We start from the raw sequence: 72,089 nt of genomic DNA, 5'->3' as shown, positions 1-72,089 counted from the left end.
TGACCTGCTGGCGATCACGCCGTATTACATCTCGGTGCTGATGTCCTTCTTCACCGGAGAGAACTCTCAGTTACAGCGGGCTGGGGTGACCCTCAGGGTCCTCAGGATGATGAGGATTTTCTGGGTGATCAAACTTGCTCGTCACTTCATTGGTCTGCAGACGCTGGGGTTGACTCTAAAACGCTGCTACCGGGAGATGGTCATGCTCCTGGTGTTTATCTGCGTCGCTATGGCGATATTTGGTGCCCTCGCCCAGTTGTTGGAAAGCGGACTCGACCTGGAAGATAAAAATGAAGCCTATGCCAGTATCCCGGCATCCTGCTGGTGGGTGATCATCTCCATGACGACTGTGGGATACGGGGACATGTATCCATTCACCGTCCCCGGCAGAATCCTAGGAGGGATGTGTGTGGTCAGCGGCATTGTCCTACTAGCACTGCCCATCACTTTCATCTACCACAGCTTCGTGCATTGTTACCATGAGCTTAAATTCAGGTCAGCTCGCTGTGGCAGGAGTTTATCCTTGGAATATCTGAACTGATGGAGTGAGGTGAAGTAAGTGGGAAGAGGCTCGTGTGGAGCAGAAAGGACGGCACAGACCAGTTGGGCCGAATGGCCTGTTTCTGGGCTGTAGACTCTATGTAACCCTACGTAACTGAGAATCCAGAGGCTGTGCAGTAAGAGACCATTCAGGTTGAGAACTTTATGACTGAAAGACCTCATTTGAAGATCTTCGCAGTGAATATACTGAATCACAGAATGCACTGGGATCAACATTCATGGTTGTACTGCAAAATAATGAACTGGCTTTAACTCCAGAAGAAAATGATAAAGTTGGCACGACCGAATGTCAACTCAGCAAAGATCTGAAGCGGTTCACATCTGTTGAACAGAACTATAAATATGCCTGAGGGATTGCTATACATTTTGATTATTTGCACAATAACCCAAAAGACAAAAAATTGCACAGTAACCCAAAATGGCTCAAAAGACATTTAATAACTTGTAAACACGCAACAGAACTTGCTGAGGGGAAAGAAAATACGAAAGAGATATGTCCCTAAGGAGCACTTTTTAAATTTGCTGAACACTATTTGGTGCAGAATACCGTTCGAGCAAGAGAGTAGGCTGATAAATGCGGCGATTTAACTTATAGCCAACCAATGGTGCAATGGAAAGATCACCATCTTATTTTGGAATTTGGCCTTTTCAACGGATATACTAAAACTGATTTTCAAGTAATGAGTTTTGTGAATTCAATCAACTTACGTAAGAAAGCGCATTCACGCCTCTGGTTAGGATGTAGAATGTACTTGGAGCAGTCAGTCTACAAATGTTAACGTGTCACTTAATGGAAATGGAGTGGATACTGGGACGGCCGCTGATTCAGTGTCATCTATACCATCAGAGTATAGCAGCTTTGCCGTTAAGGTTGGTGTCTGAGAAGGACAAACAGTAGATTAGTCTTAGGGTAAAGTTTAACAAAAACAACGCTTCTTTTAAGGTTAGTACTAGTAGAATTAGCTGCCTAGTTCAAAGGCTAAGGGGAAAGGAAATTGTTTTATTATTAAGCGGGAATAGTCTCTTCATTGTTTCTGTCAAGTATTTCTAACAAATGCCTCCATTATACTCCTAGTCAAACTCCGAGTCTTCTTTATAGAAGAAGCTTCTAGTCTTCAGCTGGACAAGAGTTAGATTCGCATGCAGCAGATACCTAGAGGTTTAAAACAAGTATCAAAATTACTTTTGGCACAAGTGTGTACTCAGTATGCGACGAGCAGGCTGGGAAGTGAAATATTTCTCGATGCTTCTAGTACTCATGAGTTAAGTGCAGCATAAGTTACATGACACGCAGAGCTCTCATACTGCTAGCATGTGCCTAAATACCAGCCACGCAAGAGCGTATTGCAGCTACTTCAACCTATTTTGTTTCCTGAAACTGACCATCAGTTGGGCCTCTCAAGATTTGCCCATTAGCACCAATTATGCTGAACTTTCAGGTTTGATTCATCCTTAGGATCATACATACACTGGGTGTGGAGACGGGAAGACAACCTAGAACCAACTTTTCCCCAATACCCTTGGTACCCGAGAAAATGCATTCGTTTTGTTCCTGAGGTCAGAGTCAAACCCAGAACTTGCCATTTCAAGAACAGCGGTATTGTCCCAGCATTCGGTTCGGATATATCTAAACTAACTTCAATCAACAGCAGGAGGCAATAGGACACATCGACAATGAAAGCGATGAAATAAATCTGGAATGAAATTAACTATAAAATCTCCAGTTTTATTTAAGATTGGGCGAGGCAGAAAAATGAGAACTGTTAATCTCTTGCCAGCATATCTTTGGGTAAGAGGTTTAACACAAAGTTTTAAATACACGAGACACGTCATAAAACCCAGTGAGGTATTAAAACAAAGCCTGCCTGGTGCTGTGGAAAAGTCGCAAACATCACACAAACCGGAGATAGTGAACAGGTTTTGTTACTCCGCCTGTTTGAGGGTTATCATCTTTTCATCGGGTTCTGACAAGACCCTGTCCAGATTCCTTGGTTTGAGACAGAGACTGGATATGAATTCTTCTGATAATCCAGCGTTAAAGGATCCTGCAGTTAGTAAGTAAAACTTTTGAGCACGGGCCTGCAACCAGCACTTCCACAAGTCCTGCAGAAAGGCTATTTTTGACGAATGCTTGAAGATCTAACATGGTTTTTGGCGGCTGTTTTAGGATGATTCCAGCAGTTGCAGAAAATAAAATACAAATCAAACAGTACCAACCCGAATTCCCCACCCCCCCCTCCCCCCCCGGACTTGACAGCGTCTTAGCAGTTAGTTGCTGCACAGTATTAAAACATGAGATTGCCCTCATTGGTATCGAACCGGTCGAATGTGGTGAAAGCTGTGAATATTTCAATGGGCCAGAGCCAGTCCTGTGCGAGTGGTTCCAGACTGGCCGCTGAAGCAGCGGATTCTCCTCGGATTGTTGGGGTCAGCTCAGCTCGGTTCCGGAGAAAGGGTTAACAATTCGACAAGTTACTGTCGCAAATTCAAGTCAGTTTCAGACTCTTGTGAAAGATATTTCCTTATTTTGTTCCTTGACATTCTGTTTTCCAATGTATACAGAAAATTTATTTTAAAATATTAAAATGATTCGGTATAACGTGCCTGCAGTTTTGACCGATTAGTTTGTAATTTTATAGTATATTTATTTTCTATATGATCTGAACACGCGCCGTTTTTCTTCGATTAAAAATCAAACATAATATCGACTAATTGTGGGCGATATAAACAACGGAAAAACGTTTCAAAGTTGGGCTGAAAACGCTGTAAATCTAACAGCTTTAGGAGTGATCAGTTCCTAAGCTTAAAGGAGGATTTGTGGAGATACCGGAATGGCTTTTGGGCTTGTCATCTGGTGTAACAATTAAACAAAGAGCCTTCTAGGAGTTTGGATATTATCTTCTAAATGCAGAATTTCAACTGTAATACCAAAATTGCAATGACCATCTACCACTTTCCATGGACAAGACGAGTCGATTTCCCGCGACGTTGCACACAGCAAATCAGGACCAAGTGTAATCTTCAGGTGAATCAGTGTTAGCGGGCTGAGGATAATCCGACGAGGGCCGGCAGACGGAATTCAGTCTATATTTAAAGTCAACCCTTCTACCCTTATTTTTACAATGCTATCATGAATGCCTATTTATATATTTATAATGGGAACTGCCTATGTAAACTTGTCAGGCTACCATTACACCTTCCTGTCAGTAGTGGCGCTGCAACACCCTTAATGGGGAGAAGGGTGTAATTACATCAGTTAAAGTTTACACACCAACTGAATTTTTTAATGGCGGCGGCGGGGCTCCTATCACCAGGCTGAAAAGGCAGTGGGAACCCTGCCTCAGCCACTTCTACTTAACGGTGCCTGGGCACTTAAAGCCCAGTGCGGGATCCCCTCCCCTTAAACATGGGGATCCCACCTCCAAAGAGCTGCTGGCCAATCAGAAGGTTGGCAGCTCAGTAGTATCAGCAGCTCCATCGGGAGCGGTGGCCACTGCCGGTGTGACAAAGCCTTGGAACCAGGCCCCAGCGATGGAGACCCAGACCCAAGGTAAGTGAGGCAGGATCGGCAGGGCCAGTCCAGCAGGCCCTGCAATGGGGAGAGGGAGGGTGGGTTGTTTTCTGCCGGGGGTCTTCCATGGGCCACAGATCATTTAACAGGGCAACCTCCCAGCATGGCGGAGGCCACTCCCACCGCTGGCTTAATGCCAGTGTCAGAGGGGAAGAGGCCCTTAAGTGATAATAGGCCTCTTAAGGGCCTCAACTGGCCTCTGGGCGGGAAGGCCATCTTCGGCCTATCCCACCCCTGTCTAAACTATGGTGTGACGGGAAGGTGATGAGTCCTCTTCCCCTTACCCCTGCTGCAACTCTATGGGATCCGAGCCCGTCTCCGGGGGGGGAGAGGCCACGGCACTGCTTTTTTTGCTATACATAATTGACTTGGATCTTGGAATACAGAATAAAATTTCAAAATTTGCTGATGATACCAAACTTGGAAGAGTGGCTAACAGTGCGGATGATGCCAACTGCCTGCAACAGGACAGAGATAGGCTAGCAGAATGGACAGACGAGTGGCAGATGGTGTTAAATACAGAGAAGTGTGAGGTGTTGCATTTTGGCAGAAGGGATGGGGGAGGCAATATAGTCTTAATAGCGCCATTCTAAGGAGTGTGCAGCGACAGAAGGTGGCAGCACATATTGAGAGAGTGGTTAGCAAAGCATATGGGATCTTGGGCTTCATAAATACAGGCAAAAACAGGGAAGTTATGCTGTACCTTTATAAAACTCTGGTTAGGCCCCAACTAGAGTATTGCATCCAGTTCTGGACACCGCACTTGAGGAAGGATGTGAGGGTTCTTGAGAGGGTGCAGAGGAGATTTACTAGAATGGTTCCGGGATGGGGGATTTTAGTTACAAGGTTAGGTTGGAAAAGCTGCGTTTGTTCTCCCTGGAGCAAAGGAGATTTAGGGGAGATTTGATAGAGGTGTCAATATCAGAACTGGCTTAGATAAGGGAGACAAGGAAATACTGTCCTCATTAACTGATGGTACATGGACCAGGGGACATAGATTGAAGATTTTGGGCAAGAGATGCAGGCAGAATATGAAGAAGAACTTTTGTTACACAGCGAGTTACACAGGAACTCGCTGCCCACAAGGGTGATAGAAGTGGAGACAATCAATGATTTCAAAAGGAAATTGGATGGGCACTTGAAGGAAATAAAATTGCACGGCTACAGGAATCGAGTGGGGGAGTGGGTCTGACTGGATTGCTCCGCAAATAGCTGGCAAGGACTCGATGGGCTGAATGGCCTCCTTCTTTGCCATAAATTACTCTATGACCATCATAACTTTGGGGGAAGATTGGGGGAAAAGCTGCAGTCATTTCTTCAGGGTTTCTGACAATATTCCACTGTAGTTCTGATGGGAATTCAGGAGTAGCCTTACATAGAAATTCCAAACAAAGATTTTTACTATATTATTGATTGATCTCCTGTGACATTGTGCACGATAAGTCAGAGAATTTGGTCTCTCTCATCTGTCTCTGATGTCTTTATGCTGCTGTTTTCTCTCTCGGTCTCTGCTCTGCTGCCTCTTTTTCTCCTGTTTCTCTCCCCTTAACATTTCCTTTTGCTTGACTCTGACTTCTGCCCCCCATCCTTTTTTATTTCTTCTTTCCTCTCAGACAGGAGACGTGCCAGAGAAAGAAGCCCCAATGGTTCAATCTGGGATGGAAATTTTGGGAATTATGTAACCCTCAGTGACTCCTTTCCCATTTCCATCTCTTCCAGTCACACAGCTTTCCTTCCATTTCCAGCTTCCACCACATCCCCTCATTTTCCTAATACTCTTTCACCTGTCTATCTTTTCCTCACTTCCATTATGACCCTATTCTTTCCCTTTGAACTACTCAGCCTGCCTCTGAATATGGCCACACAAAAATACACCCAATAATTGCATGCACCTCCTGTCCATCACACATTAGGCATCACGCTTCTGACATATTTCTTTGTTACACTACCTTATGAGCAAATGTAAGCAAAATCAGAAGCAAAGCTCTTCACATGTTGAGCTGGCTGGCTGAAATTATGTATTCATAAATTAGCAACAAATTGGCTATGTAAACATATTAATTGTACTTTGTTCATTTTTATGCTGCCCCGACAAACGGGATGGTGGTGGGGTGGGGGCGGGGAGGTGGCGTAAAATGGAGCGGGAGGCACCGGGATACCTTACCGACCCGCTCCTGCCGCCACTTTACACAGGGCAGCAGCAGCGAAAAACGGCACATCCATCCCAGGCCAATCAAGGCCCTTAAGTGGCCACTTAATGGCCACTTAAGGGCCTTTGCCCGCCTCCATGCGGATTTTCCCCTTTGCCCGATGGAGGGCCGCCCCCACTACTACAACTACTCCCAAAGACCCAACATGCCCCCACTTTCCCCCAATCGACCACACTTGCCTCACCGGGGCCCGAACAATTACCTCCGGCGAGGCAAGCAACACTTACCTTCCTGCCCAGCTCCCAGTCATCTTCTATTCATGCTGGGCTGCAGTCCCAGCAGTGGCCACCGCTTAAGGTGACGCTGCTGGGACTAAGAGCTGCCAGCCCACGGATTGGCCAGAAGTTCTGTTAGGCGGGACTTCCTACCTCAAGCAGGTGGAAGTCCCGCCTCACTCCAATTGAAGCCTGGGGACCAGCAAAATACGGGTCGGATCCCCAGGTGAGGCGGATGCGGGTTCGCCACTGACTTTTCAGTTGGTGGCCGGCTCCCATCCGCCTAGGGTAAAAGCTGGCCTATAATATATGCAAACTTCTTAAAAAGCAGACAGCAAACCAAAAGAACCAATCAAGTCACTCAATATATATCAAAGTTTTTGTCATGTGATTTTTTTCTCCTCATCTACCGAACATTTAGGTTTCTAATGCAGAAATCAAACAAAAAAAACCTATTTGACAATAAGATGATTAAACTTACTTATGAAGATGCACTGCAGCAACTTGCCAAGGCTTCTTTGACAGCACCTCCCAAACCCATAACCTCTATCAAAAGGGCAGCAGGCACATGGGAACACCACCACCTCAGGGTTCCCCTCCAAGCCTTTCCTTCATCACTCTTTGGTCAAAATCCTGGAATTCCCTCCTGAACAGCAATGTGGGAGCACCTTCACACATGGAGTGCAGTGGTTCAAGAATTAGGGATAGGCAATAAATGCTTGCCTTGCCAGCGATGCCCATAACCCATGAATAATTCTTTTTTAAATTGTACTGTTTTGGAATATTTTCATGAAGGTTTTCACTTAAAGGACTCTCTCAAAGACCTGGGTTTGCAGTTGATACTTTCTCACAACTATCACTGCACGCCTGGCTACAGCAATCTGAGCAATCACAGAGTATTGTATTTCCTAACATGAATCGGTATGAGTCTTGCATTATACAAGTTAAAAGCCCTCTTTTATGTTGGGACAGGATTTCTGAGTTCCTTTAATTTTTCCAAATTATTTAAAATTCCTTCTCCAGCTTTTTTTTAAAACATCTTTCTTTCTTTCCAGGTAAAGTTGCAAATTCAAAAAATTATCTAGTTCTAAATTCTTATTTTACAGGGAAAGTCTTCGTCTAAAGCTGCTGCTTGTCTGCCCCCCTTACGACACGAGGTAATTGATTATTTGTATAAAAAAATACATCAGACATTTAACTTTTCTTAGGTAAGTTCGGTAAAACACTTTAGAGGTTGGCCTGTTAGGACTGAGATGAGGAGAAATTTCTTCACTCAGATGGTTGTGAATCTTTAGAGTTCTCTACTTTAGAACGCTGTGGATGCTCAGTCAACGAATATGTTCAAGACTGAGCTTGTTAGGTTTTTGGGCACTAAGGGAATCATAGAATGGTTACAGCACAGAAGAAAGCCATTCGGCCCATCGTGTCCATGCTAGCTGTCTACAAGAGCAACTCAGCGAGTCTCTCTCCCCTGCCCTTTCTCCATAGCCCTGCAAACTTTTCCTCTTCATGTGCTTATCCAATTCTGTTTTGAAAGTCCTGATTGTATCTGCCTCCACCACACTCACTCGCTGCGTAAAAACGTTTTTCCTCATTTCACCATTGGTTCTTTTGCTAATCGCTTTAAATCGGTGTCCTCTGGTTCTTGACCTTTCCATCAGTGGGAACAGTTTTTGTCTATCTACTTTGTTTAGACCCCTCATGAATTTCAGTCAAATCTCCTCTCCACCATCTCTTTTCTACGGAGAACAACCCAAGCTACTCCAATCTAGCCACGTAATTGAAGTCCCTCATCCCTGGAATCATTCTTGTAAACCTTTTCTCCAACCTCTCTAAAGCCTTCACATCCTTCCTGAAGCACAGTGCCCAGAATTAGACACAATACTCCAGTTGAGGCCGAACCAGGGTTTTATAAAGGTTCACCATAACTTCAACGTTTCAGGTCTGTGACCTTTCATCACGTGTTCTGATGAAAGGCCACAGACTGGAAACATTAACCTGCTTCTCTCTCCACAGATGCTGCCATAATTGCTGAGTATTTCCGCACTTTCTGTTCTCATTTCAGAGTTCCAGCATCATCAGTATTTTGCTCTTATCTATCATAACTTCTTTGCTTTTGTACTCTATACCTCTATTTGTAAAGCCCAGAATTCCGAATGCCTTTTTAATCACTTTCTCAATGTGCCCTGCCACCATCAAGAATTTGTGCACATATACCCCCAGGTCTCCATGTTCCTGCACCGTCTTTAGAATTGTTCCCTTTATTTAATATTGTTTGTCCTCGTTCTGCCTACCAAAATGTACCAGTTCACACTTCTCTGCATTAAATTTCATCTGCCACATGTCCGCCCATTCCACTTTATGATCTCTTGAAGTCCATCACTATCCTCCTCACTGTTCCAAGTTTTGTGTCAGCTGCAAATTTTGAAATTGTGCCCTGTACACCCAAGTCTAGGTCATTAAAATATATCAAGAAAAGCAACGGTCCTCATATCGACCCCTGGGGAACCCCATTGTATACCTTCCTCCAGTTCAGAAACCACCAATTACCATGACTCTCTGTTTCCTGTCACTCAGCCAACTTTGTATCCATGCTGTTGTACTATACTGGTCAGTGTGCCGTTGATATTAAATGAGGGATGAAAGTAACAAGAGTTTATTTACAGGGGTCTTATCTCTAAGGTGTCTACATTAACAATGAGCAACACAAGATTCAGAATCATGACGTCACATCCTGTGATGATGCTATATACATAATCTACCCAGGAACAGGTTATGCACATCATGCTACATCTCCGCAACCCCACCACCCACCCCCCCCCCCCCCCCCCCCACTCCCCGCAAGTCTCTGACTTCATTTGTTAGGTCTGTAACACTGTGGGGTTCTCATGACTCTACCATAGCGTGTTCTTCTTTCACTTGTTTGGGATATTGGGTCTAAAGGCCTGCTATCCGACCCGAATCCAATGGGACCCGGCGACATGTGTCGGGTTCGGGTTGGGTCGGGATGCAGTTTCGGGTCTGGCATTCGGGCTCGTGTCAGGCCGGGTAGGACACCCTCTATCATACGTAAGTGGCTCCATTGTTAATTTAATTTTTGGACTAGAAAGGTGGTTTTGTTACAGTTTTTTTAAGCTTGTGCAGATCAGCAAGCAAGTGAAAAACGGAAGGCAAGTTAACTGATGGTCGGGTTGGGTCGGACGCGGGAAAAAATGGAAACTTGTGCCGGGTCAGGCTCGGGTCGGATGTGGTTTTGTCGGGCTCGGGTCAGGTTTTTTTTTGCAGACCCGAGCAGGCCTTTAATTGGGTCTTTTGGTTCTTCTTCCTCACTTTCCCGTGGGTGAGTGGAACTATTGGATGACCCAGGTTCTCTGCTTTCACTGCCGTCTGAGTGATCTGTTGTTGGTGGTATCGCTGGTTCATCAGCACTCTCTCTAGGCAGACTTTCTTGATTGTTTCCCATTTGTTTTTCCTGAGATGTCAGTACCAATGATCTTCTATTTCTCCTTATCCATCCCTGGTCTGTCTGGACTACATAGGATCAAAGATATGGAGATTTCTCCATCACTTCCCATATTGACCCTGATCTTTAATCCAAACCAAATCTCCAGGCTGTGGGTCTGTTTGATTTTTTTGCTCTGTAGCGTCTATCATAATTCTCTGTTTGGATCGACCTCACTTTCTGTTCTCTCACCTTTAGCCTTTCCTGGTCTTCTGCACTGATTTGTGACTGAAGGGTTCTTGGGAGTGTGGGTAGTTGTGTCCTCAACCTCCTATCCATTAGCAACTCACATGGGGCCAACCAATTCTGCAGTGGCGTTGATCAATAGTTTAATAGTGCCAGTTGAAAATCTTCATTCTTTTTCAGTAGCATTTTAATGGTTCGAATGCCTCTCTCCACTTCTCCATTGCCCTGGGGGTACCTCGGTGAACTTGCAACATGGGTAAACCCATACGTTTCTGCAAAATCTTTGAAGGCTTCATTCGTGAATTGTGGACCATTATCGGAGATCACTGGGAATGCCATATGTGGCGAAAATTTCTTTTAATTATTTGATTATGGCTTCAGAACTCTGGCCATGTATTGGTTTGACTTCAACCTATCTGGAGTAATGGTCAATGACAATAAGGAAAATCTTCCCTTCAAATAGGTCCATTCCAGACGCTCCCATGGCCTGGACGGAATCGAGGACGACATCAGTGGCTCTCTAGAGTGTTGTCTGGTAATAGAGCATGTGATACTCCTGGAAATCATGTCTTCGATCTCCTTGGAAACACCCGGCCATCACATCGAGTTTCTCGCTCTTGCTCTAGACTTGGTGATTCCTAAGTGCCCTTGGTGTAGTTTTTCTCGGAAGTCTAACCTTAAAGCCCTTGGAATAACTAGTCTTTCATTGTAGACTAGTAAATAGCCCACAATAATAAGATGGCTTCGTTGCTCATGATATTTTCTTAAAACCAGGTTATTGGGCATACATTCTGGCCAATCTCTTGGCAAAATTGTCTTACTTTTTTGCAGACTTCATCCTCTTTCTGTAGGTTTCTAATTTGGTGTAATCTTTGAGCAGTTTCTGGCAAATATTAATTTATAGCTAAAGCAAAGACTTCCACTGCCTCCAGGAATGAGAAATCTCCCATTTCAGGTATAGCAATTGATGGTCTTGATAACGAGTCAGCTGTCACCTCATGTTTCCCTAGGACATATTCAGTTGTTGTGTCATATCCCTTTAGACATAGTCCAAATTTCTGTACCCTTGGGGGTAATTTTGCTAACTCCTTTGAATTAAGCAATGTCATTAGTGGCTTGTGGTCAGTTTCAATCTTGACCTTGAAACCCAGTACGTAGTCCAAAAATTTTTCACGTGCCCATGTTGCTGCCAATGCTTCCTTTTCAATCACTGCGTACCTTAATTCAGTCTCTGACAACAAACGAGAGGCAAAGTACACAGGCCTGCATCGTCTATCTTTTTGAATCTGGAACAGGACTGCACCTAATCCTGTTGCTGATACATCTGCTGCAATAATGCTCACTAGCTCTGGGTCATAATGCACCAAAACCCTTGATAAAGTTAATATTTCTTTGATCTTCTCAAAAGAATTTTTCTGGCAGTCTCCCCAGCACCAGGCATTGCTGGTCTTTAGCAGTTGTCATAGAGGCTCATTAATAGTGGCTAGATTTGGTAGGAATTTCCCTACCTGGTTAACCATACCCATGAATTGCTGTAAATCTGTTATGTTCTTTGGCTCTGGGAAATCCTTTATTGCCTTCATCTTCTGTGGATCTATCTTGATGCCAGATCCATCAATGATACGGCCAAGGAACCTCACTGTCTACTGTGAGAATACATACTTCTCATTTAATGTGATCCAGCCTCTTGCAATCCGTGTAATACCACTCTTACCCTTGTGTCGTGTTCTTCTTGGTTTGTTCCATGAATCAGAACATCATTCATGTGGCAGATGATCCCTCGAAGTTTTCCAGAATTGTTGACATCATTCACTGGAATATCTCTGGTGCTGACACAATACCAAATGGCAAGCTGTTAAAACAGAATCTACTGAAGTGTGTAATGAAGGTCGTTAACAATTTAGTCACTTCGTCTAAAGGCAACTGCCAGAATCCACCATTCATGTTTAATTTAGTAAATATGGTGCTTTTTCCCAATTTGGTAAGGCTGTCATCGACTGATGCCATAGGATGACACTCTCTCTCTGCAGCATTATTGAGTTGGGTAAGGTCCACACAAATCCTAAAAGATCCTAAAAGGATTGCTGCAGTGTTCCAGTGAACATCAACGCAAGCTCGAGGAACAGCATCTCATCTACCGATTAGGCACACTACAGCCTGCCGGACTGAACATTGAGTTCAATAATTTCAGAGCATGACAGCCCCCCACTTTACTTTCATTTTTAGTCATTTTTAGTTATTTTTTCTTCCTTTTTTTTGCATTCCTTTTTACATTTTTTACAATCTTTTTTTGCATTTATTTCATTTCATCTTAGTTTGTTCAGTTTGCTTACCCACTGTTTTTTTCAGGTTGTTTTTCTTCAGGTTTGCACTTGCTGATGTTCAATATTCAGTATATTCACACCTAATCTGTACTAATGCTTTGTCTTTCAACACACCATTAACATATTGTTTGCCTTTTCTCCGTGACCTTTTGGTCAGCTATGTGGCCTGGTCCAATCTGCACCTTCTCCTTTGTTATCTCTTGCCCAACCCCCACCTCACTTGTTTATAATCTGTGACTTTTCTAATATTTGTCAGTTCCGAAGAAGGGTCACTGACCCGAAACGTTAACTCTGCTTCTCTTTCCACAGATGCTGCCAGACCTGCTGAGTGAATCCAGCATTTCTTGTTTTTGTTCCTAAAAGACCAGTTTGGTTTCTTTTCTGGAACCATCCCAGAGCTGCACCTACTGGGTTTACCTATAGCATGGCATCGATTTCTTTCTTTACCATTTCCAAGAGTGGGTGTGGGACCTTTCTTGGTGTGAACAAGCATACCAGTTCTGCCTCTTTGTTGAGAGTACCATGATACTCTGTTTTTAATTTCAAAGTGATTCATGACAACGCTTCGTCATCGCCGATGTCATCAGGATGCGCCGCGGTGTGCACATGCGCAGACGGTCTCCTGCCCTCTGCACATGCACTGCGGTCCGGCTTGCCAGGACCGTTTTGCGCATGCGCAGAGGACGCGATACGCACATGCGCACATGGTCTCCTGATCTCTGCGCATGCGCTGCGGTCCGGCTTGCCACGGACGCTTTGCGCATGCGCAGATGACGTCATCGCGTTACGTCATCTTCCTCGGGCAACGCGCCAGGTTGGCCTCTGCGCATGCGTCAATCTTCGGATATTCACGCATGCGTCAAAGCTTCGGCGCGACTTTTTGAAAGTGGAAGGAGGAGAGGTTTCGTCGGGCATTTTCTCACATTTTATCTGAATTATTTAGTCGTTTTGGAGACTTGCTTCATTTTTATTAGACACAGGAGATTGTTCCAAGGTAAGTTGCTCTGCCTTTGTAAGTTGCTTTGAAAACATTTCCATTGTCTGGGGCACCGCATGTTCCCCAGTCCCTGTTGTAAGCTGCTCTGAAAACATTTCCATTGTCTGGGGCACCGCATGTTCTCCAGTCCCTGTTGTGAGTTGCTGTGTGCAGGCAGTACATGTGCTGCAACCTACCATCTAAACGGTCACTTTCATTTCACTGCAGAACTTAAAAAGGTGTGCACAACAGTAATTTCAGTGGATGGACGGAGGAAAGCTCTGACTCTGATTTGCTTTATTTCTTTTCATGTAAAACATGCCGTCGAGAAAACAATCCTTGAGACTTAAGGTCAGCATTCAAGCAACGAAGGCAACTGGATCATGCTGCGGAGCTGGTCACGATGTGGAAAGGAACATTGCATTTATGGATGAAGTGGCAGCGCACATTGGGATGCATTTGGGGAACATTCACCAAGAATAGACTGAGCTCAGACTCTTGTGACTTTGCCTTCTTCACATGGACAATACAGTAGTGGAATAGAGAGCCAAGCGTTCATTCACCACAAGGCTCTCCAGGAACAATCTCTTTAGCTGTGCATAGCAGAGACTCGGCCTGTCTGTCTAACGGGAATGCTGGAAACACAACACTCATGTATCCATGCACAGCAGTGCCTCGGATGCTTAATGAACTGAATAAAACTTCTCAATAATTAACCCCAGAATTGTTGAGGCTTTGTTTTACATGCTATTTCCCCGACTGGAACTGCACCAGATATTCAACTGTGGTGGAGGGGTGGAGGTAGGGGGGTAGTGGGAGGGGTGGAGGTAGGGCGTAGAGGGTTGGGAGAAGAGGGGGAGGGAGGGGTGGGTGAAGAAGGGGAGGTGAAGATGGAGAGGGGGGAGGGGTGGGGAGAGGGAGCATGCAAAATGCAGGGACCAGACAGTTGCAATGCTTGAAGTACTGTGGAGAAGTAGGGGAGAAGCAACTGGATTGGGCATCCGCAGCTGGAGGGAATGGCTGAATGGAGAGGGCCGGATGCGAGAGGCCGTAGAGAGTTGCGGGGAGTGAGTGTGCGAAGACCTTGGTGTCGCCGGGTCCAGGGACTGGCCGGTAAGTCTTTTGCTGTTGTGTTTCTGGCGCATGCACAGAAAAAGGCACTCCTCTTCCGCTCCGCTGCTCCCCCCCCCCACTCTCCCCCACTCCCGCCCTTCACCCCTTCTCCCTCTCTTACCCCCCTCCCTCTCTTCCCCCCACTCTCCCTCTCTTCCCCCCACTCTCCCTCTCTTCCCCCTCCTCTCCCTCTCTTCCCCCTCCTCTCCCTCTCTTCCCCCTCCCTCTCTTTTCCCCCCTCCCTCTCTTTTCCCCCCTCCCTCTCTTTCCCCTCCCCCCCCCCCCGACACCCTCAACGCTGCTCTCCCCGGCCCCCGCGCTGCTCTCCCCGGCCCCCGCGCTGCTCTCTCACTCCGGCCATTGTATACTGCCACGTGTTCGTTAGGTTTCCTCTGTGTGATTCTTTGAGCAGCGCCATCTTTAGTCCTGGCAGCTGCTACAGTCGCAATCTGTGACGTTTTCGTGGCACATGCTGTATTTGCGCATGTGCCGAAACAGCGCCACCTACCGTTCGCGTTGTCAACAAATGCGGTCTTTTAATTTTCCTAAACCTTCAACTAATTTGGGGAGTTCAGTTCAGGGCTCTCTGAGCTGTTTTTCTTGTCCTTTGATCTCTTCCACCCTGCATAACAGCTGTAAGACTAAACAACCTTTTCTCTTGCACTTCCCCAAGGGAGTATTGATTGTCTGTTTCTCTTTAATTTCATCTATTGTCATGAACACATGCTATGCTGAATGATGATGTTTTTTAATCCATCTATTGGAAACCTAAATTAAACTTTAAAAAGAAAGCAGGAGACAAAGAACAGCTAAAATGGCCACCGTAATTTCCATCTAAATACCCTACATAGCAATGTATCAAGGTGGAGACGTACGTCTGGTAAATCTCCAACCAGAACAATAGCTTGAGAATTTTGAATGGGCTACCTGCTTTGTCTTCATTAACAAGACATTAAAGGCAATCTTGGAACATTAACACTGATGGAGGCAGATCACTCAAGGGTAAACATTGAAACAATGGGACCTGAGAGAGATTGGAATTCTTAGGCCTGATCTAATTAAGTTTCAAAAGAGAGAATACACTGGGCTATCATGTGACAGACTCTCCATCTGTGTGAACCTAGTTGTTCCTTCTCTCTACAGACAGACAAACACCCGAGGTTGACCAGTGAAAGACCCAAGTGGGGTCTCTCTCCCTCTCTCTCCAAGCAATCTTGCAAGTTCGAACCCTGCCTGCTGGCTGCAAACATCCAAATCTATCACTGCTGCAGACAGGGACCCTAGGAAGAAAACCACCTGCATCACTGTCTCCAAGAAAATCCTGAGCCACATCTACCAGCCAGAAACTTCAGATCACTGAGTTCAGCTGGAAGACAATTACCAGACTCCACAGACTATATATTTTTAATTGTTCTGGACTCTAATCCAATCAATCTATTCTTCTCCACTCTGTAACCTATTTGTGTGTGTGTGATTCTCCTGTATGTGTATGAAAGTTGGAGCATAGTTTATTATTTTACTTAGATTGGGTTTCGGTTTTAAGTACAATAAATGAACCTCTTTCTTGTTTAAACTTAAGAAAACCTGTCGGATTGGTTCTTTTATGATCATAGCACATGAAGGGTTAAACACTCACTGAATTGGTAAGCATATCCACTGTTTAAATGTAAGAAACGCTGTTGCAGTCAAACCAGGAGGGACAAGAGGGGAGCCTTTCAACCCCTCCTCACCTGATCGTAGCACTTTTTGTTTGCTAATCTGCAGTGTTTGTTTCCTGCTGCGATAGACCTGTTGAAAGTGCCCCCTTTTCTTGCACCAGAAATATTCAGCTTCTCCGGCTAGGGCAATTTTCCTGCCAGTGCCTCTCCCGGCGACATCTACTGCAATTCAGTGCTGTTGCTTGTAGGTGTCTTTCCCGCCTCTTGGGTTTTCTGGCACCATTATTCTCTGTCTTTTCCACAGACTCAACTGATTCTAGAATTTGAGGTTGGACTCCCCCGATCACCCCGAACTAGTAGTCAATTAAATTTTCGGATCTCTGCCTGTCTGCTGAACAGAATGGCCTTTTGCAAAGTCAAATCCTCTTTCAACTGGAGCTGGTCTGATAGCGCTTCGTCTATGACCCTGACTAATATTTTGTCCTGAATCAATTCTTCTCGTAAGCTCCCATAGTTGCAATCCTCTGCTATTTTATATAGATCATTAATTAATGAAGACACTTTAAGCATCTTTTTGGGTGCATTTGTTGAATTTTGCCCTTTCCACGATAACACTCTTTCTTATTTTAAAGTATCCCTCCAAGGCTTTTATTACTTCACTATAAGGACTTTCCTTTTCAGTGATCCCCAGGGTTGTTAAAATATCGTCCACACTGTCACCCATGGCGTAGAGTACTGACCTGTTGCCTATCTGGTGTTGCTGCTGGACCCAATGCAGAACGGTACCTGTCGAATCTTCGAATCCATCTCTGCCACGTCTTGGCCTGGTTGGGCCCCGCCGCTCGCTCGAAGCTCTCTGGTAAGGGTATCAACTTTTCCATGCTTCTCTCCAATGTTTTCATTATCTTCCACCTTTACCCACAAAAGTCATTTTTACCGCTGCCACCATGTACTGTACTGGTCAGTGTGCTGTTGATATTAAATGAGGACTGTAGACTTTGGTCAAAGTAACAGGAGTTTATTTACACGGGTCTTATCTCTAAGGCATCTACATTAACACTGAGCAACAGTAGGTTCAGAGTCGTGACATCACACCTTGTGATGATGCTTAAGGATTATATACATAATCTACCCAGCAACAGTTTATGTACATTAGACTACAACTGTCATTTTCCATTTTAGTCCCTATTATATGGCACTTTTTGGAAATTCATATGCACCCGAACAATCACATTATCTTCATCAATCATCTCTGCTACCTCATCAAAAAACTCAATCAAGTTAATTAAACATGATTTGCCTTTAACAAATCTGCACTGACTTTCTCTAACCAATCCACACTTGTCCACGTAACCGTTAATTTTGTTCAGGATTATAGTCTCTAAAAGCTTTCCCACCATCTAGGTTAGAAAGTTTATAGAAACAATAATCCAGGACAAAATTAACAGTCACTTGGACAAGTGCAGATTAATTCGGAAAAGCCAGCATGGAATCAAGGTACATGGAGATATGCAGGAGAGTGGAGTTGATGTAGAAGTTGAGCCATGATCTTATAGAATGGTGCAGCAGGCTCGAGGGCCAAATGGATTACACCTGCTCCTATTTGTTATGTTCTTATGTAAAGGGTGTTTCTGTGTAAGAGGGAAAGAAGTTTCATGTGTATCAGTGAGACAGTGTACAGAGAGTGAAGGCAGGTATGTATGTAGGAGGCGTGAGGTGAGTGCATGCATGAGAAAGTGAGCATGTGTGTGTGCACGCACAGCTGGGAAACAGGCTGTGCGTGAGAGAGTCAATGGGGCAGTTTGGGCCTACAACAGGATTTGTGGATCTGCCATTCAGAACAGAAACTGCCAATTTTCATTGCCAAATACTAGGCAAATTTCAACTCATATTCAGGTTATTTCTATATCGATTTTTTAAACAGAGAAGCTGTCAGTTTGTGTGTAACAGAGAAAAATAATAATGGAGACTTCAATTGCAACATACTGATGTCAACTTTTGCAGCTTTTGTTTATGTTTGAATTCCAGATATCCATTTATTTTTCTCAGCTGAAAAAGAGAACTTATGTCTTTGTGCATAACAGTAGTTCAATTTTAGCATTTTTCAAAATGCTTTAATATGCAGGAGAGAATGAATTTAAATGGACTTTCAACTAAGCTTTTAAGCAAACACGATTAACTTCATTTTTTTTTACTTCAGAAAGCATGTCAATCTGACATTGACAGAGCACAAGTGAGCAGGAGCAGGTGCAACAGGCATCCCAGGAAATGGCTCATCAGAGATTAAGCTCAGGTCCCAACTCTGTTGAAGATGACAGGAATGCAGATTGTAGGACTAAGCCTTTTAAAGAAAAATGCTTTCTGTGCAACAGAAATTGCTGAATGCATTGGACTGCCTGCCAGGGAGCTACCACAACATGTTGGAGACTGTGGAGAAGTCTACTACCAACATGTGCGTGGCTCTGGCAGATAGATTGACACTGTGCAGTCAACCATGTATGTGGTCAGCCCAAATGGCATTGCAGTTGGCTCTCCTTGCAGAAGTCAGTGGCACCAATAGTAGCATTTCTCATGGATGCTCATACTGACACCCTATGGGCTTTATGTCACACTTACAGTGTCCCACTTTGATTTTACATTTCAAATATATTTTGGCAGTATACCTTGGTATCACATTAAAATGTCAATTGATCAGAACTCTGTAACTATGAGTACTGTACTCAGAAAAATCTACCAATAAAATAAATTGTACCAATTCATTCAAACAGGTCAAAATTTTTTCAGAAGCAACATACCTGAAATTTGCAACTATCAGAAGTGATGAAACTTATCATACCAAAGGAAAAACTGAACGTGAAGCAATCAAATAGACCAAAATGTTTTTCATAAATCTTTCATCTATAATTTTTCTTCACACCAAACTCAAATATTCAGCGCTCAAAGTAAGACTTTTACTGTGATAAAAACAGCAAAAAAAAAAATTGCCCTTTTGTTCACTGTCAAACGTCCAAGTCTCTCAGTCCGACTGGAAGGGTGACATACCTCATGGCGTAATAGATTTTTTGAGCTTCTTTGTTTTACCGATGATTGAAAGTAAGCTGGATGATAATTTTGAAAGCTTTTTGGAGATAAGCTATTCTTGAGGACATACTTTTTACTTAAAGACGATGGGGGAATTTTATGCTCTCCCCGCAATGGGTTTGGAGGCCAAATTTTAGTCCCCAATTGAGGCCCTTAACTGGGCAATTAACCCCAATTAAGGGCCTCTTCCTGCCGCAGCCACAATTAGCTGTGTGGTGGGCAACCCCCCCTGTTGCTGCATGGGAAGCACAGGACGATAAACTGTGCAGGCTGCTTCCTGGCTCTGGGGTGGGAGAGGGCGGTCCCTTGTTAAAAGCTACTTAATGCTTGAACAAGGGACCTGGCATTGGGAAGGAGGGGGGGGGGGGGGGGGTCCCAGTGACAGCCACCCCCCTGTCCTTGCTAGTGACCCCTCTGCACCCACCCCTGCCGCGAGACCCCTCCTGCTCTGACCTAACTTTGGCCTGGGTCCAGTGACGAACCTTGACCTCCAGTAGGTGCTCCTCCAACAGCAGCCACCACCTCCACAGTGCCGCTGCAGCTGCAGGTGCAGGACTTACGGAGACGAGGTCCTTGATCCTGTGGAAGGCCTACTCCTGTTCACTTAAGTGCTTGATTGGCAATAGATTTGGCAGGCCTTCCAGGAAAGAGGCGACGCAGGGATCTCTGTGTCACTTTTTCCGGACATTGAGACACCCGCCACCAGAATAAAATCCCAGCCAATGTCTGAGAGACAGACACAGACAGTGAGAGTGTTAAGGGGGGGGGGGGGGGGGGGAACGGCGATGAGAGCACCAAGCCTTATTTCATTTATACTTTGAATTCAAAAACACTTAATTATTTAACTAAAGTTTAATTATGCAGCTGTGCTATTCAGCTGCAGTGGGAAAGGGAAACACGAATTATTTGTTTTCCCAGAACAAATCAAAGAAAATTTTCTCCACTGTCTGGGGCAGAATTCTTAGAATTTGGAAAGAAATATCTTTTCAGTGGAGATATGCACCCCTCTCCCAACTTCCACATTTCAGTACCCCAGGCAGTAGCATACCCTCTAACTCTCTAACTGTAAGCAATACCACAGCAAATCTGCTAGGTATTAAAATAAATTAGTATGGCAATACACTTTTTCTATCCATCACTTTCACACTTCCTATGTGACACTCACGTCCAATTTCATATTCATAAAACAGCAACAAATCACAACTGAACAAGAAGGTGATGTATCTACCAACAAATAGCAATCAGGAAAGAAAAGCACTAATTAATGTCTCTCAAAGTTACCTTCAATGTGCCAACTTTAAACCCCAAAGGCCATTTGGTTTTGGCAGTAGGCCTCACCTCTTTCCCTCTGATCTGAACATGCTTCAGCACCTCAAGAATTGCAAGCTGCCTCTACTTAAAGAGTGTTTTCTTGAGACTCTATTGTGTACCTCTGTCACAGGGCAGGGAAGGCACTTGTATTTTTCATTATGAAACTGGTTGGTTCCAAAGCATATTCTCCATACGTTTCTGCAGTTTAATTAAATAATAGATTATATTACCTGTCAAAGGAAAATTCACGGAAAATCGAATTCCATCCATCCATCTATAAAACTGGTGACACATGGTACAATTGCCACACCCAGTTGTGAATGGCAGTGGACAATTAAACAATGAACAGGAGGAGAAGGCGGCTCTATGAAAATCTTCAACAATAGCAGAGCCCAGCATGAGTGCAAAAGACAAGGCTGAAGCTTTTGCAATCGTCTTCAGCCAGAAGTGCCGAGTGATCCATTTCAGCCTCCATCACAGATGCCAGTCTTCAGCCAATTCATTTCACTCCACATGATATCACAAAACAGGTGATCGCATTGGATACAACCCCAACCTGGGGAGGCGGTAGTGTCGTGGTAATGTCACTGGACTAATAATCCACTGCTCAGGCTAATACTCACGGGGCATGGGTTTGAATCCAACCACGGCAGATGGTGAAATTTGAATTCAATTAATAAATCTGGAATTTGAAAAAAAAAGGACTTAGGAGGTGCAGATTTCACTAGCATATGTGGCAATTTCTACAGTACTCCACCACATCTTTGTAGAGTTTTGGCCAGTCAAACTGCTGTCTTATGCAGGCTTTGGTTTTTTGTATACTGACATGTAATCTCATGGGCCATTCTTACTATTTCTCTCTGGTACCTCTGCAGCACCACTAACTGGTGAACCACTGTCCACTCCTTGCTCTCAGGACTGTGAGAACTTCACTTCCTCATCAGTACCTCAATCTTTAAATTGTAGCAGTCAGGGACTCCCTCTGCTTCAATTTCAGACTGGGCAGCCTGTGCTAACTCTATCAATACTGGGTCAGCTTGCTGAGCCTCAGCTAGGGAAGATTAATTTAATTCATTCCCTGGGTCTTCTAACTTTCCAAAGAAAGTCTCAGACATACAGACCTCATGGTCTTCTGCCTGCGGTGCCAATTCAGTTTCCTCTGGGGGAGATGGTTTGATCATGTCATGATTCACTACACATTCAGGGAAACTGCAGGGGACCGTCTCCTGCCACTGCCCTGTCTCTCTGACCTCCTGTGGTCTCTCTTTCACTACTGGGTGGCTACCACCTTCGCCCCCACCAGTTCATTACCTAGGAGCAGGTCAACCCCGTCCACACACAAACTAGGGGCAATCCTTACGGTCACCAGTCCCGAAACTAGGTTGCACTCCAAGTGCACCCGACATAAAAGGTACAGGCGTACACTGCCCCCCAACACCATTCACCACCACTCTGGTATTTACTGCACTCTCTGGGGAAAAAGTCAGGCCTTTCCCCAGTAAAAGGGATCTCGTGACCCGTGTCCCTGAGGATAACTATGGGCTTGCTTGCCCCACTCGAGGGGTATGGGGTTACTCTCCCTTCAGACACAAAACCCTGATAATCTTCAGTAATCCTTTTAAATTTTCCTGCGCTTGTAGCAGTAGGCTTCCTGGGTATGACTTGTACTGCAGTTAAAGCCACAGCTTGTTCTGCTGTGCTTTCCATCAGGGTCCCTTCTCCTTCAGAGCGGGTGTGCCCTGGTTAACCCTACAGGTTTTCCCTTTAGTTTCCAGCAGTCAGCTCTTAGATGCCCTGCTGTATTACAATGGAAGTAAACAGGTCTCCGGGTCTCACTCCTACTTACAGCACCTTCCTTTTTGGCTGGAGGAGGGCCCCCCTCGGTCTCCTGCTTTTATTTCCCTCCCAGGACTGCTTGGGCTTCTATCACCTTCCCACCCTTTGTCCTTTTCAGATTTGTGAGGTTGACTAGGAAAGGTTTTCCCCTGTGAAACTGACTTATAAATGAGAGCAAACCCATCAGCTAGCACTGCAGCGTGCTGGGCTCTATGAACCTTCGGTTTATCTGCAAGTGTCTTTATGGGGAGTGGGAGAGAGTTTTGAACTCCTCGAGCAAAATTACCTCTGAGACTTTCATAGCTGAGCTGCACTTTAAGAGCCTTCAGTCACTGGTCAAAAGCCAGATGCTTATTTCTCTCAAACTCCAGGTAAGTATGATCAGCTTGCTTCTTGAAGGTTCTAAACTTTTGGCGATAGGCTTCCGGTACTTACTCATATGCCCCGAGGAGAGCATTTTTGTCAGTTCTTAATTGAGTGAACGCTCATCTGGCAACATGGAATAAACTTCATGGGCTTTTCCGGTTCGTTTGCTTTGTAGTAAGAGAGTCAAAATCTCAGCTGGCCACTTTAACTGCCTTGCCAGTTTTTCAAAAGACACATAAAATGCTTCCATGCCTCTCTCATTGAATTGTGGGATCAGTTGGGAATGTTTTAACAATTCTGTGCCCAGCCCTGAATTACGCTCCTCCATATTGGCCATGCTTTCACTGGGGTTACTCTGTTGCCCCCTAGTTAACTCAAGCCACCTCAGCTCTTTCTCTTCGCTTTCCTTCTGGAAGGTTATTTCTTTCTCCCTTTCTCTTAACCTGTCTTCTAATTCAAGCTTCCTCTGTTCCAATTGTATCTTTGCTAGCAATACCCTGTCAGGGCCTACTTCTAACCCTGTTTCTGCTTCTTCAGATTCAAGGAGAAAATGGTTGGCCACTAGTCTTGGGAGTTCAGACTTCCTAGCCTTGGCACCAACAGTGATCCCACACTACTCAGCCATTTTTCTCAACTCCTCCATAGACAGTGCTTTTAACTTATCCCAAGTTACTTCACCCTGGCTTGGGGTGCTATTGGCTTCAGTCTCAGACATGCTTGTGTTCTAGCACACACAACCACAAGAAAACTTGTATTGAAATCTTTTCTCTTTTTGATTGGAATCAATTTGGCTTCCCACTTCCAATTTCTCATTTGTCTGTGAGTCAAATCCAGGACGCTCGCCCCCAAATTTCTGTTATGAACAGAAAGGGGTCCCTTTCAGCCTTTTCCTGGTTTACCTGTAACAGGGTTTAATTTTAAAAACACCGTGTTTTTAGCTCCTCCTCAGTGAATCCTTGTTCTCAGCTTTCCAATTGTAAGGTAAATAAATCAGACAGGTTTTCTTAGATTTAAACAAGAAAGGCGGGAGCTTATTAATCTTAAACTCTAATTCGGTTAACGACTACAAATACGCGATGCGACCACGCTAGCATGCATACGCGATAAAAACACGCAGATAGAAACAGAAAATGTAGAAAGAAAAAAAGGGAAAAGTTTGAGGCAATAGCTGGGTTTCTATTTACGGTCCTTAGAGTTCGATGTAGAGTCTTTGATTGCTGGTAAGTCTTGCCGTTTCATTGGGGCCCAGTGCACACTTTAAAACCTGTTTCGATATAGGAGTCTTTTCTCTCTTGAGGTTTAAGAGACTTCAGTGGATCCGGAGATTAGTGGAAGAGAGAGAACCAGACAGGAGAGAGATTCTTGTTCCAAGTTCATTTGCAACCTGCAGTATGACCCAAGCTGTCCCATGAGCAGTTCAAATCCAGACCTGGCTAGCAGGTTAGTCATGTCACTTGCTTTTTTTTTTAACAAACTCTTGCGTTGGTGCTCTTGGTGGGGGTGCGGGGGGGTGTGGTGTAGTGCTGTCTCTTACACCAACAAGATGTGGATCACCAATGCCTAGACCAATCTCTGTTAATTGAATCAGTGAGCAGTTCCCATTGTCTTTTCCTAGGCGACTGTCTCTTTGTATGCAAATGCTTTCCAGCCACTGCTGATCTCTTTAAACAAGTCATCTCTCCACTCCAGTAAGCTTAAAATTATTGTTCATGTGACGAAATTAATATGCCTCATTCTTGGTAGGTCGGGGTCTTCATGACAAACAATGTTGAAAATTGCCCAGGTATGTCCAGTCCACAAAAAGCAGGACAAATCCAATCCAGCTGATTACTGTCACATCAACCTACTTTCAATCATCAGCAATCGATGATGTCAACTGTGCGAAGAAGCAGTAATTAGTTACCAAAAGCCTGGTCAGCAATGCTCAGTTTGGGTTCCACCAGGATCACTCACCTCCAGACCTCATTGCATCCTTGGTCCAAACATGGACAAAAGAGTTGAATTCGAAAGGTGTGATGATAGTGCCTATTGTTGACATCAAGGAGCCCTAGTAATACTGAAGTCAATGGGAATTGGGGGAAATCTCTGCACTGGGAGGAGTCATATCCAGCACAAAGAAAGATGTTTATGGTTATTGGAGACCAATTTTCTCAGTTCAAGGACATCACTGCAGGAGTCCCTCAGGGTAGTGTCCTAGGCCCAGACATCTTCAGCTGCCTCTTCAATGATTTACCCTTCATTATAAGGTCATAAGTGGGGATGTTCGCTCATCATTAAACAGTGTTCAGGTCCATTCATAACTCCTGATAAAATGAAGCAATCCACGTCCACATGGAGCAAGATGTGCACAACATCCAGGCTTTCTCTTATAAGTAGCAAGTAACATTCACACCACACACGTGCCACACAATGTCTATCTCCAACCTCCCCACCTCCTTTTGCCATTCAATGGCATTACCATCGTCGAATCCCCCACAATTAACATCATGGAGGTGGCAGAGGTGGTCACCATTGATCAGAAACTTAACTAGAAAAGTCACATAAATACAGAGGTTACAAGAGCAGGTGAGAGGCTGGGTATTCTGTGGCAAGGTACTCACCTTCTGACTTCCCAAAACCTGTCTACCATCTACAAGGCACAGGTCAGGAGTGTGATGGAATACTCTCCCTATCCCTGGATAAGTGCAGCTCCAGAAACACTCAAGAAGTTTAGCTCCATCCAGGACAATGCAGTCTGCTTGATGAGCACCCCATCCACCATATTAAACATGAACTCCCTCCACCATCAGTGTAATGTGGCTGCAATGTGTACCATCTACAAGATGAGATGCAGCAACTTGCCAAGGCATCTTTGATAGCACATCCTGAACTTGTAACCTCTTCACCTAGAAGGACAAGTGCAGCAGGCACATGGAAACGCACTACCTCCAAGTCCTGACTTGGAAATTTATCGCCATTCCTTCGTTGTCACTGAGTCAAAATCCTGGAACTCACTACCTAACATCACTGCGGAAGTACCTTCACCATGCAGACTGCTGCAGTTCAAGAAGGCGGCACACCACCACCTTCTCAAGGTCAATTAGGGATGGGCACTAAATGCTGGCCTTGCCCACATCCCATGAATAAGTAAATAAAAAATATCTGTACTGTAATTAAATTTTTCCAAAAACAAAAAGCTTGCATATTTTCAAATCCTTAGGGCACCACTAGCAACTTAAAATCAATTAATTATTCTTGAATTCTGGGCACTGCTGTCGGCAAACGTGACAGCCAATTTTCACACAGCAAGGTTCCACAAACTGCAATGAAATGAATGACCAGCTAGTCTTTCATGGTTGAGGTGGGGAATTCCTTGCTGTAAGCTATGTCCAAAATGCTACGATTGAACTAAACTTATTGCTCAAGGGGCTAAATTCACTGAACAGCAGGGCAGAGAGATTTAGATTAAGGTGCAAGTGTACTGTCTGAAACAGCATGCTGAAGACAGTGAAAGATAGTTTAATATTCTAGTGATCATTCTCATTTACAACTGCTATGAAAACAGCATAGGGGACTTTTCCAAGTTAGGTTGGTAGATTCCACACTTGAGTGGTGGGAGCACAGGGTAGTCTGTTTGACTAAAAGCTGACACTGGAATCAAGCTTGGAGGTAGTTGTGTTTTTATAAATTGAGAGTGTGAGGGCCTTTGCTAGGTCAAAGAGATTAGAAATGCTGCAGAATAGTTGGGAAATGTTTTCTTTAAGTCAAGCAATATGACCCAATGAAGTGGAGATGTGTGTTGTGTTCTTTATTTTGTATCATTATGCAAAGAAGCAGTGTCCTGACTGAAATAAGTGCATCTGATCAGAACTGTTGCTCTTTTTCATCATGTGCTGTGAAATAAAACAGCTTAAATGATTCATATCAAGGCTCGCATTACCAAGTGTTTGCTCAGTCTGCCTTTGGAGAACTTGACGAAGTACACATGCAAAAGGCACCAATATCATGTTCAGCTCACAAGAGGTTACTATTGTTACATCCCCATATTATACTATAACACAAGTAGATTTCGGACAGTGTGAGTCATTACATAGAATTTACAGCACAGAAACAGGCCACTTGGCCCAACTGGTCAAAGCCAGTGTCTATGCTCCACAAAAGCCAGTCTCCCACCTTTTTCAGCTAACCCTATCAGCATACCCTTCTATTCTTTTCTCCCTCGTGTACTTATCCTTAATTCCATCCAAACAATTCACCTCAACTACTGCATATGGTAGTAGCTTCCACATTTCAACCACTCTCTGAAGTACCGCCTCCTGAGCTCTTTATTGGATTTATTAGTGATTATCTAGTATTTATGGCCCTTAGTTTTATCTGCCTTCACAAGTGGAAACATCTTCTCTTTGTCTACCCTATTAAACCCCTTCATAATTTTAAGGGCCTCGATGAGGTCACCCCTCAACCTTCTCTTTTCTAGAAAAAAAAGAGCCCAGCCTGCTCAGTCTTTCCTGATGGTAAAATCTGACAGTTCAGGTATCATCCTTGTAAATTTTTTTTGCACCTTCTCCAGCACCTTGCTATCTTTTTGTAATCTGGAGATCAGAACTGCACACAGCACTCTAAGTGTAGTCTAACCAAACATCTATACAAGTTTCAAAACCTGTTTTTAAATTCTATTCCTCTATAAATGAACCTCAGTGCTCATTTTCTTTATTATGGCCTTGTTAACCTGCATTGCTTTTTTAATGATAGTGACTCAAGTGAATTTTAGTCATCCAGGGTGCCTGTCTGAACCAAGTGTTATTCTCCTTAAATATGGTCCTAAGCCAGTTAGAGAACTAAATACAAAATTCAGGTAAATGTGGGCAGAGCTTGCATGTCATGTTCCTTGTTGTGCCAGTTGTTGACCAGTCTAAACAGTCAAGTCCCATAAAAATAAAACATTCAGATCACGTATGAGAATGCCTGACATCACTGAACCTGAGAACATATCGATCACAAATCTACTTTTCTGGTGCTGGTTGAAGGGTCATGCCATCCTGGACTCTCTAGAACTCCCTACTCTTTTTCAAATAGTGCCTTGAGGTCTTCTACATTCATGTGGACAGTTGGTTTAACACTCATCCCAAAGATGATATATCCAACAATGCAGCATGGGATGTGGGCTTAGCTGGCTCGGCCAACATTTATTGCCCATCCCTAATTCCCCTTGAGAAGATGGTGGTGAGCTGCCTTCTTGAACAGCTGCAGTCCATGTGGGGTAGGAACACCCATAGTGCTGTTAGGAAGGGAGTTCCAGGATTTTGACCCAGCGTCAATGAAGGAACGGTGATATAGTTCCAGGTCAGGATGGTGTGTGACTTGGAGGGGAACTTGCAGGTGTTGGTGTTCTCAACCATTTGCTGCCCTTGTCTTTCTAGGTGGTAGAGGTCGCAGGTTTGGAAGGTGCTGTCTCAGGAGTCTTGGTGTGTTGCTGCAGTACATCTTGAAGATGGTACACACTACTGCCACTGTGTGGCAGTGGTGGAGGGAGTGAATGTTTGTGGACGGGGTGCCAATCAAGCAGGCTGCTTTATCCTGGATGGTGTCCAGCTTCTTGAGTGCTGTTGGAGCTGCACCCATCCAGGCAAGTGCCGAGCATTCCATCACACTCCTGACTTGTGCCTTGTAGATGGTGGCAGGCTTTGGGGAGTCAGGAGGTGAGGTATTTCATGCAGGATTCCTAGCCTCTGGCCTGCTCTTGTAGCCACGATATTTATATGGCTATTCCAGTTCAGGTTCTGGTCAACGGCAACCCTAGGATGTTGATAGTGGGGGATTCAGCAATGGTAATGCCATTGAATGTCAAGGGGAGATAGTAAGATTCTCTCTTGTTAGAGATGGTCATTGCCTGGCACTTGTGAATGTTACCTGCCACGTATCAGCCCAAGCCTGGATATTGTCCAGGCCTTGCTGCATTTCTACATGGGCTGCTTCAGTATCTGAGGAATCGCGAATGGTGCTGAACATTGTGCAATCATCAGCGAACATCCCCACTTCTAACCTTATGACTGAAGGAAGGTCATTGATGAAGCCGCTGAAGATGGTTGGGCCTAGGACACTATCCTGAGGAACTCCTGCAGTGATGTTCTGGAGCTCAGATGGTTGACCTCCACAACCACAACCATCTTCCTTTGCGCTAGGTATGACTCTAACCAGCGGAGGGTTTTCCCCCTGATTCCATTGACATCAATTTTGCTAGAGCTCATTGATGCCATACTCAGTCAAATGCTGACTTGGTGTCAAGGGCTGTCACTCTCACCTCATCTCTCGAGTTCAGCTCTTTTGTCCATGTTTGAACCAAGGCTGTAATGAGGTCAGGAACTGAGTGGCCATGGCGGAACCCAAACTGAGCATCACTGAACAGGTTATTGCTAAGCAAGTGCGGCTTGATAGCACTGTCGACGAAGCCTTCCATCACTTTACTGATAATCGAGAGTAGACTGATGGGGCGATAATTGGCCGGGTTGGATTTGTCCTTTTTGTGTACAGGACATACCTGGACAATTTTCCACATTGCCAGGTAGCTACCAGTGTTGTAGCTGTACTGGAATAGCTTGGCTAGGGGTGCAGCAAGTTCTGGAACACAGGTCTTCAGTACTATTGCCGGAATGTTGTCAGGGCCCATAGCCTTTGCAGTATCCAGTGCCTTCAGTCGTTTCGTGATATCAGGCAGAGTGAATCGAATTGGCTGAAGACTGGCATCTGTGATGCTGGGGACTTCAGGAGGAAGCTGAGATGGATCATCAACTTGGCACTTCTGGCTGAAGATTGTTGCAAATGCTTCAGCCTTATCTTTTTGCACAGATGAGCTGGGCTCCTCCATCATTGAGGATGGGGATATGAAATGGCAGCCTAGATTATGTGCTGGGGTCTTAGGGTAAGGATATATTGCATATTACTATTTAAGACAGAAAGACGTTTATGGCTTTTGTTTAATTTAGAAGTACCGTTCAGAACCTCTGAGCTAGTTGACATATAAAGATCACCGGTTTTCATTAAATTGTGCTGGAAAACATGGTTATTTATGGTCAGCCCAAAGGCATGGTAATGAAAAGTCCAACTGTAAAAATTCAAAGAAATTATTGCATTGCCATCTCCTGATGAAAATGGTCCGTTCTTTGCAATAAAAAAGCTTTGGCAAGCATCTTCCCCCACCCCCCAAGAGATTGAATTATTTTGAGTAGCGAAAAAAAAAACCCCGTAGACTGGAAACCTATCGTAAGACTCAAACTGGAAGATAAGTGTAAGGTAAACAAGTGCGTATCCAATCCGAAGAGTAACTTCGCTAACCTTCCCTCTAACTGTCATTCAGCCACTTACCTTGCAGTCACCACTCCTTCAAATTTACTGGATTCAACAAAATGTCCCGGCAGATAAACGCACTAAATTCATCACTTTAAGTCATATTCAACTTCAATTTTTAAAAATAAGTTGCTGAAGAACCCCTATTTCAACGAGAAAGATTTTATTTAACTATCAGAGTACAAACATTCAGAAATCACAGATAACCTAGATGACGTCAATGCGCGGCGACCGGATGAGGGAGGACCCGCGGATGTCCCTTTTGTCGCAGGGCTGTTCCGAGCTGGAGGGAGATCGGTGGCGAAACATGTTCTATAAATTTAACGGCTTCACGCAGAGACTGAGCGGCGGGGCCGGGTCTGTGGTCTACTGCCCGCAGGTAGGAGACGGGGAGCGGGAGGGTGCAACTAAAGGTGCCCTTGTGAAAGCCGCTGTTGAGGTGCCCGGCTTGACCTTGCTGTGGGGAGCCGGTGTCGGTTCACTAGGGACACAGTCACTGGGAAGCAGACGAGAGACTCGGGGGACTCGCTCATTACCAAGGTCACCCTGGCCTGGCTAGGCCAGGTTGTCCGATCCTTGCTGTTAGCCATGTTTCGGTTGGTAGCACTACGTCTCTGAGCCAGAAGATTGTGGGTTCAAGTCTCGATCCAGCTTCTTGAGCACAAAAATCTAGGCTGACAGTCCTGTGCAGTACCGAGGTTCAGATGTTAAACCAAGGCCTTATCTGCCCTCTCAGGTGAAAAATCACCTGAAAGTCGTACAGATGAATTCCCTCGTCCTGGCTAAAACTTGTTCTGCAACCAATTTCACTCAAGCAAATTTATCTGTGGCTATTTCACCATATGTTAAACGCTGCAGGAGAGAAAACACCAAACCACTTAATAGACATTTAAAGTATACATGGAAAAGGGAAACAAGAACAAATAGTGTAGAGCAGACACGGAAGTGATACCACCTCTGGACGATGCTACACAGCGATGTCCGGATAGGATTCTGAGATTGTTGTTTGTGGGATTTTGCTGAACACTAACTGGCTGCCACATTTCCCAACTTTACAACACTTCAAAAGTACTGCTTGGCTGTGAAATACTTTGGAATGTTCTGATGTGAAAATGGAATTTATTTCTTTCACCTGAAGGTCCCAACTGTGATTGGCTTTGCATGTGAGCCTAGAAAGAGTGGCAGGCTGTTTGCCACTGGGGATACCTGTCAGTGAGACCACTGATCCTGTCCTTGCTTGATGTCCATGTTTGCACTTAGGAGGTGGCTGGATAGGATCAGATGACTTGGATGAGAGGATTGAAGGTGGAGAAGTAATCCGAGAGGAGGAAACAGAGGCTGCAAAGGGAGATGGATAGGTTGAGTAAGTGGGCAAGAACATGGTAGATGGAATAGAAATTGGAGAAATGTGAAGTTGTTCACTTTGGTAGGAAAAATAGAAAGCTGGATTTTTTAAAAATGAAAGAAAGATTGAAAAATGTTGTTTTCAGAGGGACTGGAGTTACTTAGTACACAAATTACAGAAAGTTAACATGCAGGTACAGAAAGCAGTTAGGAAGGCAGATGGTATTATGTTATCCTTTATCGAAAAGGAATTGGAGTGTAAAAGTTAAGTCTTACTACAATTTTATAGGGCCTTGGTGAAAGCACACCTGAAGTACTGTGCACAGTTTTGGTCTCCTTACCTAAGGAAGGATATTCTTGTCTTGGAGGGAGTGCAATGAAGGTTCACTAGACTGATTCCTGGAATGAGAGGATTGTCTAATGAGAGATTGAGTAGACTAGGCCTTTATTCCCTAGAATTTAGAAAAATGAGAGGTGATCTGATTGTCAAGTCCTTAAGAATTTTAGATGTTTTAGGGTAGATACTGGGAGGATGATTCCCTTGGCTGGGGAGTCTAGAACATGGGGTCACAGATTAAGTAGTTGGCCATTTAGGACTGAGATGAGAAATTTATTCACTCAAATGGTTGTGAATCTTTAGAATTCTCTACCCCCAGAGACCTGTGGTTGCTCTTTCATTGAGTATATTCAAGATAGAGATTGATACATTTTTGGGTCCTCAGGGAATATAGGTATATGGGGCAAGTAGCTTCAATCTGTGTAGTTTCTATGATTTTGACCCTGTGTGTAACTTGGGTCTCCCTTGGTTTGTGAAAACCTTTTGTAAGTGGTACCATGATGTCCAATATGGATTTGAAAACCAGAAAATTTGGTTGAAGTTGTTAGTACAGATTAGAATATTTCATGTTGGGGAAGATCACCTTGCTGTATTTTTATGTTGAATAGTCTTGATATACAGTGAAAGCACTGCTGTTCGGGTTGACATGCTTGAGTTAGAAATGGACTGTAAAATTCAAGTACCGCAGAACCTTTGTGTTTTTTGATGGTTACTCCTGTTTGCATCCTCTTTCTATATCTAGGCAGTGTGTCAGGCAAAAAGACAAATTTTGGTGACGCTTCAGGGTTTTTTGTGGCTGCTATATGTCACTCTGGGTACCAAAAGATGCAATCAATGAGATGGCAAAGCTGTATTTGATATTCAGCTTTTATTTTTCAGGAGTTTATAAATTAACTTGTGGAAAGTCATCTGTGTGCTGTTTAAAAAAAGATGATGGCATTTACAATCTTGTGATGGACAAGTGGGACATGATGGGGGTGGTTTCTCTTTTCACTTCTTAACAGTGGCTGGAATTTTACGGCCCCCCCCCCCCCCCCCACAACGAGCGGGCTGGTGTCGGAGGGTGGGAGTTGTAAAATTGAGTGGGAAGTGGGGGGGGGGGGGTGTGTTCCCGACCCCCTACCGCCCCCTGCAATTTTACAGGGGGTGGTGGCGGGTGTGAGAATTGGCCAGTTAACTGCCTGTACCAGTCGCCTTGGCTATTTTAGCCTCAGCTGGACGTCAAAGGCTCCAAGATCTCTGCTTGGGAAAACCAGGCAGCCTTCTTGCAGGCTGGGGTGGGTGGGCCTCCTGATCGGGCACCCTGTGTCCCACAGAGGGCTGCGCCCGAAGCACCAACTGCTTCCAAGAGGAAGGATATCCTTCCTCTTGCCTCCAGTCGCTAGGTGTAGTCCCAGTCGTGATCACCGCACCCGATGGGGCTGCTGGGACTAAGAGCTGCTGGCCCATTGATTGGCTGGCAGCTCCATTAGGCATGACTTCCTGGTTCAAGGAGGTGGAAGTCCCACCCAAGAACAATTGAGGTCCCGGGGAGCGAAATAATCCCGTCATGTTTCCTCAGGCCCGGCAGAGATGGGCTCGCCACTGACTTTTTGGGCCTCCCACCCAACAATAAAGTTCCAGACAGTTATTTTATTTTATTGTGCTTTATTAAGATTGTGTTTAACCCTTGAGTGTTTTGATAGTCAATAAGCAGACAAGTGACAGGTTTCTTGTAGGTTTAAAGAAAGATAAATGTTTATGAAGGAATACCAGAAAATATTTGCAACTTCACCTCCCTCCACGCACACAAGAAAAGATAGCGATTAAAAGCTAACATGTATTTAGGTCTGATGGTTTTAAAACCAAGAGTTCGTTGTGAAACATTTTGTTTCCCCGGGAGGAAAAATTAAGCTAGCAGGCCTGGTTTTTCTTTGCCTGGTTCACTGAAGTCAAACTTGGAAAGTTTCAGGTGAACGGATGCATTGCTGCAGACATCTTTAGTTAAATCTCAGTCATGGTTCGATGGCGAAAATTCCTGTTACACTATCTCAGGTATGGAGTTTCAGAGGTCCCCTTTTGTCTCTATCTCAAGGTAGTTTTTAAAATGGTATTCAGGCAGGGTCGTCATCTTTGCTGGAATAAATCATTCTCAGCCTCCTGGCTTCTGTCTTTCTGGCTCAGCAATGTGTCTTATTAAAACCTCCTTATCAGAGCCTTGGTTTCTGTAGGGGACCAAGGTTTCTCTCATTGTGTTTTCATAAATGCTTTGATGGGGTGACCATTGCTAGACAATGGATTTGGATGTTGCTCATCTCCTATGCCACCTTGATATAGTGGTGCTTTTTCACACCTGTTCTCTTGAGTTTGAATCTGGAGACTCTGTCTGCAAAGTCATTGTTAGTCCAACTGGTTGAAAAAGGTAGCCATTAACATGGTATGGGGCATTCGCATTTCTAATGATTTCTTCAACATTTGTTTAGACATGACATCTGGTTCAGAGTGCCAGCAGTTGCCATGTGTAGTCTCAGTGTGTGAGAAGTCACCTGACCTCTTTGTCTTGTCACAAGAGTGTCCATTTTGGAGTTTAATTCTTCTGTTCATTTTTTAAATTCATAATTTCTCCTTGCGTGAGCGTGGCACCTCCCCGCTAAAGGAAAAAAATGAAGTTCCTTGGTATTTCATTATTTTTCTTTTTTTAAGAAAGGAAGAAAAGCAAAGACACATGATAGCACACATTCGTTACATGCATTTCTCAGATTTACTGGTGGCACATTGTTCAAATTCTGGACAGCGCATCTGCGATGACCTTGTTTTTCCCAGCTATGCGTGTGATTTTTCAAATTAAACGGCTGGGGGAGTAAATTCCATCTGAACAGCCTAGTCTTGTTAACTTGGAATTTTCTCGGAAGTGTTACGATCAGGTGAAGGAGGAAGACTCTTGTCCTTCTCCTTGTTTGACTGCAACAGGGATTATTCTGCTTTAAAACAATGGATGTACTTACCACTTTAGTGAGTGTTTTACCTTTGTTGTGATCGTAAAAGAACCAGTCGGACAGGTTTTCTTGAGTTTAAAAAGAGAAGTGAGTTTATTGTAATTAACCAAAAACCCAGTCTACATAAAATAATAAACTACGCTACACTTTCACTCCACACACACGAGAATCTCTCACACGCACACAAATAGAGTACAGAATGATGAGAAATAGTCTGGTTTGGATTAGAGTCCAGAACAAGTAAAAATAATATACAGTCTGTGGGGTTGGGTAATTCTGTTTTCTTCCGGCTGAAGTTGTCATCTTGAAGTCTCTGGTAGAAGTGCACTTTGTGGTTGGCCCACCTGGTTCAGGGTTTTTTCTTGGAGACAGTTGTACGTAGCTTTCCTCCCTGTGGTCTCTGTCTGTAGCAATGATGGACTTTGATGTTTCTCAGTCGCAGACAGGTTTCAAACCTGCAACGTTATCTGGAGAGACACGCACACGCACACACACACACACACAGCCCCACGAGCATTTTGTCTGGCTAGCACTCGAAGCTTGTCTACTTCAAAGTCTCAGGAACTTGTCCTTTTGCAAAAGACTGCTAGTTTTTCCACAGATGGGGAGGCAGTCACATGATTCTCCAGTGTCCTTGTTTGCAATTTAATTAGATTTGAGGTCTAGGTATATTCAGTCTCTCTCTCTCGAGTCTCATTGTTTCAATGTTCAACCCCTGGAGGCATGACTCCACTGTTAATGTTCCAAGATATAGCTTTGAATGTTTTGCCATTAGAAGTGATGCTGTTGCTGATTCCAAATTCATGAGGCATTGTCCTGGATGCAACCTCGTTAGACATGTGTCTCCAATTCGATGTCCTGGAATGTGAGGTATTTCAATGCAAATTGTGGTGGCCGTCTTGGCTGCCAACTTTTTAAAAGTTAACTGTAGGATCCCAGCTTTTTAAAAGTTTAGGTTTCCAGTCAATGAATTAAAGATCCTCATTTGGCATAGCATGTTTTTTTTGACTGAAGGTTAGTTGGTTGTAGTCAGTGTATATCAGAATTTCCTTGTATCTGTTATTTATGTCGACTTCGAAATGTTGAATGGTTAACAGAAGTCCCAATGCTTCCTTTTCGATGGTGGAGTATTTACGTTGATGTTTGTTTAATTTTTTTTGAAAAAATAGCCAATTGGCCTCTCAATGTCTGAGTCATTTTCCTGGTGTAAGACTATGCCTTTTCCTACATCGTTTACATCAATAGCCACCTGACAGGATCTATTAAAATTTGGGGCTGCCAATATGGATTCATTTATTAAAATCGCATTCAACTTCTCAAAAGCCATCTGACACTGACCATACTATCTTAGTATTTTTCTTTCATAGGCTGGTCAAGGGGGCAGCAAGGGTGCTCAAGTTGGGAACAAATTTTCTGCAGAAACCACACATCCCCAGGAATCGCATTATTTCTGTCTTTGATCTTGGGAATGGGAAAATCTATCGGGGCTTGTACTTTTGCTGCTTTTGGCAACACCTGACCTTGACCTACCATATGTCCTAAATAGGTCACCTTGGCCTTGGAGAGCTCGCGTTTAGCTAGATTAGCCACTAGGCTAGTGCTTTGTAGCTCCTTAAATGGTTCAGGTTGTCTTCCCTGATGACACTATAGAGATCATCCAGGTAGATGTCACAGGTGTTTAAACCAGCCACCACCTGGTTCATCAATCTCTGAAACATTGCTGGGGTTTAAACCGAATGGGATGACTTTACATTGGAATAAGCCATTGGATGTTACAAAAGCCAGCGTTTCCTTAGCTTGGGTGATCATGGGGACTTGCCAGTATCCTTTTTAATAAATCAATTTTACTAATGTAGGTGGAGTTGCCTACTCGGTCAACACAGTCTTCAGGATTGGGTATGAATCTGTTCAAGTAACGGCATTAACTTTGCAGTTGTCAATACGGAGTCCTTTTTGACCCATCAGGCTTGGGGGCCCAGTACAATAGGTGAACTCCAGCTGCTTTGACAGAGTTCGGTTAGGTCATGGTCTAGCATATACTGGATTTCCTCTCCAACTTGAGCCAATTTATCAGGTCTCAGTCAATATAGGTTTTGTTTTATAGCCGGAGTCTTTCCTACACCTACGTCATGAATGGTTAAAGAGTACGACCTGGTTTGTCCCTACAAACTTCCTCAAACTCCCTTAGCAGCGTTGCTAGGTCCTTTCTTTGCATGTCAGTCAAATAGTTAAATACTGTCTCTAGTCTCTCTAAGATTTCTCTGTTGTCTAATTTCCACAGGGCGTTTAGTCTGAGAAGGGTTCTCTTCTTCCCCGAGTTTCTCTTCACTATGGTTTCCATCCTCAACTGTCCTCAGTGCTTGGCATACATTCACTGGGTTGTTTGCTTCCCGATTGTGGTATTTCTTCAACATATTGATGTGGCACTCTTTGTTTCTTTCTCCAGTCTGGCGTGTTAATCAGATAATTTACTTCGCTGATCATTCTCCCACATAGTATGGGCCACTAAATTTCACTTTCAGGGGTTCACCCTGTAATGACAACAGTACCAGGACCTGATCCCCTGATTTAAATGTCTGCACCTGAGCATGTCTGTCTGCCTTTTCATGTTTTGCTGAGAGGCTTTCAAATACTGTTACGACCGAGGCGGGAGGAGTGTCTTTCTCTAGTTCCACTTCTCCACGGGTCACAACGTATATTTAAATGTTTATACTGTTACTGATATGGCCAATTATATATTCTATTCTTATTACAGAATAAAATCCACCAGCCAGGTTTCTTTAATAAACACCAACATTATTAATTTATTATAAAACAAGACTGATTCAGTAAAGATGCAAAGTATTAACACACGTTAAAATATGAAAGTTTGCTTTTTAAATTAGTCCAACGCAGGCACACACACACCGGTTTAAAAAAAAAGACATTTTCTCCACAGATCAGTTACAAAAAAAAAAGGCAAAAGAATTCTTCAGCCAAATACTTGTTAATTCTTGAAGGGAAAAGAGAAGATATGGAATGATATCATTTGTCCGTTTATTCTGGCGTCCCAAATACTCGTAGACGGCTGTCACTCGGATCTTTTTGGAGTAGTTCTCTTCAGGCGACATCGAGGGTTAGTCTGGCAGACTTTCCAGGAGAAATGCGATATCAGGGGTTTCAGCTATCACTCTGGATTCTCAGGGTTTCTCAGAGGTGGAGAAAGGATAACCTGGATGCTCCTCTCAGCAGACTGCAAACCCAACTGACTCAAAACGAACTTCAAAACAAAACCAACTCTTGACTACCATAAATATTGACATGTCACTTCTCTGTAAAGTCCTCTAGTCACCAAGGCTCTTGTTTATTTAGCTTGAGGCATGTGACATCCTGTTTTTAAACAAATTTCAAGTCCCAGAGTCCTACCAGTGATCCGTTTTTAAAAAAAAACCAAGTCCAGTGTCTATGGAATCATAGTAAAGTTATGGCACAGAAGGAGGCCATTCAGCCCACTGTGTCTGCCAAACGACTGCAGCAGGGCTCGAACCTGCAATCTCCTGCTAAGATCATGAGATACACCAAAGTCCTTATTCATTCGGCCACATGGAATCACTTCAATCCTCCAAGTGAATCCATTTCCACAATTCTAAAACGGAAGTCCTCAAAAAAATTTAAAAATGGAAGCACTTTCGTAACAGTACTCTTTTGCCACAGCATAGGCTTTAAAAGGTCACTCACGAAAAGCTGATCTGTAATTTAACAATTAAGTTTTCCCCCCTTTGATTTAGAAATTTTTCTTTGATCAATTTAAAGGGGCCTCTGGCGAACAGCAGAAAAGCTAACCCTCTATTCCAATCGTGGGGGCACTCACGGCACTCGGCTCTGTTCCTGGTTTTCGGGGTTTTGTGGTATTGTTCCAAAATCCCTTGTGATTGTGGGTGATATGCGGAGGATTTTAACTGTTGAGTGCCAAGGCTATGCACGACCTCTTGGAATACCTGGGACATGAAATTAGATCCTTGATCTGATTGGGTTTCTTTGGTCAGCCCACAGCGGGTGAAAAACTGGGTCAGCTCCTCGACCACGGCTTTGGCTGTAATTTTTCTTAAGGGTATGGCCTCTGGGAATCGGGTGGCCATATCCATGTTTGTTCGGAGGTATTGGAAACCTGTCCTAGTTTCTAGTAAAGGTCCCACAAAATCTACCAGAAATCTGCTGAAGGGTTCTTCAAAAGCAAAGATGGGTATTAGTGGGGCAGGCTTGATTGCAGCCTGTGGTTTCCCAACAATCTGGCAAGTAGGGCAGGTCCTACAAAGTTTAACTGCATCTTTGTGAAGATGAGGCCAATAAAATTGCCGGTTGATTTGAGCCTGGGTCTTTCGGATACCCACTTGCCCAACCATTGGGACTTTGTGGGCAATCCTCAAGATTTCCATATGATATTTGGGGGGGGTTTGCGGGGGAAACTAAAATTTGATGGACCACTGTCCACTCCTCTGCAGGTTGCTGCGGAAGTCTCCATTTCCTCATCACAACCCTGTTTATAAAGTATTGCATTCAGGCACTGTTTCTGCATCTACCTCAGAATAGGCGGTCTGGGCTATTTTAAAATCCGAGTCTGCCTGCTGAGCTTCAATCAGGGAGGATCTACTGTACACCTTCACTCCTAAATCTCCAAAAAAAAAGTTTCAGCCAGCCAGACCTCTGGGTCATCTGACTAAATTACTGGCTCAGTTGTCTCTGGCAGAGGTCGCTTAGCCATGGACCTGGTTTCTACACAGTCAGGGAAAATTGCAGGGATTCCCTCCTGTAACTGTTCCGTCTCCTTGGCCTCATTTGGCTGGTCCAAGAGTACCAGGGAGGCTATCACTATCTCCAGCCAGATCATTGCCTAATAGCAAATCTATTCCAGCCGCAGGCAGATGAACAATCCCTACTTTTACCGGTCTAGAGACTAGGTCACACTCAAAGCGGTTCTGATACAGGGGTATGGGCATGCACCCGCCTTCAATGCTCTGCACCAGAACCTGTGCATTTTCCAAGCTCTCTGGTGGGAAGGTCATGCCTTTATCCAGCATTAAGGATTGAGTGGTTGCTGTATCCCTGAACAGGACAAGTCACAGACTCGTTAATGTCGAAGGAAGCATTTGGCCCATTGTGTCCACACCGGCTCTCTGAAAGAGCAATTCACTCAGTTCCATTTATCTGCCTTCTCCCCATAATCCCACACATTCTTCCTTTTCATATGACTGTCTAATTCCCTTTTGAATGCTTCAATTGAACCTGCCTTCACCACACTCTCAGGCAGTACATTCCAGACCTTAACCACTCTCTGTGAAAAAGCTTTTCCTCATATCACTTTGCTTCTCTTACCAAATACATTAAATCTGTGACCCTCATTCTCTATTCTTTCACAAGTGGGAACAGTTTCTCCCGGTCTACTCTGTCCAGACTCCTCATGATTTTGGATACCTCTATCAAATCACCTCTCCGCCTTCTCTTCTCCAAGGAAAACAGTCCTAACTTCAATCTGTCTTCATTACTGAAGTTTTTTTTATCCCTGCAACCATTCTCGTGGATCTTTTCTGTACTCTCTCCAATGCCCTCACGTCTTTCCTAAAGTGCGAGGCCCAGAACTGGACACTATACTCCAGCTGAGGCTGAACTATTGTCTTATACAAGTTCAACATAACGTCCTTGCTCTTGTACTCTCTGACCCTATTAATAAAGCCCAGGATACTGTATGCTTTATTAACCGCTCTCTCAACCTGTCCTGCCACCTTCAATGACTTATGTACATATACACCTAGGTCCCTCTGCTCCTGCACCCCTTTTAGAATTGTGCCCTTTATTCTATATTATCTCTCCATGTTCTTCCTACCAAAATGAATCACTTCACATTTCTCTGCATTGAATTTCATCTGCCACCTGTCTGCTCATTCCACCAACTTGTCTATGGCCTTTTGGAGTTCTACACTATTCTCCTCACAGTTCACAATGCTTCCAAGTTTTGTATCATCTGCAAACTTTGAAATTGTACACCAAGGTCTAGGTCATTAATATGTATTGGGAAAAGCAAGGGTGTCAACACTGACCCCTGGGCACCCCACTACAAACCTTCCTCCAGCCTGAAGAACGTCCATTAACCGCTACTCTTTATTTCCTGTCACTCAGCCAATTCCATATCCATGTTGCTATCGTCCTTTTTATTCTATGAGCTATAAGTTTGCTCAAAAGTCTGTTATGTGGCACTGTATCAAATGCCTTTTGAAAGTCCATGTACACCACATCAATAGCATTGCCCTCATCAACCCTCTGTTACCTTCTCAAAAAAAACTCCAAGTTAGTTAAACATGATTTTCCATTAAGAAATCCATGCTAGCTTTCCTTTAATTAACCTGCTTTTGTCCAAGTGACTATTAATTTTGCTCGCCTCATTGGAGGGGTGCTGGGACACCTTTTCCTTTCAGACAAAATCCTGGTAACCCTTGGGGATTTTGTCTGTTTCTACTGCACCCATGGCGATATTCTTAGAGAGGTCACTCACTGTGGTTTGGGCCATGGTCTGGTCTGCCTTGTCACCTGTTAGGGCACCCTTTCCTGGACTGGCCTTGTGAACCCCAACAAAACCCGCTGACTTCCCCTTTCAATTTCCACTAGTTGGCTTTCACGTGCCCTACTTTACTACAATGGGAACTCACGGGTCTGTGGAAATTATTCCTATCCTCTGCACTTTCTTTCCTGACTTGTGGAGGGTCTCTCACGTTTTCACTCGTATTCTGCCTTTCACTACCATCCCATCTCTGTCACTATCTCACTTTCTGCCCTTCTAAGACCTCTGGGGATTAAGAGGGAAGGGTTTTCCTTGATAAGAGGCTTCGTGAGTGAGCTGAAAATTGTCTGCCGTTGCAGCAGCTTCCCTCATCCTTGTGACCCTTTGTCTCTCAATATGGGTCTTTATGTTAATGGAAGGGTATTTTTAAATTCTTCTAATAGAATCACCTCTTGCAAATTCTCATATGAGGGCACTGCCTTCAGAGATCTCATCCAGTGATTGAAAGCCATAAGCTTAACTGTTTCGAATTCAGTAAAGGTTTGAGCCATTCTTTTTCTAGTATTTCTAAATTTTTGTCACTATGCCTCGGGGACTAACTCATAGGGCTTTAAAATAGCAATTTTGGTTCACTCGTAATCTAAAGAGTGGTCCTCTGAAAACATGGAGTAAGCTTTGTGGGCTCTCCCCACTAATTCGCCTTGAAAAAGGAGGATCCAAGACTCTTGGCCATTTTAACCTGTGGGCAATTTTCTCAAAAGAGATAAAATACGATTCGACCTCATCCTCATTAAATTTTGGCACTAATCGGGCGTGTCTCACAATATCAAAGGTTTGCTCTGAATTGGAGTAAATATTTGATTTGGTGGTGGCACTCCCACCTTGCACATTCAGCCTTTCCTTAGCTAGTTCAAACTGTTTTGCTTCTCTTTCCTTTAGCAACTCTTTTCACCTCCGCATTTGCATTTCTCTTTCCTCTTTTTCCATTTGAAACCCTATTTCCATATTCCAATTGAATTCTTATTAGGGCTACTGGGACAATTTTAAAATGATTAACTAGATTTTTGAGGATCTCAGGCTTCCTTGCTTTTTGCCTTAAAGGGACTCCCACCTGAGTAGCTACAGCTTTTAAGTCTTCAATATTTAATGAATTTAATGCCTCCCATGATGACTCTCCCTGTTTTGTTGAGTGTGGCCATGTCTTAAGTGTTTTGGTACAGTAAAAATAATGAGAAAACCAGCTGAATTTTTTTTTTCAATTTTAGGGATCAATTTTCCTCCAGTTTCCAAATCATTCGTTCAATCTGATGTTTCAAAATCCCAGGTCACGAGCCCCCTATCTGTCACGGGCAGGTGGGAAATGATAGGAGTTGTTTCCCTTTTCTCCTCTCAACTGACCGAAGACAGAATGTTTTATTAGAATTGTGTTTTAACCCTTGAGTGTTTTAATGGTCAGTAAACAGACAAATGACCTGCTTTCTTGTAAGTTTAAAGAAAATGTTTATTAAACAATACCCGAAAATATTCGCAACTTCACACGCACTCCGACACACAAGTGAGGAGGAGGGTCACAGTATCGCCTCTTGCCCTTCCTCTTATTTGACTGCAACAGGGTTTATTCCATTATAAACAGTGGTTGTGCTAACCACCTCTGAGTGTTTTACCTTTTTCCTTTACTGTGATCATGCAATCGGACAGGTTGTCTTGAGTTTAAACAAGAAAGAGGTAAGTTTATTATACTCAACAATCTAATCCCGATTTAAAAATAATAAAAAAGTACACTACACATCCATGCTTACATTCACACGAGAATCACACACACACATAGTTTACAGAGGGAAAAATAAATTTGGTTGTTGGATTAGAGTCCAGAATAAGTAGAACTTAAATACACAGTCTGTGGAGTGGATAATTCAGTAGTCTTCTGGCTGAAGCTGTATTCTTGAAGTCCTTGGCTGGTCAAAGTGCACTTTGTGGTTGGCCTGCTTTGCTCAGGGTTTTCATGGAGGCAGAATTGTTGTTGGCCCTCTTTCCCTGGTCTCAGGCTGTAGCAGTCTGTAGGCTTGGAAGGTTCACAGTCACAGATGATTTTCAACTTGATGTTTTCTGGAGAGAGAGAACGGGAAGCACGCAGCCTTCTGCTGCTGCACACACCGAGTTACTGCTTGTCTCTTTGTCCAAGGGAAACAAACCAGCTTCCCCCGAGATGGGTAGACACATGGCTTCTTCAGGCTTTCTGGAACCTTCTAATGAAATTCAAGGTTAGGAATTGGCTCCACAAACCCCAGGATGCCAATTTACACTTGGAGGGGGTTTCCTCTTTCAAAGTCTATGTGTTAGGATTGCCTTGACTGTTGTGCTAATGAAGTCATTTTAGATAATTCTATCACTTGGAGCAAGCCATTGTCCTGGGTCCATGCTGTTCAAACCTCTGGTGGATCTTTTGAATATGAAATGGCTGCTACATTTTTTGAAAAAATGTTAACTGCAAGATTTTCTCCATTACGTCTAATGTAAGCGACCAACCGATGAAATTAATATTTCTTATTTGGCATATAGGGTTTTCTTAACACGTATGCACTAGTACGCACACACATACACAAGAAAAGATAAAAATTAAAAGATAGCATGTGTTTAGGTCTGATGGTTTTTGAAAACAGTTCGTTGTGAAACCTTGTTTGTTTCCCCGGGAGGAAAAGTTAAACGTTGCAGGCATGGTTTTTCTTTTCCTGTTTCACTGAAGTCAAACTCAGAAAGTTTCAGGTGGGTGGATGCTTTGCTGCAGATCTCTTTTTGGTTAAATCTCAATCACAGTCCGATGGCGAAAAATCCTGTTACATTCTCTCAGGTTGGGAGTTTCAAAGGTCGCCTTTTGTCAGAGTTATACAGCACAGAAACGGGCCCTTCGGCCCATCATGTCTGTGCCGGACATCGAGCACCTATCTATTCTAATCCCATTTTCCAGCACTTGACCCCATAGCCTTTCATGCTATGGCGTTTCACGTGTTCATCTAAATACTTCTTAAATGTTGTGAGGGTTCCTGCCTTTACCACCCCTTCAGGTAGTGTGTTCCAGATTCCAACCACCCTCTGGGTGACCATTTTTTTCCTCAAATCCCCTCTAAACCTCCTGCCCCTTAGCATAAATCTATGTCCCCTGGCTGTGTTCTCGCACCTACACTGTTTGGGATCTTCTCACTGCTGTTCTCACATGCGTTCAAGTCTTCAGAAGAAGGAATTGTCCTCCACACAAGATCGGATGGCAGGTTGTTCAACCTCGCCCATCTTAGAGCGAAGACCAAAGTACGGAAGGTCCTCATCCGGGAACTCCTCTTTGCTGATGATGCTGCATTAACATCCCACACAGAAGAGTGTCTGCAGAGACTCATCGACCGGACTGCAGCTGCCTGCAACGAATTTGGCCTAATCATCAGCCTCAAGAAAACGAACATCATGGGACAGGATGTCAGAAGTGCTCCATCCAACAATATCGGTGACCACGCTCTGGAAGTGGTTCAAGAGTTCACCTACCAAAGCTCCACTATCACCAGTAACCTGTCTCTCGATGCAGAAATCAACAAGCGCATGGGAAAGGAGTCCGCTGCTATGTCCAAACTGGCCAAGAGGGTGTGGGAAAATGGCACACTGACACGGAACACAAAAGTCCGAGTGTTTCAAGCCTCTGTCCTAAGTACCTCGCTTTACGACAGCGAGGCCTGGACAACGTATGCCAGCCATGAGTGACGTCTGAACTCATTCCATCTTCACTGCCTCCGGAGAATCCTTGGCATCAGGTGGCAGGACCGTATCTCCAACACAGAAGTCCTCAAGGCGGCCAACATCCCCAGCATATACACCCTACTGTGCCAGCGGCGCTTGAGATGGCTTGGCCATGTGAGCCGCATGGAAGATGGCAGGATCCCCAAAGATGCATTGTACAGCGAGCTCGTCACTGGTATCAGACCCACCGGCCGTCCATGTCTCCGCTTTAAAGATGTCTGCAAACGTGATGTGAAGTCCTGTGACATTGACCACAAGTCGTGGGAGTCAGTTGCCAGTGATCGCCAGAGCTGGCGGACAGCCATAAAGGCGGGGCTAAAGTGTGGCGAGTCGCAGAGACTTAGCAGTTGGCAGGAAAAAAGACAGAAGCGCAAGGAGAGAGCCAATTGTGCAACAGCCCCGGCAACCAATTTTATCTGCCGCTCCTGTGGAAGAGTCTGTCACTGTAGAATTGGCCTTTACAGCCACTCCAGGCGCTGCGTCATAAACCACTGATCACCTCTAGGCGAGACAAGGAGGCCAAAGAAGAAGAAAATGTCCCCTGGCTATTGATCCCTCCACTATGGGAAAAAGTTTCTTCCTATCTATCCTATCAATGCCCCTCATAATTTTGTATTTCTCAATCAGGTCCCCCCCTCAGCCTTCTCTGCTCTAAGGAAAACAACCCTAGCTTATCCAGTCTCTCTTCCTAGCTGGAATGCTCCAGCCCAGGCAACATCCTGATGAATCTCCTCTGCACCGTCTCCAGCGCAATCACATCCTTCCTATAGTGCGGTGACCAGAACTGTACACCGTATTCCAGCTGTGGCCTAACTAGCGGTCCTCGAGGTAGTTAAAAAAAAAAAAAAAATGGTATTTAGGCAAGGTCGTCATCTTTGCTGGAACAGTTCTCTCTAAACCTTCTGGCTTTCTCTCTTTCTGGCTCAGTAATGTGTCTTATTTAAATCTCCTTATCAGAGTCTTGGTTTCTGCCAGGTAACCAAGTTGTTTCTCTCATTGTATTTTCATAAATGGTTTGGTGTGGCCATTGTTAGACACTGGATTTGGATGTTGCTCATCTCTATGCCATCTTGATGTAGTTGTGTTTTTTTCATACCTGTTATCCTGAATTTGAGTCTGGAGACTCTATTTCAGCAAAGTAATTGTTAGCCCAACTAGTTGAGAAAGGTAGCAATTAGCATGGATTGGGCCATTAGCATTTCTAATGCTTTCTTCAACACTTGACCAGACATGATGTATGATTCAGAGTTCCAGCAGTTACTACGTGTATTCGCAGTACAGGAGAGGCCATCTGACCTCTTACTCCGTTTTGTCTTGCAGCTAAAGTGTCCATTTTGGAGTTCAATGCCTCAGTTCATTTTTATGGTTCATAATTGCTCCTTGCATGAGCATGACAATCTTTTTAAAGTTACATCCTCCTGTAAGATCTTGGGCTGCACCTGTAAGTTTAGGGAGCACCTAATGACACAAAGCAGTCTGTAAAATGTCTGTGATTTTTCTGTAACAAGAAAATTATGGCTGGGACTTTTCAATCAGCAGCGAAGCAGTGGTTCTCACTGTTGACTTCGAAGAAAGCTGCTCATGAAGACCTAGTGATCGTTGTACCATTTATTTGCCCTTTCCCAATCTCTGTTTACATCTGGAGCCAAGTCAAAGGAATCTCCAGGCAGTGATGTCATAAAGTAGGGTAAGTAAGCAGTCACATTGAAGTATCCTCACAGACAGCAAAATGGAAGTAAAATACACTGAACTTTTCACTTAGTGAAATGAATGATTGGGACATAGATAGGATTGAGTTAGAAGCTGAAATGTCATACACTTTAAAACAAATTAAAAATATGTTTTATCATAATGAAGAAATTTGACATTTAACAAATATAAAATTAGTTTTTCAGGGCTATGAGGCTGTTCAGTAATTATGAACTTAGTACACTGTTTAAAAACCCAGTCAAACCTTATTCAATAAGGTCTAACTTTTCAAGGGTTTTTACAGTAAGATTAATAGTGTAAAAGAACAAGGTTTTGTCAGTTCAATGATTTCTACACGATTATAGTCTGATGAGGGACTCCATCATCGCACCCTGTTGGAAAGCATGGAATCACAGACAGCAACTTCTGGATTTCCGCCTTTAACTGCACACGTGCGGACTGCAGAAGTTGCTGAAATTTTCAATGGAGTAATAATGGTGAATGCTGGCAGTTCCGCCGTTGCTGCTACTGCAAAATCTGGGCCGATGTTTAAGATGCATCATGCCTTGAGGCTGCAGTAGACCCAACATTTAAGTCTGTCCTCTTGGATCTGTCTACCTAATCAATCAGCTGCATGGACTTTTCAGTTCCTTTTTCCTTAAACCTGTGAGGTGATTGCAAAGAACTGGTGCATCATCTGGGCATTTTTGAGTGAATAATTTGAGGGAACTTTAATGATGAATTCTTCTGCAGATGCCATCTACATGTGCTGCATGTCACAACCTCACTTTTGACAATGAAACATTGTAGTAAATATGAAGGAGGAGATACATCACATCAGTATACACAAATAAGTCATGTTTAAACTTGAAATATCAGTCTTTTTTAAACACAGTCAATTTTACAAAGGACTTAGTGAATCAAAGGAGTCTCAATTAGAGTCAGAGTCGTACAGCATAGAAACAGGCCCTTCGGCCCACCGTGTCCCTGCTGACCATAATGCCTATCTATACTAATCCCACCTGCCTGCATTAATTCCATATCCCTCTATGCCTTGCTCATTCATGCACCTGTCCAGATGCCTCTTAAATGTTGCTACTGTTCCTGTCTCCACCACCTCTTCAGGCAGCTCATTCCAGATACCCACTATTCTTTGTGTGAAAAATTTACCCCTTTGATCACCTTTAAACCTCCTCCCTCTCACCTTAAATCTATGCCGTCTAGTTTTAGTCACCCCTACCATGGGAAATAAATTTGAAAATGTTGTTTGGAATATTCCTTTTAAAAGTGGAATGCTCCACAGTTCATTACGCATTGGAATAAATGGCTCATTTCTTTTGTTAAAATAATCCACATTTTTGAATCCCAAATTAAAAATGCCTAAGGTGGTTCGGGAGAGCCAGCATGGTTCTGTGAAGGCTGTTCGTGGACAGGAGAGATAGAAGTTGATTCTTTCCTTTAATGGGGTATCTAGAACAAGGATCTTGGAATAGGAACTAAGCTGGTTAAAAATAAATCCAGAGGAAAATTTAGCCTCAAAGTTTGAGGCCTTGGAATGCATTGCTGCAAAAGACTATAGATGCAAAGTTGATTGAAATGTTTGAAAGAGATAGATAATTACTTGGGGCATAAGGGTATTAAAGAATATGGGGAAAATGGAGTTGGGATTAAAAAGAAGGAACTGCCATAGTTAACAAATAGAAATACAGAATTGGCTTTGTGAGCCGTTGGACCTGCTCCGGTTCTGGCATCAAGGAAACCGAGACAAGCATAAAGTAACTGCTACTTGTAAGTTTTAGCTTTTATTTCTAGCTAAGAAAATGGAGCTGTCCCTTAGCTAGAGAGCAGGTAGAAGTTTTCATAATATTATAACCAGGCTAAGCTAGTGTATAATTTTGATCTGTGTAGAGCTTTATTTCAGGCAAAAACATTGCTTCATAGAGTCCCTGAAGGTCGGGACGTCCGGTCAATGGCCCTAGGGCAGTGTTGTTCAATACGTTACTCACTAGTCACATGTGGCTAATTGGGAATCCAGATGTGTCAAATCGCATTTCTGATCAATAAATAAAAATTGAGTATTCGACCATCTTTGACCATGTGATCTTAATATTCATTTGCATACGTATGCTTGTATTATAGCTGTTTTTTGAGAGTTTGGTAAAATGGCACAGCAACAAACTAAGTGCTCTTTGTTGTGAGAACTTCACTTTGTTAATGAATGGTGGTAGATGTTTATTCAGTAAAGATACACTTGTGAAATATTGTTGTAACCTGTATTGTTTGAGTCTATGTAAGCCGTTTTCTACCAAAATTAGTTCATGCTGCTAAAAAGGTATCCCCATAGCCATGTGTGTCTAGTCAGTAATTTCTATTGAACAACACTGCCTGAAGACAATCTAGCTGTTGAATCTCAGTCTTATTTGTGCTGATATTTGTCCTGTTTTGAATTTGTTGAGCTTGGGGGGTTTGGATAGGGCTATTCTTGGCTCTGTTGGTGGATAAATTATAAATTAGAGCTTAAATTCTGTGAGTATCATCAACTTGAAATTTATGTAAATTCATGGGTACATAGATTTAAATTTAGTGCCCTCCCCTCCTCGCAAGGCTCCATGATGTTCACCTCTGTGGCCAATGAAGACAAAATCTTGTACATTCCTGCCCTAATGGATCAAGTTGTGTTTTCTTTAAATTGCACAATATATCTAACCTGGACTGACGTCCTTCATTGGTTATATGTTTAATTATTTATGCAGGGGTTGAAGCCTCTAGTTTCCTCAGAATCTCCTACTATGATTTTTGCCACTCCAACGAAATCCATTTCTGAACTGGAAGAAGGAATCCAATTTCTAGGACGGAATAAGGTGCCTGATCTCCAGCGAATTTTTCAGGTATGAATCCAAAGTTTGAAAGATTTTTCACTGTGGATAAAGACAATCTACTTGTGACTTTTTCCGGAATTCAGTGTGATAAAGGATTTTTCTTCGATATGTGCTGATTTTCACATTGGAATCATGAAAGTATGGTGAATACTTTAATAAAAACAAGAAATGCTGGAAATACTCAGCAGGTCTGGCAGCATCTGTGGAGAGAGAAGCAGAGTTAACGTTTCAGGTCAGTGACCCTTCTTCAGAACTTGCAAATACTGGAAATGTAAAAGGTTATAAGCAAGTAAAGCGGGGGCGGGGCAAGAGATAACAAAGGAGAAGGTGTAAATAGGACAAGGTCACAGAATAGCTGACTAGAAGGTTGTGGAGCAAAGGCAAACAATATGTTAATGGCGTGTTGAAAGACAAAGCATTAGTACAGATAGGGTGTTAATGGACTGAAACGAACAGCCGCAAGGACAAACATGGAAAAGTGACGAGGTGGTGGGGGTAATGGAGGAGTGGACCAGGGTGTCACGGAGGGAACGATCCATTTGGAATGCTGACAGGGGAAGGGAGGGGAAGATGTGTTTGGTAGTGGCGAATACTTTATATTGAATGTTCATGAAATTCTAGCTGTAGTTGTACAGTGGGTCAATTACTGAGGATATCCATTTGTTGCTCTCAAAAACAAATTAAACAAAAATGTGTCTTATTGTAAAAATCCTTTGAGCAAATGTGTTGAAAAGTTTTTTCATTTGAAACTTGAGGTACCAGGTTACAGTACATTCTTTAAAGTTCAGGTTTTGAGTTTGAACTTTGGCCAGACCAGCCCAGCCCCTGCACTGTGTCCAGTCTTTAATTGTACTTCCACTCATCTATCTTGTCCTTGGTTCTCATTTGTTCAACTTGTCCTGCATTCAAAATTTAATATAAACTGTTTTTATTACTTAATACAAACCAGGCAATAAGACCGATCATTCATGCTGGATGCCATCTCAACAAAGTACACTATGCATGTTTCAGCACTCTATGGAAGCTGCACATTTTTAATCATAGAGTAGCTTTTTCAATGAGTTAGTGGCATTTTGCAATGTTTTTTCTCAAATATCTTTTTAACACTTAGCAATTATAATGACAGCCCTCAAGAACAGCTGCTGCATGTGAAATGCTGCATAGTTAAGTGCTGCTTTTGTTGCCTACATTGGTGACATTTTAATTTTGCAAAATTCAAGTCTAAATTCTGTCGTATGATTTTCTAACCTTTTTAAGCTATTGACAGATGGTCATTATGCTTAAATAACCCTTTAAATGGTTCCTTCTCTAAACTCAAGTACCTGTGAAAAGTGGCTGATGTGTTAATTGATATATGATGACCTTCCTTTTGAGCTACGCATATTTGGAATTGTGCTACACATCAACCACACAATACAGAGCTGGCTAAGAAGTTACAGTTTTGTGATAAGGATATATGTTAACAGTCACTGCTGTTTCATCCCACAAGGTTCAGCTGTTTGCTAATTTTGAAAGAAATCTTTGTGAAGCTTTTTGCTACAATATGCTTTATAGTTGTAAACCATAGGTGTCTGCTTTGGCTCGGTGGGAGCATCTTGCCTCTGAATCAGAAGGTTGTAGGTTCAAGTCCCACGCCAAGCGAACAGAGGAAATTGTGGATGTTGAAGATTAACTAGAGGAATTGTGGAAGACAAAATAATTGGCAACAGATTGAATTTGGGTGTGTACAGAACTAAAAGAGATCTCTTGGGAGCATGGGAGTTCTTGTCTAAATTATATTTCAGGTTTTAGCGGTAACCTATGGCGTCTCGGGAGAGACCAAGGCTAAGGGAGTAAACCCTAACAGAAAATCCGGAGCGGAACCCCGTAGGCGGTCATGTGTCACCTTTGGCATGTTTCCGGCAGTTCCTGCAGCCATACTGGTGCCAAACGTCGTGTCCTGCACTCCTTTGGACCCCACCAGAAAGGCCGAGAGGGGGGTTTTGACGACTGGGCAACTCTCAACCTCCATAAATTTGCCCAGGCATGCGCCATGGAGAGGTCACTCCACTGACCACCTCCAGGCGCGTATCCATTGTCTCTCGAGATAAGGAGGCCCAAAAGAAAGAAAGAAAAGAAGAACATTGAGATTCTAAAACCCTTTGATGCTAGTTTTGTTTTTGTCTAGAAATGGAAGTGTACAATAACTAGCCTTTTCAGATGGTGGGCATCGTGCTATTGTGAAGAACTGGCTTCTTATGTTGTTAAATACACTTTTTTTTACAATTTGAGCCCAGGTTTATTTTAGTGTTTGTTGCTCTAAGTGCTCCCAGTGAATCTGGTTTCACACAGTACTGATTTCAATCAAAGCAACTCTATCAACTGCTGAGTAAATTTGTTTTGACACTGTTAGAAATGTCATGTAAAATTGTAAAAGAGGGTGACAATTTGGAACAGGCTAGGAAATGAGCAACACCAATCTTACATGGTCATTATAGCACAGAAACAGGCCATTTGACCCAGTTGGTCCACACCTGTGTTTATGCTCCACATGAAGCTCCTCCCACCCTTCTTTGTCTAACCCCATCAACATATCCCTCTGTTCCTTTCTCCTTCGTGAGTTTATCTCGCTTCCCCTTAAATACATCCATGTTAGTTGCCTCATCTACTGGGTAAAGAGGTTTTCCTGAATTTTATATTGAATTTATTAGTGACTATCTTAAATTTATGACCTCTAGTCCTGGTCTCTCCACAAATAGAAACATCTTCTCTACATCTACCCTATCATACCCTTGCATAATCTTAAAGACCTCTATACAGTCACCCCTCAGTTGTCTTTTTATGAGAGAAAAGAGCCCCAAGCCTATTAAATTTTTCCAGATGTGTATAACCTCTCCGTTCTGGTATCATTCTAGTAAATCTTTTCTATACCCTCTTCACCCCTCTATCCTTCCCATAATATGGAGGCTAGAACTGTTCACAGTACTCAGTGTGGTCTGACCAAGGTCCTGTACAAGTTTAACATAATATCTCTGCTTTTCAGTTCCATTCCTCTAGAAATGACCCCTGTGGTTTGTTTGCTTTTTTATGGCCTTATTAACTTGTGTTGCTACTTTTCATGATTTTTGCATGGAATCATAGAACCATACAGCACAGAAGGAGGCTATTTGGCTCATTGAGTTTGCATTGGCTCTTTTGAAGAGCAATCCAGTTAGTCTCACTCCCCTGCTCTTTCCCCATATCCCTGCAATTTTTTCTCCTTCAAGTAGTTATCCAGTTCCCCTTTGAAGGCTACTATTGAAAATGTATCCACCCCTCCTATCAGGCAGAGCATTCCAAATCCTAACAACTTGTAGCATAAAAAGGTTTTTCCTCATGTCACCTCTAGTCCTTTTTAAAAAATTCATTCATGGGATGTAGGTGTCACTGGCCAGGCCAGCATTTATTGCCCATCCCTAATTGCCCTTGAGAAGGTGGTGGTGAGCTGCCTTCTTGAACCGCTGCTGTCCATTTGGGGTAGGTACACCCACAGTGCTGTTAGGAAGGGAGGTCCCGGATTTTGACCCAGCGACAGTGATGGAACGGCGATATAGTTCCAAGTCAGGATGGTGTGTGACTTGGAGGGGAACTTGCAGGTGGTGGTATTCCCATGTATTTGCTGCCCTTGTCCTTCTAGTTGGTAGAGGTCTCGGGTTTGGAAGGTGCTGCCTAAGGAGCCTTGGTGCATTGCTGCAGTGCATCTTGTAGATGGTACACACTGCTGCCACTGTGCGTTGGTGGTGGAGGGAGTGAATGTTTGTTTGTAGATGGGGTGCCAGTCAAGCGGGCTGCTTTGTCCTGGATGGTGTCGAGCTTCTTGAGTGTTGTTGGAGCTGCACCCATCCAGGCAAGTGGAGAGTATTCCATCACACTCCTGACTTGTGCCTTGTAGATGGTGGACAGGCTTTGGGGAGTCAGGAGGTGAGTTACTTGCCTCAGGATTCCTAGCCTCTGACCTGCTCTAGTAGCCACGGTATTTATATGGCTACTCCAGTTCAGTTTCTGGTCAACGGTAGCCCCTAGGATGTTGATAGTGGGGGATTCAGTGATGGTAATGCCGTTGAATGTCAAGGGGAGATGGTTAGATTCTCTCTTGTTGGAGATGGTCATTGCCTGGCACTTGTGTGGCGCGAATGTTACTTGCCACTTATCAGCCCAAGCCTGGATATTGCCCAGGTCTTGCTGCATTTCTACACGGACTGCTTCAGTATCTGAGGAGTCATGAATGGTGCTGAACATTGTGCAATCATCAGCGAACATCCCCACTTCTGACCTTATGATTGAAGGAAGGTCATTGATGAAGCAGCTGAAGATGGTTGGGCCTAGGACCCTGAGGAACTCCTGCAGTGATGTTCTAGAGCTGAGGTGATTGACCTCCAACAACCACAACCATCTTCCTTTGCGCTAGGTATGACTCCAGCCAGCAGAGGGTTTCCCCCCTGATTCCCATTGACCTCAGTTTTGCTAGGGCTCCTTGATGCCATACTATTGACAACCTTAAATTTGTGCCTTCTGGTTATTGACCTTCAGCCATTTGAAACAATTTTTCTTTATCTACTCTACCTGAACACTTCATGATTTAAAATTGTATATGGAAGCCAGATCCCTCTGCTCCTCTCCCAATTTAGACAGTTATTTTCCAAGGAGTGTGTAGCATCTCACATTTATCTATAATGAAGTTTATTTTCCAATTACACATCCATTCTGCAAGCTTATTAGTGTCCTATATGTTAACTACAGCTGCCAATTCGGTTTAGTCTGCAAATTTTGCAATTAGAAGACTATGGCATATGATGATGGAGGAATTAAATGAACATGTGACAATTGTGTAACATCATAGCTAGGAAGTGGTATGCATAGGCCACCATTTGGTGCTCAAATAGCACCAATTTATAGGTACCCTAAACCAATAAATGTAGCACCCATATAGCAAAGATAAGTAATTGTACATCAACAAACAGTTTAATTATAGCTTTAATTACTGAGGCAATAGCAGATGGGGATAGTTCCAACCCAGAAACTGTTCATCTGTTTTTAAATATTTCACTACTCATCAAAAATGCTTATTTGAAAGTCCTTTCAGAATATTAACATTTTAGGTGTCTTCCACCCCCTACAATATTTATCTGGAATACAATATTCCCATGCTTGACTAACTATAGAAGTTGGTAGGACCTAATACTGATATATTGAGTGCATCCTTTGGGAGTTGTGACCAGTGTTCCCTCTAATTGTTTTTTTGCTATGTTTGGCCTATTCATTTAAGTGCGCGGGACCTTTAAATTTCTTTGCCTGTCCATGCATGTGCGTTAACTTAAAAGTGCGATTTGTACTAGACCGGCACAGAAATTTCCAGGTTGCTGCATGGCAGCGCAACTTAGAGGGAACATTGGCGGGAACTCTGGAGAAAGAGTGTGATTGCTGTGCTCATTTATGTACATGTTGGGATTTTGTTAATTTTAAAGCCTTTATCATCTTTGCTCTACAGAAGTCAGATGGTTTGCCTGTGCATCTAAAGCGAGGCGTTCCCGATCGACTGCTATACAGGACTACAATGGCGTTGACGATTGGAGGGGCCATTTACTGCTTGGTAGCACTCTTCCTGGCAGCCCAGCCCAAAAAACAGAACTGAACAGAATCAGTTGATGTGACTGGTACTTCTGAAATCCTTAACATGAGGACCAGCATATAACCCATTTACTGCTTTCTAGGTTTTCTTCCTAGTGAGATTGTACTTTATAAGTGAGATTGAAACAAGCTGCAGTAAATCAGTTTTATTTGGTGACTGTTGGTGAGAATTCCAGTGCCCAGAATGCTGCCTAAAAATAATGACTAGCTTAATTAGAAATCAACACTGTATCCTGTAAAGTGTTCAAGAAAATCTATTTAAAAATGAATAGGATGAAAAGAACACAATGTCACAGATGGTAGAATATGGAAGTCCTTGCACTTGCCCGAAAGACCATAAGCAGCTGTGTGTCTGTCATACGCATGAGGAACTCTCATATTCACCATCACTATCATGAGATCTTGTATAAATCCTTGTGCAATTGGAATTATGTCTGTGCTGCTAAAATAAAGTTGAAACAGTGATTTTTGGTAATGCTTTTCCTCAGATCATTTGCATATAATCTATTGTGCAGATTACTTGCTGTTTCGGTGATAATCATGCACATGATGTCTTTAAACGAAAGAAATAATGTTAGTCTTGAAACTTGTGATGTTTCAACATATTAAGATGACTGCTGGTAGCAAGGTTACACTTACCTAAATGTCAACATTGTAAACTTTTCTCTTTACCATCTCGTTTGTGGGGAATCAATGAATTCCACAATATTTTTGACAAGTTTTAAATATAATATGGCAATAACATTTGTGGCTAAGAATATTTTCCTGCAAGTTCTCTGCTTGGCCTGGTCAGGATGCTAACTGTACATCTTCAGTGATTTTTGTAGTTAAGCATTTGTGTAAGTCATGCATTTGCCAAAGATGTGATATTGAGGCAATAACCATGATTAATATTTAAATGCAACAAAAAGTACAATCTTTGCAGATTTGATGTGAACTTTCAGTTAAGACAGAAGTATTGATAATTGAGTTCGGCAGATAAATTTCAAATTTCATTCAAACTTTGGGAACATACCTGAAATGAACAAAAAGGAGAGCAAAAGTTTCATTTTACTGCCCCTCAAAAATATCATAAGGCCTAAAGCAAATTGTTCAAATTTGAAATTAATAGAAAAAGTATCAGGAAATTTCACACATTCTTCACCTTTTGACCATATCTCAACAGTGCATAAATGCCCCATCTCAGCATTGGGATTAATGCCCTTTTTTTAAAAAAAAAACACCTTTTCAGTTAATGTAAAAGCTTCCTTTGATATTCCTGTTCTGAATCATTGTCATAAATGAGCATTTGATATTCGAACTTGTGGCATTTTCAGTCTTAATGCTAATGGCAACAGTGTAAGCTAAAATACTGATTCGGAGCTTGAGATTTATTGATTATATGTTTAAGATTGTTAAAACAAACTCAATTCTGTAATGTGTAATATAAATTAACAATATTCTTGACCATTTGGGAACATTGTCAGTGTAACAGATGACCTTGAATTGATCAGCTGTAATCCATACTGTCATTGAATGTTCCATTGTATAACAACCTACCGGTACCTGCATCTGTTGCTGCAGTTTTTTTTATGGACTTGCTGGCATCCTTCTATGTATTCGTATTGAGCACCAGGTTTAATATATTTTCACAGTTCTGTCCTTTGCTCTTGTATGTAGACTCATATCTGTCGCATGCAGTTGGGAAAGGGAATATTGTGAATGCTGAAAAAATTGCATATATTGCACAATGGGTTTATCAACTACTGAAAGATAAAGTTGTCTTATTGTTTCAGATGAGAGTTTTTATCCATATCATTACTATTTCTCTTTCAACTTCATTTCCAGATTATGTTTCACACAGTAGCATGCTCAGCTGTATGTTTGAGTTCAATTGCATGTAAAGGCATTTTGAGATACTACTCTCAAACAGAAAACTCTGTTTAATGGTGTCTTTTTAATGTAATGAAACGGCTCTAAGGCACTTCAGAATAAACACTGAAGAGGAGTTGGGGTGGTGACCAATGGCATACTTAAAGACAGACTTTCCGGAAGGTAGAGAGAGTTAGTAAAGGGGCAGGTTTTAGGAACGTAATTCAGAGTGTAGGGTCATGATGGCTGAAGATTGCATCACCAATCAGAGTGGAGAAAATAATGCAGGATCAGCAGGCAGCAGCTGCAAAAGCAAAGGTTGAGCAGTGATGTCACGCTGCAGGAGATTATGGAGAAAGGGTGGGGCGAAGCCGTGGACGGATTTGTAAATAGGTATAAGAAATCAAATCAATGATTCATGAGTGGGAAATCAATGGAGAATGGTCTTGACTGGTATTAGAAGTGTGGGACATAGTATGGGATAGGGAGCCAGAGCTTGAGAGGCTGATGAAGGTGGTATTGGAGAAAGGTGTAGCTAAAGGCAGTATGAATGGGTTTCAGCAGCAGTGGGGGTAATTTAAATTAGAAGGTAGTAATATTGCAGAGATGGAAATAGGCATTTTTAATAAATAGAATCTGAAAATAGCATTAAAACATTGCAAACAAAGCAAACTTAGACTCTTCACTGTTCAAAGCTTGACACATACTAGGTTTAAACATATATTGAAACAGTCAAAAGGGGGTGTGTCGCTGTACCAAAATTGTGAACTTACATTTTTACAGCAAGCCTTCATTCACCTCCCTTAATTTTTCTTTTTGTTGGACTTTACTTTTGAAGTGCATTGAGATGTTACATTAATAATGTTGAATCATTGTAAGTGACCTTTCAGCTTTTGACATTACATATAGAGGGAGTCTAGTGGTGTCATTCGAGGCTGGAACAAATTAAGTTATGGCTTGCTTGACTGGAGGCTGATCGAATTATTATTGAAAAAGCAAATCAATTAAAATCGTGACAGCAGTGATGCAAGAATGATCTGATGCAGCACTGGAAGTGTAGAAAGGTGACGGCTCATAATGTGCTAATGTGGACTTGCAGCTTCAGTGTTTTTCATTTCATTGCCTGCCACGTATGATTCTATAACTGGAAAATAGGACTGTCACAGTGCTCTAACTAGGAATAAGATTAAATGTCAATACTGACCCAATTAAAGTTTTGAAAAAAATGGCACTTTCCACTTCCAACAGTTTTGTTCAACTATTTTACCTGATTTGGGAAGTATGAGAGGAAACCAGCAATAAGTTTCAAGTTGGAGTACAATCATGCTGTATTTGGTGAGTGAAAGTAATTTAGAACAAGTCTCCTACTAAAGAATGATCATTTCAAATCTGTTTTATCTCTAAAAGGAGTGAATGTGTATAAAAATCTGAAATATTGCTTTGCTTGAAGGAAGTCATGCCAAATTACTACAATGATTTTAGTCCCAGACGCAACCACTTGAGCTTCCCCTTCCTTTGGTAGAAAAAGGTTATTAAATATGTTACATGAATTTCTCCTTGTAAATCAACTAAAGCTAGAGAGTTTGGAGTGGAGTTTTGTCTTCACCACTTGGATGTCACGTGCAGTCTGGGTGGGGAACAAAGGGGAAAATCTGGCAGGGAGGATTGCATGTACTTGAAGTTAATAGAAAATCCAAAAGACTCTGTAAGGGTCTTAGATTTTCCATCAAATCTTCCTTTCTGTGCATACATCCGGGTGATGCTTAACGCCCACACAGCAAGGATGAAAATCTGTTCCACTGTCTGCATTGGAAGATGTGACTTGTTTTTTTTTGCCCTACTCTGTATTGCAATGCTTTTCACATGGAAGTATCACGACCGCTCAAGACAAAGCCCCCCCAATCAATATATATATAATTCTGACTGCGGTGGGAGCAATGCACTGTCAATTCAGCCCTGCTGTTCCATAGGTCGCATCATACATATCATAAAGCTTTCCAAAATCAAAGAAAGCCACAGACGAATTGAACAATCTATTAACCCCCGAATGAGGTGAACCAAACCAAATATCTTTAGATATCAACAAATTAACTGTTTATTAGAAAAAAACTAAAATATTAAACTCTAAGATAAACCAATATCTAAAGACTTTATAACTTAAAGAATCTAACTCCCACATTTGCATACATATACCAAAACAGTAGACTGCCTGGAAAAATAGAAACAGTATTAAAGTTTTTGCAGATTTACGTTCCTGCTGAAATTGAATCTTCAGTGTAGAAGCAGGCCAATGTTGCTTGAAGTCTTTGCAGTTGTCTGCTGGAAAAAACAGGTTCTTCAACGGTAGGATATTCAGTAGTCTAGTTCAGCAGTTGAAGTGTTGCTCTTTCCAGCGATGAACACAGCAGATCAACAAATAGCTATTTAAAAAAAAATTAATCTGGCTTGACTTTTCAGAATTCTGAGAGGGAATAATAAATAGGGTTTAAATAGACTTGAGAGAGAGCTCTCCTCTTTCCTTCATGTGCCAGAACAGTCTGTGACCCAACTGTCTCTGAACAAATAGTTTTCAAAGTCAAACCTTCAAAAGCAACCTTGTATGTCCTGTTCTCCCTCTCTCTATGGCTGTATCCAGAACACTTTCCGGTAACTTCTGAAGCTGGCTGCCTTAAAGTAGTACTGATCTCTTACAGCCTTAAGGCACACTGCATATTTCCTGAGGAAAGAAAAAAAAAGGATCATGACAGATGTAACTATCATAAAAATGTTACATAACTTATCCCAGTGGCAAATGATTGCTATGGTACTAAATTATACAAGTATGAAAGTCTTCGGTTCTATTCTGCTATGCGTTTCATTAGCTGGGGCGGCTACAGCAGTTTCAGATCCCCGGAATAGCAGCAAAAACATCCTTGCCTCTGATTACAAGTTAGTGATGCCTGTTGAATCATGTATTCATATGGATTTTGGATCGGGTTGGATTGTCACATCTTTCACTCAATGCATGCTAGCACTGGGGAGGCGGGGGGGGTAAAAATGAAAAATCATAGGATGCAACTCCTCCCAAACTATCTTTAATTTTTATGCCAGCTGATTGTGTGCCATGTCTGCTGCTCTTAGCAGGATTTCACTGTGCAGTTGGACATCTGATTTAAATTTAACGCTGGAAGACCAATTTTCCCAGGGCTTGGGAGACGGGAACAACTGGATAAAGCTGGTAGTGTTTTTTATAGCATTGCTTGTGAACCAAGAGGGGCAGGAGTGCTGCCTCAACTGACCCCTCCCACCCCCTGCACCTCAAGCAACTGGTACAATTAGCCAATACCTCTCTCCAAACCTGTGTTGCCAAATCTTATGACTACCACCCCCTGTGATCTTTTCTCTCACTCTGCACCTTATCCCCACTCTGCTCCTTCTCCCCGCCCCCCCCACCCCCCCCCCCCACCCCCCCCTCCCCGCTCCCCACAATCCAGCACAATTTTTTTTCTGACCTCTCCTTAATACCCCACTATCTTTGCCCGTTGCCTGGACCTGTTCCTAATGGTCTCGGGCTGTGGTCTTTTAATCACAGTCTTTTCCACCTGGCAGCCAACCAGCCTGTCATTCTGGCCAGCTACCAGGCAGGAAGTGGAATTTTGAACTTCAAGACCACTGCCTTTCTGGATTTCCCCTATCCCCCACAAGCAGGCTCCCATTGTCCAATCCCATAAATGTCAGAGTCTGTGTGTCTGAACTCATATGCCAAGGTGCCAGAGGATTGATATGCTCCTGGAACTATACCCCAACAGCTAACAAATCAGTGCCTTCAGTACAAATTGGTATCATTTGTTTGCATTTGACATCCCAGTGGTTAGTTGTCCGTCTCCCTTATCAAGAGTGATTGGCATCCTTCCATTTGCGAGAGATGGGAATGCAGCCTCAAAACTTTGTTGAGGTCAGATGAGATTGTCTGCTGCACTTCTTTTGGTGGCTTAACAAGCTGACTTTGGAAAGGCAATGTCTGCCACAAGGACCACACATGAAGTTGTCCTTTGCCGCTGGTGTGCGGGATGATCTCTGCTGATGCCTTGTTTGCAGGGCTGGCGTCTGCTTTTGGAGCTTCTCAAACCACTTGTGGTGGCGAATTCCTGTCCACACCCGTTTCGTCATTTGCATCAATTGTCAGCTGAAGTTTCCCACTTGTTAAGGTTGTTATTGAGGGCTTTCACGTGTCTTGACAGAATCCTTGAATCGGAGCTTTGGATGCCCTGTTAGTCTCTTGGCAAGGGCGACCTCCCCGTATAGCGTATCCTTAGGGATGCGGCCATCTTCCATCCTGTGCACGTGCCCAAGCCAACGAAGCCTTCATTGCTTGATTAGCACCAGCATGCTTGTCCGAGAAAAGATTGCTTCATTGGTGACTTTGTCTTTCTATGTGATGCCGAGAATGTCTAGTGGACACCGGCAATAGAAGTTATTGAGCCTTTTTTCTTGGCATAGCAATGTGCTGAGGATACATCTTGGTCCTGTGGACTAGTTTGTTGTTGTTCCTTGTCTGTTTTGTTTGTTGGTGTTGCCTTTTTGGTGTCTGCCTTTCCAATGCATATGTTGAGCTCTTGATGAAGAGACAGGCTGTCTCACCGTAGAATCAAGGTAGCTCAATTTGCTGACTGCTTCAAGTGGTGTGTTGTTGAGTCTGATCACTGGTGGAGAAAGAACACCCTGTCCCATAACTACAGTTTTCTTGACACTGATGGTGAGGGAGAACAAGACAGGCATGGGACAGACAATCCGCAAGCCTTTGGAGCTGGTCTTCTGTCTGGACAACTAGTACAGCATAATCAGCATACAGAAATTCTCTGATCAGGCATGCCGCATTTCTGGCTTTCTGTCTTGTTAGACTGAGGAGTTTCCTGTCTGATATTGTGTGGAGATACACTCCTTCCATGTTGGCAGGAAAAGCATAGGTCAGGAGGTCAGAGAAAACAATACAAAACAGTAGGGGCTAAGATGCAATCCTGTTTCACACCATTCTTGACCTCAAAACTGTCAGATGGCGCCGTGGAATTGAATGATGGTGTGCATGTTATCATGGAAGGATGGGACGAGACTGCGAAGCTTGAGAGTACAGCCGATTTAGAGGCCCGTCCTGCTCACGGTGTCAAATGCTTTTGTGAAATTCTTAACAACAAGGTAAGAATGCTGTCTGCTGCTCTCTGCACTTGAAGTTGGCATAGGGAGAAGATCATGTCTACCATGGATCGGCCTGCGCTGAAGCCACATTGTGTCTCTGGGTATATTCTGTTGGTTAGTCGATGGAATCTTGTTAGAATGACTCTGGCAAAGGCCTTCCCAGTGACGCTGATGAATGAGATGCTCCAGTAATTGTTGCAATCCCTTTGATTGTCTTTGTTCTTGTCTTATGTGATGATGTTTGCATCACGTATATCTCATGGGACAGAACCTTCTCTCCAGCAGAGGAGGAGGAGGGCGTGCAGGTATGGCAGCAAGTGGGGCTTTCCATACTTGAGTAGCTCAGCTGATATTCTCACTGCTTGGGAGTCTATGACCTTTTCAAGCTCAAGTAATGAGAGTTCTGCATCAAGGTCATACATGATAGGTAGCAACAGAAGATCATCAAGCACAGGCAGAGAGATACTGTCTCACACAAGTATAGCTCGGAGTAGTGCTCTATCCAGCAGGCCATTTGCTTGTTCCTATCGGTGAGTACTTCCCAATCCACAGATTACAAAGGAGCAACTTTGAAGATGGTGGGGCTGAGTGTTCTTTTGATACCGTCGTACATAATGCGAAGGTTACCGTTGCCACTAGCAGTTTATATTTCTTTACATAGATTGATACTTGTTGGCACAGTACCTTATTGTCTTCTGCATAACTACCTTGGCTAGCAGAAGATTGTCACATACTTTAGGGTTAGGACACAGGTTGTAAGCCAAGAGTGTCTCAGTGAGCACTAATATTGACTAGATTATATGTGCAGCTTCTGCACATCCCAGTTCTTGAACAAGAATCACTGAGCATTTGCATGGAGTCCATAATTAAAATGGAGCTTTTTCATGGAACAGTAATCTGTAGAGGAAAGAAATATTAATGCATAATACATACTACTTAATGCAGCTTGTAGTGCTTTTCCGAGGTTAGAGGTAAGGCTTGTTATTGAGGCAAATAACATGCGGAGCTTTGCTTTGCATCTGGCAAGTAGCATATCAGCTCTGTAGAACTTTTTGTCCACTTATTGGTTAGGACATGAGAATTACAGGAATAATGGATGTGCTCAAACCTATGGATTAAATATCCAACTTTATAAGGTTCGCTCAAAAATATATTAATACAATACAAAACTGTATTCTACTATGGACTACTTAGCACCACCACCAACAACTTATATTTAAATAGTGCCTTTAACATCCCAAGGTGCTTCACAGGAGCATTAAAAAAATAAAATATGACACTGAGTCACGTAAGGAGATATTAGATCAAATGACCAAAAGCTTGGTCAAAGAGGTAGGTTTTAAGGAATATCTTAAAGAAGGAAAGCGAGGTAGCGAGGCGAAGAGGTGTAGGAAGGGTATTCCAGAGCTTGGGGCCTAGGCAACTGAAGCACAGCCACCAATGGTAGAACAATTAAAATCGTGAATGCTCAAGAGGCCAGATTTCGAGGAGTGCAGATATCGTGGAGGGTTGTGCGGGTGGAGGAGATTACAGAGATAGGGGGGTGGGGGGGGGGGGGTGTGGAGGCCATGGAGCTATTTGAAAACAAGGATGAGAATTTTAAAATCAAGACGTTGCTTGACTGGGAGCGAATCTAGGTCAACGAACACGGGGGTGATAGGTGAATGGGACTTGATGTGAGTTTAGACACAGCCAGTAGATTTTTGGATGACCTCAAGTTTACAAGGGGTAGAATGTGGAAGACCAGCCAGAAGTGCATTGGAATAGACAAGTCTAGAGGTAACAAATGTATGAATGAGGGTTTCAGCAACAGATGAGCTGAGACGGGTGAAGTTGGGTGATGTTACGGAGGTCGAAATAGGCGGTCTTAGTGATGGTGCAAATATGAGGTTGGAAGCTCATCTCAGGGTCAAATGTGACTTCGAGGTTGCAAACAGACTGGCTTAATCTCAGACTATTGCCAAGGAGAGGGATGGAGTCAGTAGCTAGGGAACGGAGTTTGGAACGGGGACCGAAAACAATGGCTTCAGTCTTCCCAATATTTAATTGGAGGAAATTTCTGCTCATCCAGTACTGGATGTCAGGTAAGCAGTCTGATAACTTAGCAACAGAGAGGTGGTGGTGGTGGTGATGTAGAGCTGGGTGTTGCCAGTGTACATATGTAAACTAACACTGTGCTTTTGGATGATGTTGCCGAAAGGCAGAATGTGGATGAGAGATGGAGAGCACCAATGATAGGTCCTTGGGGGACACCAGAGGTAACAGTGCCCGAGCAAGAAGAGAAGCCATTGCAAATGATAGTAGCTACGATTAGATAGATAAAAATGGAACCAAGCAAAAGCAGTCCCACCCAGCTAGATGACAGTGGAGAGGTATTGGAATAGGATGGTGTAGCCAACCATATCAAAGGGTGCAAACAGGACGGGGAGGATAAGTTTATTTTAGTCACAGTCATGTAGGATGTCATTTGTGATTTTGATAAGAGCTATTTCGGTGTGAAGGGGCAAAAACCTGATTGGAGTTCCGGGAAAGATGGCCACCAATTTGGGAGGCGATAACATAGAACATAGAACAGTACAGCACAGTACAGGCCCTTCGGCCCACGATGTTGTGCCGAACCTTTAACCTACTCTAAGATCAAACTAACTACCTACCCTTCATTCTACTATCATCCATGTACCTATCCAAGAGTCGCTTAAATGTCCCTAATGTATCTGCTTCTACTACCACCGCTGGCAGCGCATTCCACGCACCCACCACTCTCTGTGTAAAGAACCTACCTCTGACATCTCCCCGAAACCTTCCTCCAATCACCTTAAAATTATGCCCCCTGGTGATAGCCCTTTCCACCCTGGGAAAAAGTCTGACTATCCACTCTATCTATGCCTCTCATCATCTTGTACCCCTCTATCAAGTCACCTCTTATCCTTCTTCGCTCCAATGAGAAAAGCCCTGGCTCCCTCAATCTTTCTTCGTAAGACATGCCCTCCAGTCCAGGCAGCATCCTGGTAAATCTCCTCTGCACCCTCTCTAAAGCTTCCACATCCTTCCTATAATGAGGCGACCAGAACTGAACACAATATTCCAAGTGTGGTCGAACCAGGGCCTTATAGAGCTGCAGCATAACCTCGCGGCTCTTAAACTCAATTCCCCTGTTAATGAAAGCCAACACACCATACGCCTTCTTAACAACTCTATCAACTTGGGTGGCAACTTTGAGCGATCTTTGGACATGGACCCCAAGATCCCTCTGTTGCTCCACACTACGAAGAATCCTGTCTTTAAGCCTGTATTCTGCATTCAAATTTGACCTTCCAAAATGAATCACTTCACACTTTTCCAGGTTGAACTCCATCTGGTACTTCTCAGCCCAGCTCTGCATCCTGTCAATGTCCCGTTGCAACCTACAACAGCCTTCCACACTATCCACAACTCCAGCAACCTTCGTGTCATCGGCAAACTTGCTAACCCAGCCTTCCACTTCCTCATCCAAGTCATTTATAAAAATCACAAGGAGCAGACATGTTCAAGAAGTTCGGAAAGGAAAGGGCGGCTGGAGATGGGATGGTAGTTTGCAAGGATGGCCGGGTGAAGGGTTTTTTCTGAGGAGAGGGGTGATGACAGCATATTTAAAGGAAAGAGAGACAACACCTGAAGAGAGAGAACTATTAATATTAGCTAACATGAGGACCAGGAAGGGAAGTTGAGTGGTCAGTTCAGTGGGAATTGGATTGAGCAGGTGGTTGATCTCATGGATAAGATGAGCTCAGAGAGGGCATGAGGGGGGATAGGTGAGGAACTAGAGAACGATACAAGTTCAGAGCTAGGGCATTGTAAAACATTACAGAAAGTTTGGACCAGTGGGCTGGTGAAGGGAGGGATGCGTTAGAGGCAGCTGATCGAATGGTCTCATTCTTAGTGACAAAGAAGTCCATGAGCTCTTCGCACTTATTGTTGGAGGTGAGGGTGGAGGGTAGAGGAGTTTAAGAAGACAGTTTGCAGTAAAGAAAAGAAGCTGGTTATTATCTTTGCTTTCCAGGATTATCCTGGAATAGTGAGCAGTTTTAGCAGATGAGAATAGGACCTGATCGTGTTTCAAGTGGTCCAGCCAGATCTGGCAGTGGATGGCTATATCAGTTGTCCACCATATTCTTTCACGTCTGTGTCCCTTGGACTTAAGGGAGTGGAGATGAGGGCCGTACCAGGGGAACAGCCAAGGAGAGAGAGAGAGAGAGTAATGGTTTTATTGGGGACTAGGGCATCAAAGGATCAAAGGTGGTGGTGAGGGTGCAGTTGAGCAAAACAGTAGCTACAGAAATGTTGTGGCGAACGGCGGGCCAAAGGCTTGACAGTTGGGATTTTGAAAGTGCAGTTGTATGTAAATTGGGGTATGTAAGTTTTTTTCCAGGGACAGATACTGAAGGAGGTAGGGTTGGGGCATGGAAGGAGGATGTGGGCATTGAGTGATACAAGGAAGTAATCAGAGATGGCTTTATCTGTAATTGGTATGATGGGACTAGCAAGACCATATCAGATGGCAATGTCAAGGTAGTGGCTGTGAATATGGGTTAGAGAGTTTACATGGAAGGAGAAATTTAAGGAGGATAAGAGGGCAGTGAATTCAGAAGACAGAGAACATGATGCATTGAAATGGAGATTGGAATCAGCGAGGATGAGAAGTCATCCAGTGTAGAGGCTGAGGGAGCAAAACAGTGAAGATATTTGAATGATAAAGATTTTATCATACCTGGGAGGGCAATAGAGAACGATGATTTTCAAAGAGAGGTGAAACAAGGTGAGATGCTCAAAGGTGGAGAAAGTGCCAGAGGAGTTGGGGGTTAGACCATGGTGTGATTTGGTGATAAGTGCCATACTGCCACTGTGATGGTCTCAATGGTGGAAGATGTAGCTAGGCAGGGAGGCTTCAATAAGGGACAAGGTTTCATCACCACTCAGCCAGGTTTCTGTTAAGACCATGATGTCAATGCAATCATCCACAATAAGTTCATGGATGGCAAGGGCCTTGTTCACAAGTGAATGGACATTCTGGAGGGAGATGCGTATAGGAGTGGCGAAAGCTGATCTGCTAGCAGAATCCACAGGGTCAGTAGTGGGAGAGGTGAGTTGGACAGGAAAAAGATTGGCAAGGCTAACAAATTGTTTGACATATGAAGCAAGTGAAATATATACAATCACTTGCGAGTGGTCAACTTCACATGGATTGTAAATTTTCAAATCCTCTCTGGCCACAGGAGAAGTGCCAGACGACTGGAGGACAGCGAATGTGGTACCATTATTCAAGAAGGCGGCACAGTGGTGCAGTGGTTAGCACTGCAGCCTCACAGCTCCAGCGACCCGGGTTCAATTCTGGGTCCTGCCTGTGTGGAGTTTGCAAGTTCTCCCTGTGTCTGCGTGGGTTTTCTCCGGGTGCTCCGGTTTCCTCCCACAAGCCAAAAGACTTGCAGGTTGGTAGGTAAATTGGCCATTATAAATTGCCCCTAGTATAGGTAGGTGGTAGGGAAATATAGGGACAGGTGGGGATGTGGTAGGAATATGGGATTAGTGTAGGATTAGTATAAATGGGTGGTTGATGGTCGGCACAGACTCGGTGGGCCGAAGGGCCTGTTTCAGTGCTGTATCTCTAAACTAAAGGGTAGCAGGGATAAACCAGGTAATGACAGGCCAGTGAGTCTAACATCAGTGGCAGGGAAGCTACTAGAAAAAATTGAGGGCTAGGATTAATCTCCACTTGAGAGGCAGGGGTTAATCAAGGATAGTCAGCATAGCTTTGTCAGGAGGAGATCATGTCTACCAATTTGATTGAATTTTGCGAGGGGGTGACTAGGTGTGTAGATGAGGGTAAAGCAGTTGATGTAGTCTACATAGACTTCAGTAAGGGTTTTGATAAGGTCCCGCATGGGAGATTGGTCAAGAAGGTAACAGCCCATGGGATCCAGGGCAATGTCAAATTGGATCCAAAACTGGCTTAGTGGCAGGAGGCAGAGGGTAATGGTAGAGGGTTGTTTTTGCAATTGGAAGCCTGTGACCAGTGGTGTACCGCAGGGATCGGTGCTGGGACCCTTGCTGTTTGTAGTGTACATTAATGATTTAGACGAGAATATAGGAGGTATGATTAGTAAGTTCACAGATGACAGGAAAATTGGTGCTGTCATACATAGTGAGGAAGAAAGCCTTAAATTACAGGACGATATAGATGGGCTGGTAAGATGGGCAGAGCAGTAGCAAATAGAATTTAATCCTGAGGTGTAAGGTGATGCATTTTGGGAGGACTAACAAGTCGAGGGAATATACAATGGATGGTAGGGCCATAGGAAGTACAGAGGGACCTTGGTGTACTTGTCCATAGATCACTGAAGGCAGCAGCACAGGTAGAGTGGTTAGGAAGGCATATGGGATACTTGCCTTTATTAGCCGAGGCATAGAATATAAGAGCAGGGAGGTTATAATGGAGCTGTACAAAATCCTAGTTAGGCCACAGCTGGAGTACTGTGTACAGTTCTGGTCACAACACTATAGGAAGGATGTGATTGCACTGGAGAGGGTGTAGCGGAAATTCACCAGGATGTTGCCTGGGCTGGAGCATTTCAGCTATGAAGAGAGACTAGATAGGCTATGGTTATTTTCCGTAGAGCAGAGAAGGCTGAGGGGGGACATGATTGAGGTATACAAAATTATGAGGGTCATAGATAGGGTAGATAGGAAGAAACATCTTCCCTTAGCGGAGGTATCAATAACCAAGGGGCATACATTTCAGTTAAGGGGCACAAGGTTTATAGGGGATTTGAGGAAAAAAAATTTCATCCAGAGGGTGGTTGGAATCTGGAACGCACTGCCTGAAAGGGTGATAGAGGCAGGAACTCTCAACATTTAATTAGTATTTAGATGAGCACTTGAAACACCATAGCATACAAGGCTATGGGCCAAGTGCTGGAAAATAGGATTAGAACAGATAGGCTTGATGGCTGGCATGGACACAGTGGGCCAAAGGGCCTATTTCTGTACTGTATAACTCTATTACTCTATGTAGTTTTCCTAGTGACTGACCAGGCCACTCCTCTCTGGTTGCAACAGAAGTTTCTTTAACATTTTCTTTTAAACTTTAATTCTAGGGAGGGACGAGCTATTATACTCAGTGGCTTATAGTCCACTTGGTATTTGTCTTTGACCAAAATGTTCAATTGCATCTCTATTTGAGAAAACCCGCCCTGTACTATCCATCATCTTCAAACTTCCTTCAGTAAATTTCCATCATTTGGAGTTGCTTGGGGGTGGTTTCTTACCCTACAATGTTCGGCTGGACTTGGTTGCGTTGGCATTCTTCCAAACAAGTTTGTGCTTTTAGCCTGCTGGCTATTGTTGTTGGTGTCTTATCTGAAGGGGTCAAAACTCATTAATTCTCAAGGTCTGTTCCCTTATTTCAAACACAGATGTTTCATTTCTCAACACCATGGCTTAGTTCAATTTGATAGCACTGTACAGTTCAGCAAGTTTTAACAGAAACCTGTGGTTTTCCCATCAAACTGCCCTCAGCCTCTCAAGGCATGATGGCAATTAAGTCAAGTTTTAGCATTAATTCTTTTAGTAAAGTCATTACAGTCTTAAAGCTCTCGAGTTCTTGATGCTGGATTAGCTGCTAATACCGAACAAATGTTTCGCTCCCACATGCTGGCATTGCTCATCTTGATCATTAGAATCTTTTCCCTTCCCTTCAGTCCAAAAAAACAATATTTTAAAATTCAGTGAAAATTGATGACCTTGTTCTTACTTGATACTTGATGGACCTACATTTCTTCTGTAGTTATACTTGATGTATTTGGTAAGATTGAAGCCCCAGGATATTTTCCATTCCTGAGGTTATTGTCTTATCACAGTATGTTAGCTCTGCATTAAGAATGTTACTTTGTATGTGAGAACACTCATCACATAAGTCAATATATTTTCTGCAAGGAAGAATGTGTCTACTTCCTGTTGCAAATTCTCACATATGAGGGTTTATACAGTATAGTTGCTACGGAAACCATCAGGGTCTCAGCCATCCCATTGTACAGAAAGCTGAAATGCTCTGGAGGCAAAGATGACACCAAGTAATTACACATCAATTGAAATATTACTGAAGAAAATAATTTTCCTCCATTTAAATGGCAACTTATAATATGAAAGAATGAAAGATGAGCTTGCTTTTTTCAAACCAACAAAAATCAGTGGTAGAAAATGTCATTTGTAGGCTATCTGATTAAAAACATTTATTATTGACGCTGAATTCTTCTACAATTATTTTCATAGCACCCTCCTAAATCACTGTTTCAGCCCATTTACTTTTTCATAATAAAATGGAACATTTGGCCAGCTGGCAATTGCTGTTCTTATTTCCACACTGTAATCATTTCACTTGTAATTCAAGATATTATTACAGAATGCAGTGGGCCAATATGAGTGTAATCTGACTTCTATCACTGAGATTATATAGGGTGTTGTGGGAGACGAGGGAGGAAATTTGTTCAGCTATTGTCATGGCTATAGTCATGAAAGACTCATTGGGCACTCTACCTGATTCTCAGGATTAGAAACGAATATAGCAGCAATATTTAGAAAGGTCAAAACAGAAAATGCTGGAAATACTCAGCAGGTCTGGCAGCATCTGTGGAGACAGAAAGAGAGTTTACATTTCGGGACAATGATCCTTCATCAGAACCGGGAAGAGTTAGAAATGGAATAGATTTTAAGTAGGTCCAATGGGGGAGGATGGAAAAAGGACAAAAGGGAAGGTCAGTGATAGGGCAGAAGACGGGAGATATTAAATGATAGAAGAGTTGGTGGGGCAGAGCCAAAGGGAGTAACAATGGGATAAGTAAGGAGACAAAAGACGAGCTGTGGCAGAATAATGAACAGCTGCCATCTGAAAGGCAAAGAAGAGAAAACAGGGTTAAGACCAAAGCATGCAAAGGAAAGGAAAGAAAATTGGGGGGTGGGGGGTTGGTGTGAGGCAGAGGTTACAGTTTGAAATTGTTGAACTCAATGTAGAGTCCAGTAGGCTGTAAAGTCTCTTTTCAAAAGATCAGATGCTGTTTCTCGAGATTGCATTGAGCATCATTGGAACACTGCAGTAGTCCGAGAACAGAGATGTCAGCATGAGAGCAAGGTGGATAATTAAAATGGCAGATCATTGGAAGCTCAGGGTCACGCTTACAGACTGAACGGAGGTATACCGTAAAGCAGTCACCCAATCTGTATTTGGTTTCCCAAATGTAGAGCACATTGCACAATGAGCAGCGAATACAGTACACTAAATTGAGAGAACTACACGTAAATTGTTGTTTCACCTGGGAGGATTATTTGGGAATTTGGACGGTGAGGAGAGGGGAAGTGAAAGGGCAGATGTTGCATCTCCTGCGCTTGCATGGAAAGGTTCAGTGGGAAGGTTGTTGGGGTGATTCAGGAGTGGGCAGGGTTAGGCACCAACACGTTGCACCATGGACATTTGACAAAATTATTGACTCAGCCACTGACATGGGGGCAATTAATCGGTATATAAAGTGTATAGCCAACCAAATGCCATCAAAACACAGTCGATTTAAGAAGCAGTTCTCCCTAGTGAGATACCTGCCATTGTTATTGCTTGCATAACAAGTC

The 72,089-nt window shown here is 43.3% G+C and overlaps 2 protein-coding genes across 3 annotated transcripts in view; both read left to right on the top strand.

The window, feature by feature from the left end:
• Positions 1-541, top strand: part of kcng3 (potassium voltage-gated channel, subfamily G, member 3) — a 4,514-nt gene extending 3,973 nt beyond the window's left edge. For both annotated transcript variants that reach the window (XM_068044140.1, XM_068044139.1), the window contains exon 2: positions 1-541. This exon is cut by the window's left edge and continues 105 nt beyond it. In XM_068044140.1, the coding sequence (XP_067900241.1) occupies positions 1-541 (541 nt within the window).
• A 29,888-nt stretch (positions 542-30,429) lies between these two features.
• On the top strand, positions 30,430-55,880 carry cox7a2l (cytochrome c oxidase subunit 7A2 like). The gene is made up of 3 exons (XM_068045143.1): positions 30,430-30,612; positions 49,644-49,778; positions 55,276-55,880. Exons 1-3 carry the CDS (start codon positions 30,445-30,447, stop codon positions 55,417-55,419), a joined length of 447 nt encoding a protein of 148 aa, XP_067901244.1. The 5' UTR covers positions 30,430-30,444; the 3' UTR covers positions 55,420-55,880.
• The last annotated feature ends 16,209 nt before the right edge of the window (positions 55,881-72,089 follow it).

This window comes from Heterodontus francisci, chromosome 13, assembly GCF_036365525.1.
Source record: "Heterodontus francisci isolate sHetFra1 chromosome 13, sHetFra1.hap1, whole genome shotgun sequence".
Taxonomy (NCBI): Eukaryota; Metazoa; Chordata; class Chondrichthyes; order Heterodontiformes; family Heterodontidae; genus Heterodontus; species Heterodontus francisci.
The sequence above is the reverse complement of the archived record's forward strand: the minus strand, read 5'-3'. Positions and strand labels throughout refer to the sequence as shown.

Bases quoted from the DNA above. Each gene is read 5' to 3' on its own strand.
- cox7a2l (XM_068045143.1), top strand. From the start codon at position 30,445: ATGACGTCAATGCGCGGCGACCGGATGAGGGAGGACCCGCGGATGTCC. The intron at 30,613-49,643 runs GTAGGAGACGGG...TTATTTATGCAG, and splicing joins CTGTGGTCTACTGCCCGCAG to GGGTTGAAGCCTCTAGTTTC. The intron at 49,779-55,275 runs GTATGAATCCAA...TTTGCTCTACAG, and splicing joins ATCTCCAGCGAATTTTTCAG to AAGTCAGATGGTTTGCCTGT.